The sequence below is a fragment of the Podarcis liolepis genome (assembly GCF_965112155.1).
Source record: "Podarcis liolepis genome assembly, chromosome: 10".
Taxonomy (NCBI): Eukaryota; Metazoa; Chordata; class Lepidosauria; order Squamata; family Lacertidae; genus Podarcis; species Podarcis liolepis.
This window is the reverse complement of record NC_139562.1, coordinates 43,332,691-43,404,779: the sequence shown is the minus strand read 5'-3', so window position 1 is coordinate 43,404,779 and position 72,089 is coordinate 43,332,691.

Below are 72,089 nucleotides of genomic sequence, written 5' to 3'. Positions count from 1 at the left end.
CATGTATTAAAATCCTGAATCATATTTAAAGAAGATTCCCTGAGGAAGCATCAGAAAAGACCAGTGGTGACGATGAAAAAAATGCTACTCCATAAAAATATGAGAACTAATTTTGGTTCAACCATTCACACGAGCAAAGTACTTATTTCACCATCCTCTCATCTTGATATGATCTGGATTAGGAGAGGAGGTGAGAGAGTACATTAAAAAAAAAAAAATACAGTTACAAGCTTGGTGGATCAGGGGAATGCTGTGGATGTAGTGTATCTTGATTTCAGTAAGGCTTTTGACAATGTCCCCATGATATTGTTAGGGGAAAGCTGGTAAAGTGTGGGCTGGGTGAGGTAAATGTTCGATGGATTTGTAGCTGGTTGACTGACAAAACCCAAAGAGTGCTACATAATGGCTCCACTGCATCCTGGGGGGGGGGGATGAAAAAGGTGTGCAGCAGGATTCTGTCTTGGCCCCATTGTTGTTCAATGTCTTTATAAACAACTTGAAGAAATTGATGGGATATTCATCAAATTTGTGGATGACACCAAACAGGGAGGAGTAGCCAGTGCCACAGAAGACAGAACCAGGATTCATGATGACAGATTGGAGAACTGGGCCCAAACAACAGACACGAATTTCAATAGGGACAAATGTAAGATTCTACACTTAGGCAGGAAGAACCAGCTGCACAAATATAAGATGGATTGCCAGTAGTACATGTGAAAAGGATCTAGGTTCTTAGCAGACCACAAGCTTAACATGATTCAACTGTGTGATGCAGCAGCAAAAAAGAATCTAACGCTAGTCTAAGTTGCATCAACAAAAGTATAGTGTCCAGATCAACGGAACTAATAGTACTGTTCTATTCTGCTTTGGCCAGTTCTGGGCACCACAATTTAAGAAGGATATTGACAAGCTGGAACATGTGCAGAGCTGGGTGACCAAGATAATAAAGGGTCTGAAACCAAGCCTTATGAAGAATGGTTGAGGGAATTGGGTGTGTTTAGCCTGAAAAACAGACTGAGAGATGTGATAGCCATCTCAAGGGCGGTGCAACAAGTTTGTTTTCTCCTGCTGTAGAGGCTAGGACTTGAACTAACAGATTCAAGTTACAAGAAATGAGATTCTGACTAAACATCAGGAAGAACTTTCTGATAGTAGGAGCTGTTTGACAGTCGATAGACTTCCACAAGAGGTAGTGGACTCTCCTTCCCTGGAGTTTTGTAAGCAGAGGTTGGATGGCCATCTGTCATGGATCCTTTGGTTGAGATTCCTGAATTGTGCGGGTTAGACTAAATGATTTTTGGGATCCCTTCCAACTCTACAATTCTATTATTCTATGAAGAATTGGTTTATAGAAAAATTACAGACAGTAAAGCATGCATCTGCTTTACAAAAAATAATGTTTCTCCCCTCTCTGCAGCAATTGATGGAAAAACCACTGTGATATGTAAAACTACCTGGATTTAAAAGGAAAAGCAATTACCCCAAAAAGGGATGGGAGGTAACTCTTTACTCAAGCTCTAGATTGATTTCTATAATCAGGATAAAGAGCCAATAAGTAATTGTATCATTGCTCCTGGGTCTTTAGGCCTAGCCTGAAAACATATTTTATTTTCTAAGCTGCTGTATTGATTTTATATTGATATTTCCATTATCCTTATAGTTTTTCTTAAGAATTCGTTTGTTGATTCAGTTTCTTACTCAGGTGGAAACCTTAAAGATAAAATGAGTCAAATTAAAACACTTGCTGTGAATAATTGCAACTCAAAGGTTGTTAAACTACTCCCCTTTTCAACTTTGCAAATTGGGCTGTCACTATTCTTCCCTCTGCCCCAAGAGGTAGCCTTCTTAGCTGAGTGGCCCCTTAAAACATTGCCCTCACTCCAGGGCAAACAGGAAACAGATCTGCATAAAAATCTCATATACAGGAGTCGCTTCACTTATGAGTAATTATGCATGAGTCAACATGCGTGACTCTGTACAACAACAACAACAACAACAACCCTGCTCATTTGGCTGGGTTTCCCCAGCCACTCTGGGTGGCTTCCAGCACATATAAAAACATAGCACAAGGAAACAAATGAATAATTCAATTTAATCTGGAAATGGCTGGAGAGAGCTGGAGAGTCCTCGTGGAAGCCTGAAGAGGACATCAGTGAGGAAGAGGAAGCCCCAAAGTGACTGGAGGTGGAGCATGGCTTTGTTTATGCTGCTCACCCTCCATGTCTAACAGCTGATGTGGGGGGAAGCACATCCTCCAGCCAGCCACAGAGCTTCAATTCTAGTTGTGGCTATTTTTGGATACAGTATTTTTTGTATGGACACGGGAGAGTGGCAGAGAGGGCTTTTAAAGGGCGTTTAGACGGTGCTATCCACTTAACACTCGCCCCTGAGTTCTCACTGGAAGGACAGATCCTGAAGCTGAGGCTCCAATACTTTGGCCACCTCATGAGAAGAGAAGACTCCCTGGAAAAGACCCTGATGTTGGGAAAGATGGAGGGCACCAGGAGAAGGGGACGACAGAGGACGAGATGGTTGGACAGTGTTCTCGAAGCTACCAGCATGACTTTGGCCAAACTGCGGGAGGCAGTGGAAGACAGGAGTGCCTGGCGTGCTCTGGTCCATGGGGTCACGAAGAGTCGGGCACGACTAAACGACTAAACAACAAATCCACTTACACAATTTTGTGCCTGGGGGTCTGGAACATAACCACCGCATAACTGGAGGTGGGGGGGGAATGCCTATTCTAATCTATATGTATAAATGCAAATTTAGAAATTATTATTAGCATTTAAAACAAAGACAGTGCATAGGCTGTGTGTGACAGCAAAGTTTCATCCTCCACCTCTGAGTTTCACCCACTACACCCCAAAATTGACAGGGAGTATAGACTGCATATCTGCTTCCCACTCGTCCCCAAATCTGAATTTCTTGCCTGAGACCCTTCAGTTCATTATGGCCCCAAATTTCTTGCCTGAGACCCTTCAGTTCATTATGGCCAAAGGGCCATGGGAGGCAAGAGGGAGACTCTGATATTTCTGTGCAAATAGCCAACATATAGCATACAAAACTCCTGTCACTTTCAAAAAGGCAACAGTAAAGCCATCAAAAAAGCACAAACAGAATGATGTGGTGGTGTTGTTATGAAGCCAAACGAGGTGACAGAAACGCTGCCTGCCTTCATGCTGGAGCCCGCAAAAGGGAAGGAAAGGCATGCATGCCATTCAGCCACTGAGAATACCATTATCACCATAGGATTATGGAAGCAGCAACAATCACAAACCACAGAAATGGTTTTGTAAACTCTCTCAGCACATCAGAAGCCCTGCATTCTGAATTTACAATAATATTTGCCTCAGTTCTGTTGAAGACCAGCTCTTGAATAATCACTGTGTTTTTATATGTTTGAGATTTGCAGACTAGATGCACTGCAGAAAGCATGCTGGGGAGACCACACATTACAAGGAACGCAAAATAACTTTAGCTAGGTTTTAATAACAAAACCTCCTTTTACATTAATTATAATATATCAATAAGCATGACCCATCCAACCACCGGGGTACTGAGAGAGCTAGGTACTGCTCTTTATATACTATACCCAACAGCTTAATTAACATAACTTAACAGCACCTGCTATACTGCTTTACAGCTGTAAAACTAGGTCACATTATTTGCTCTGGCCCTTAAAGAAATACACATCTTGTGGAACAATAATGAACCTTCAAATTTAAAGAGACCATTCAATGCCACCTTGTTGTATTTTTTATGTAAGGTGTGGTCTAGAAATATTTAAATAAACAAATTAATGTAGCACCATCAAGAAGCCAGTTAGAGTGAGGGTGCTTTTGGCCTTCATGGTATAGCCCACTGGGAGAAAAATGGTACCTGCCAGGCACCAGAAATCCCAAGAGTAACATTGCCATTGGTTGTATGTTCACCACACACTTTTCTCCCCTTCTGAAGGCCAATTAGCTTCTTCATTGCACATTGTGCCTTTTCTCAAAAGGGTTCAGTCTTTTAATATACCTGACAAAAAGCCCTTATGAACAGAGTGGATCATACCTCTGAGAAAACAATTGTAGAATTGTTCGGAAACAGAATCTTCATTGGTACCTGATGGCATCCCTGAAATTCACATATACGTCTTATGTTCTGTCAGTCTCCAGTCAGTTTTACGGTGCCCCAAAATGCCCACCTAATTATTCTCTCTGTATTATCTTTCCAGTGCAATGCTGCCAATACTATCAAATAGGGGTGGCCAGCTCCCAAGAGACTGTGATCTACTCACAGAGTTAAAAACTGGCAGTGATCTACCCCCTTTTTTTGGGTTCAGGTCAAAGTTGTTGAATTTTTTCAGGGAGGAGGCAAAATGTTGTGCTTTTTTTAGGGGAGTCACAGTTGTTCAGCTTCTTTGGCGGGAGCCAGTGATCTGCCAGTGATCTACCGCAGACATCCAGTGATCTACCTGTAGATCACGATCTACCTGTTGGACATGCCTGCTATCAAATAATCATAACTATTTAACCAGGCACTAATTACAAATGGAACTAATTAAAGGAACAATTGATGGAAATAAAAACTTCACACAGGAAGAAGAAAGGAGAACTTCACTTGCGAATTTACAAACTACTATATGTATCAGTGTGAATTATTGTAGCTGTGGTACAAGGGATTTTATCAAGAATGGATTGTATTTGGTTTGAGCAATAGTCTGGAGGCAGAATTAAAGGGAATCAGACCTTGAAGTACAGCACGTAGGAAGCCACACAAAATTTATAATTGGCTATGTAATTGATTTGTATTTGAATTGGTATTGCTATTTGGTATTAATATAAAATGGCGCATATTGGATTTTTGTAATTGAAAATTAATAAAAAATATTTAACAAGAACAAAAACTAATTACAAAATGGCTCTCATGGGGTGTGGCACAACACAAAATGGCCACTGTGGAATGTGGCATAGCACAAAAGCGTTGCCACATCAAAATGAGCAGCAGAAGAGACAAGACCACAAAACAGTGTCCTCGCCAGCACCCCAACAGCCCACCCATCAATGGGAAAAGGCATCTACAGCAGCCACCATCACACTAGCTCACACAGAAAAGCTCTTTTCACCTCTCCTCTGATCAGACTGGAAGAAAAGGGCTATCCAATCCTAGCAGATGTCCAGGAAGAGGAAGCAGTCTCTTTGCATTATGTTTTATGAGGGGTTAATTGCTGAGACCTTTTGCACATGCCATAGTAGTGATCATGGCAACTCCTGTTCTAATGTATCACAATAGTCATGTTTTGTATGTATGAAAAACGCTGTACAAACAATAAGATTGAAAGAGAAAGTTGCATTGCCTCTTACCATAATAACGATCACAAGCAGTATGAAAATCCGAGAAAATGCATTTCATTTCCTCATATGGACTTATAATAGTGTCAGTACAAGGCATGAAACCAGACCATTCTTAAGACCATCACATAACAGCACCTTAACTGGGTCCATGGAACTGCATACAATTAGTAATATACTGTGCATCAGTCTGACTTGTACACCAAATGCAAGTGGATCTTACTGAGACTGAAAATGGTTTCAGGCATTATTATCAGTCACAGTACGAAGACAAGAGCAATGTGTCAGGTACATGGATGAATTGGGCATTTTCTCTTCTTAAAGAGCCATATGTCAGTGTCTCTAAGTCAGAAGCAAAGAGATAGTGAAACATTTCTCATACTGTTTTTCTTTGATCTCTTCCAGTCTTTGATATACAGAAAAAATGAGTCACTGCACGCTTTCACAGGAGAAACCTTTCACTCTTGTTGCAAATAATGCGCAAAATACCCCTAAGCTCTGCCAGAAGGTGAAGTGATTCAAAAATTAAGAGATGGTAAGGAGTAGGTAGATTGAACTGATAGTATGGAAAACCAAACACAACTAATTACTAATTTTGAGAACAATTCAGCCACAATATTAATAAATATGCTGCAGGAACGATATATTCTTTTTTAACCAATTGTCATGGGTTGTTTGCAACTTAAACTTCAAGTTAATAGATCCCTGGTCCTAGATCAGATTCCTAGGTGAGAAGACTGGAATACTTTTATGTTTAAGAGGGGCCAAACATCACTTGTCTCTGGAAAGGAACGGAACTTTTCAGCCACTCTTTGCTTTGTTCTGTGTTGTAAATGGTTGTTTTATAAAGAGCTTGTTCTTGCCAGAAGGTTCAAAAGATGAGTCCAGGAAATTGTCATGTAAGTTGGGGAGTGCAGGTACCTATGGAAACAGAAACTTGGCAAAACTCTTCAGCCGCCCTGGTTGGCTAAGATGTTGTAAGGTGGAGCCAAAATTGTACGTGTAGGTGAGGATCACATGCAGGCAAGGGGGGTCTGTGGAGAAATTCAAGGGAGGAAAAGAACTAGAAATCAAAAGAAATAAGCCAGGACGAAGAATGTTGCAGAGGGCCCAGACTCAAGAAACAAAAGAAGCTGAATTGAAAACAAGAACGCTAGGCTCTTCGATGCCAAAGTACTGGGATGAACTGAAATGCCTTTATTGCTAGGTTTTGGCTTAAGGTGGTAAAAAGTCTAGGATCAGTTTATATTTATACATTTTCCCATGTTATTTTTTATATCCAATTGCTCTTATAGGCATCCCCTTAAACTTTAAAAGGTCTTATAGGCATCCCCTTAAGCTTTATTTTTAGCAATAAAACCACACTATTACATTTCTGGTTTTCAAAACCCGTAGAGGAAAAATAATAATCTATATTTCTTGTTTGTTAATGGCTTGATTTTCACCCCACGCCAAATTGTCTTATCACAGCACCCAGTCCATTGAGTTGGCTAGGACACTAAGATATTACCAACGGGTTGTTGTGAGTAACAGGCCTTTTTTTCTTTTTTAACTTAATAGAGACTACCCATAAATGATAAATCCGTATTAAATTTATGGGGAGAGGATGCAGGCTGGCATTTTAATGCCAATGATGTTATGTGGATTCTGCAGGAAACTTGTATGCATGAGACGTACAGATCCCACAATGAATTAGCATCTGAAAGCTCCCTGTTTCTTCAGGAAATAATATTGTCTTTTAAAGTTATATCCCAAATGTGAGGACCTGATAACAGTACTTTTAAATAATGAGATTTGTAGGCCATTGGAGTTTGGAAGATGCAATGTGGTTGCCACATGGGAAGCTGTAATCTAGCTGTCAACACAAAGATAGCAATATAGTAAGCTAAAAGGTATCTGTTGACATTTGCATTTATATATATATATATATTTGCTTAAACTTGTGCAAAACAAATCAAGGAATACAGGAGACATTTATATTGCTCTTAAGTTTGTGAGCCAATGGAGCAAGCAAATAACAATGGTAAAATTCAGAACAGAAACTCATTACTGTACATGCTGTACTATCATGGGAGATTATATATAAGCAGCATCTCTCTCTCTCTCTCTCTCTCTCTCTCTCTCTCTCTCTCTCCACGCTCCCTAACAAGGAAGGAGGGTAATACCTTTATTCCTTTAAAAATCACCCTTCCATCCATAGAGAGAGCTGCATTTAAAATACATCTTAAAAACCTGGGTGAATAAGAAAGCCTTCATCTAGCATTGAAAAGACAATAAATGTGTCCGGTGAGCACTTTTTTAAGTGGAAAGAGCAGCAGCACAGGCTATTACTAGCTTCTCTGGGTTCCTTTTTGCACTTAAAGGAAAGCAGAGTCAGGCACATTTCCAGAATTTCTGAGGAGGCTGAGGAACTGGAAAATGAGGAAAAACGAAGGAAGTGAGGATTGTGCATTTGTTTGTAATGAGGGAGATAACAAGCCTGAATCGCAATTTTCACATAACGGAGCATGATTATTGACCTGTGTATGTATAGGTACAATTTTATTTTATTTTTGAGAAAATGAAGTTTTCAAGCAATCTCTCTTTAATTTTAACTTAGAATATTAATTTACATTTTATTCTGTGGTTCTCCCTGCTCCAATTTCTAAATTATGAATTGGTTACTACTGTATTTTTTAATATTTATGCATTTTTCTATTTTTTAGAAAAATAAGATATCATGCATTGATATTTAAACAAGTAATGAGTGAACAATTATGTTTGCCATCTGCAGTCATCTTTTACATAATTAAAGTTGGCTGTTTAGTAAGGAGAGGTTGATATAGAAGGTTGCTCTTGTGTATTGTTTGAAACCAGTTAGCCTTTCTTATCTAATACTATAAATTAAAATGAAAAAAGAAAATATAAAAACCAGGGCCGTCTAACAATGATAGATAAGTTCCTTTATTCTGTTAAAAGCTGTTTCACACTTGATTCAATAAAATGAAAAAGCACCTGTACCGACGCTCTGGTAAAAAGTAATTATATTTGAATGTAATCAATGAATTTGGGTGTTAATCAGTAAAAAGTCAGTCAATCAAGTACAAAAAGTATTACAAGGAGTAACTCGCCAACACTAAATTCCACAACTTGCTTTTGAAAGGTCCAGAAAAATTGTCCTTATGTCATCCTCTTTTCCCCCATCTCAGAATAATCCATATGATCAATTGACCCTATTTTCAGAAGTTAAAAACCGCTAGAGATCTACAATTGTCTTGTATGTTTTGTGATGATTTCATAAAGCTCTGCTCAACAGGTCACTGTGGAACATGCAGAGCAAATGCAATATTATTTATCCCACCGCATCTCTTATCACCGCAGCATAATTAAAATTAAATATGTAGCCAATCCTGTGTACTATGTTCAGCAGAGCGCCTTCACAGATAACTGTATGGGATGGTACATTTAGAGACTTTACTGTTAAATCATATGCAGACGGAAAGAATAACATAAATGAGGTATGTGCTAGAAGAGAAGTTCATGGGATGCTAGGCGTCAACAATTTATTTATTTATTTATTTATTTATTTATTACCTGCTCTTCCCCATAAAGACCCAGGGCACATTATAATATACAGTGGTACCTCGGGTTACATACACTTCTGGTTACATACGCTTCAGGTTACAGACTCCGCTAAGCCAGAAATAGTGCCTTGGGTTAAGAACTTTGCTTCAGGATGAGAACAGAAATCGGGCTCCGGCAGCGCGGTGGCAGCAGGAGGCCCCATTAGCTAAAGTGGTGCTTCAGGTTAAGAACAGTTTCAGGTTAAGAATGGACGTCCAGAATGAATTAAGTACTTAACCCGAGGTACCACTGTACAGTTATTAAAACAACAACAAAAAGAAGAAGTAAACCATTCAAAGTAGAAAAGTAAAGCATTAAAGTCTGGCGCCTCCTTTTTCAAAGCCTGGGAAGCTTCTGTCTGGTTTAGGGACAGAGGCAGGATGCTCTGATGAGGCCAAGGACTCTTCTGCCACCTTCCTAAAATCTGTCTGGCTTTGGAAAGGAGGCAGCAGGGCTCCAGCATCTTGTTAAGACACCTGGCACATCCTTCCCAAAGCCCGGGAAGATTCTGTCCTACTTAGGAGGGGAGGTACGATGCTCATCCGTGTGACATCTCCCCCAACACCCTTGGAAGTTGGCACCTCTGGCCCTAATTGTTCCCCTACAAAAAAAAAATTCACTGCACACCACTGATGGTTGTGCTTTTTATATCTCTTCTCTGCCACCCCAAGGTCTATATCCAGTAACAGAGTCATGTTTCAGTTTGGGTGGAACTATTCACTGACCAAACATCTACAGTAGTTCTCAAACAGCTTAGCTCACAAACAACTTGAAACCCAGAAGTAGGTGTTCCGGTTTGCGAACTTTCTTCGGAAGCCAAACGTGCTCCCTCGCTGCTAATTAGAGGCTCCCGCTTCCATTCTGAGTCAGTTCTGGAAGAGGACGAGGACCCTGACCCCCTCCCCCCCCCATAGTGGTTCTAGGGGTTGCTCGTGCGTAAGCCGGTGCAAACACCTGGCTGGGTTGCCTGAGTGAACCTTTTCTGTCCGGACAGCCACTCTCTCGTGGCTGTCTCAATCGCTGGCAGAATCCGTCAGTGGGCGTTTCTTGAACTTCTTCCAGCAAAGAAGCTCCTTGACGCCTAGTCTCCTCCTACTCTCTCTGTGCGAAAGCCTTCTGCGCAAGGAGGGCGCAGGCAGCGGAGGACCTCTACTCTCCCCACTGGTTCCCGGCAAGGAGTCATGGGACCGCCTCGCCGCTTCCCCCATCTGCCCCCCTTCTCCACTGGTGCTACGCTGATTCTCTTCCCCAGAAGATGGGCTGCCTCTCCCACTCCCGGGACGCTCTCTGGAATCCCTCTAGATTTTGCTCTCTCCCTCCGGCACTGATGGCAGTTCCCTGACACCCCCCCCCCCATCCAAACAATGGCTATCATCGGTGCAGGTAAGAAAAAAAAATAACATTTTCAATTTTTAAAGTCAACAATACAGTTTCATTGATTTTACAGTACAGTACATTGTTTATTGCTTTTTAATCATCTGGAATGGATTTACCCATTTTGCATTACTTCCTATGGGAAAGCGCACCTTGGTTTTGGAATGCTTTGATTTTGGAATGGACCTCTGGAATGGATTAAGTTTGAGAACCAAGGTACCACTGTATTGCTTAAATGGATACACTGAGGAATAGCACTCAATGCTCTTTTTCACCACCCTATCCAAAACAAAACCATGTTACATAAGATGGCCTTTTATATTATACTGGAAATCTTAAATGCTAATCCCACACAGCTGGCTCTTCTTCCCCACCCGCAAGAAAAGGAAAAGTCACATTTGCATACACTAATATGAATCAATATATGCAAATAAGTAATGCCTGGGGTCCTCCTGCTCCTGCCTGACATGTCCCAGCCAATTGCATTAATCCAAAGGAACATGGGTTCTGCTTCGTTTCAGATGCAAGCTATTTTGCTAGGTAGATTTATTTGAGATCACTTGTGTATAGATCTCTAGTTGGGAATGGCACTAGACAAGCAGGCTTCGCTACGCAACAGAAGCATCTATCACTGGCATTTGACAAATGAGTCTGGAACTTGAAGGGGAGCTTTTAAAGAAGATGGTTTCTGAAGGCACCGTATTAATTGATCATTCAATTTGCTCATGCTCTGGAGAGATTTTCATTAACCAGACACACACACACACACAAAATTTGGTACAAGGCTTGTGACATTTTAAGCAAAAATCAGTCCTTTAAAAAATGATAGCTCATTCGTCTTGCCATCACTTTATTGACTTTAGTGCTGGGTTTGTCTCAAATGATTTGATTGCACTCTTGGAAAGAATTGCAGCACATTGGTATTTCAAATATTTAGCAGCACAGACAACACCATATCCTGATTGTACCACCTGTCAGTGAACTTCTTCACTGTAGACTTCTTACAAAGGTCAGTTCACATGACGTGGCCACCGTACTCCATGCTCTGGTAACTTTCAGATTGGATTACTGCAACGTGCTTTGCATGTGCCTGCCCTTGAAGATGGCTTCCAAACCTGAAGTGGTCCATGATGCAGCAGCCAGATTACTGGCTGGGGTTTCCTTTAGAACTCATATAACCCATTTTAATACTGCTACATGGTTTGCCAGGTCATTTCCAGGCCTAATTCAAGGTGCTCACATTAGTGTTTAAATGACTTTGGCTCCAAGTATGGGAGAAGCAGCCTCCATCCTGCAGACCCTTGAGGGTGTTAAGATCAACAGAGGGCACTCTTGGTAGTCTCATCACCCTCAGAAGTTTTAGGTGATACTGACCCAGGAAAGGGCCTTTTCTGTGGCAGTTCCTAGGTTGTGGAAATCCCTCCCCACAGAGATGGAAAAGAAGACATGTTCAGTTCCATGGCCTTCTGTGATCCAGCTAATGTAAAGGAGGCATGCCTGTGTATGTTTAAGGCCACCAAAATATAAGATGGTGGAAGGGTGGAAACCAAGCTACTTTATTGACAACAGACTCTGATACACATTAGACAACCTCCAGAAATGTCTCTCTTTAACTGCCTCAGGGTTTAGTCTCTAGAACTCATGAGCTCTGTGTAAAATGTGGATTGGAACTACTCTAGATTCTGGTGAAGTAGAACACATAAAACATGGACTGGATTCCCTTTCATTACACACACCTCTTATTAGGTGAAGTTTCTAACCCACCCACCCACCAGCTTCTAACTGTGTGAGATTATGTGGACACTAGTTAAGCAAAGTAGGATTTCCCATTCATAAACTACACATAAGAAGGGAGCCTTCTTCTTTTTCTTTTTCTTGTGAACTCTGTGTTGTCATATTGTTTGCATTCAACAATCGATTTCATTGACTCGGAAGTATTTTATCATTTAAATAGATCACAACTGACAGGTTCAGTGCAAGCTAGCAAAATGGAAGGCATTGTGCACACTGGTGAGAATGTTGAAGTACAGGTGTAATAAAAAACCATCCTTTCCTGAGTTATTGGCTCAACCGAATCTGAAGTGGATGTCCACTTTGGGCCCCAATGGCCTGACTATGGTTGCCATACACCTGGAATTTCCTGGACATATCCAGAATACTGTAGTCAGTAAAATGTCTAGGAAAATCCAGATGTATGGCAGCTGATGTGGGCAGTGCTGTTTTTGTTGATTTTCCATAAAAAAGTAGCTCAAAAACTGCACTTTTTTCTTTTGCAATGTTGCAAGCAAAGCTCAGCAACTTTGTTTCAGGTGTGGGCAATGAAGAGTTAAGACCAGTTGTATTACTTTTGTAATGCTTAGAACTGATGTGATACTTGGAGGTCACCAGCAGGAGGCAGTGGTAAGAGACACAAACTCATAGCTTTCTTTTTGGTAGCAAGTATACCCATGCCCAGATATACAAGGCTCACTTTAGCCAGTTAAGAATGTTGAAGATCAGGCATATAAATTGATAAAGTTGTAGCTCATAGTCCAAGTTCAACCAATTTTCAGTTTCATTTCCATTGCTGGGACCTGAGAGCAGCAAATTTCTCCAATAGCTTTAGGAGATCTTGTTTCACAAAATGTTCTGCACTGAATGTCCGCACAGAATAGGGAAGGGCAAAGAAAACCTTGACAATTCTTCATAATAGTCCAAAGCCTCTGCAACTGCAATCCACGGAGAAATGTTCAGGTGCTCCTTCAACAAAAATATTTGCTATCTAATTACTGTGGGGAAAAGAAAGGTTGTCAGTTAGGCTGACACTGAGAATTCTCATGGGACAGGCTGTGAACCTGGAAGAGGTCAGGATGTGTGGAAAGCTAAAGACAAGGATCTCCGGGTCAAGGGTTACTGAGGGGATAGCAGACTGAGAAAGAAATACCCGAAGGAGGTCCAAGTAAAAACAAAGGTTAGGGCAAAGGGCAAATGAGACAGAGTTGAGGCAAAAGGGGTAATAAGAGGCAAGTTCTGATGAAGCCTCCCAGCACTTCAGGCCAAACATGTTATGAGCAGAGGAAGATAGGAAGGCTGAGCAAGAGACAGGGGAACTAAACAAAATGGGAAGTTTGACAGTGGGCTGAACATTAAGAACCTGAAGAAACTGGTGGTGCCATAGAATTGGTGGTGACAGAGAACTGAAGAAGGGAAAAGCTAAGGAAGAAGAAGAATTAGGGCTGAGCAGTAATGCTTCAAGATCTGCTTGAGAGTCTGTACATGAGAACCTATACCTTACATACATGATTACAGAATTATCACTTTGAGGATATTTACTGGAAACAATGGTATGTGCAGAGGTTAATTAATGGACATTATTGCTTTAGAAATGCAAATATTGCCTTGCTTACTTAGGGGATTTTTTAAATTTTATTTTTTTTTTTTTAGTAAGAACCACACAATTATTACGATTAAAGTACCATATTGGCCTGAATATAAGCCTCACCCCCCCCCCAAAAAAATTCTGACTGTGACCTTACAAAAAATGACTTTTACGATATCACTGCTGAAACAGACATATGGTAAAACGGAACAGGTGTGAGCGCCTGCGGAATTTTAAGGGAGTAGCTTATATTCGGGTTTGTTTGTTTTTTAATTCCCACCCTCCTTGAATTTTAAAGGTGTGGCTTATATTCGGTTGTGGTTTATATTCAAGCCAATACGGTAAATGTAAGATGCTTTATAAATGAGAATTAATAATGAATTATAATTCTATATCTGTCAGCTTACCAACACAAACAACTACGCATGTGATCAGTACCAATGTTAGCAATTCAATGTAGGTGGATTATGCATGGAAGAAGCAACCTTTTATTCAACATCTGTGAATATGGATTTCTTCATCTCCATCATGTCCTGATCAGAAAAGTTCCCACTGCATCACCTTATTTCACATTACACTGCTCACATGAATACATTACCTACATGAGCAATTATTTGCAATAGCAGGGACCAAAATACACATTGCGTCTAGCTGTGTGATTCCTTTTCTTGATGGTTTCCCCCCCACCGCTGCCCCCGCCACCTAATGCAAAGTAACCAGAGAGGCTTCAGGTTAAATAGTGAACTGAATTGGGGCTAGGGAGGGAAACTGTTTTAAACTTTTCATTGCCATTTGTCTATGCAAATAGTCTCCCCGAAATTCTTTTCTACCCTGTACAAGAAGAAGAAAAATATTTATATCTTTTCTTCTTCTCAGAGAAAAGTACGAGATGGTTAAAGTGGACTCGCATCTGGCAAATAAAGGGTTAAAAGTCTCTTTCTTTCTTTTCTCCTGCCCCTGCTGCTCTCCCCCACCTACCCCCTTTTTTAAAAAAACATTTTATTGAATTTTCACAAAATTTTTAGACAAACACAAAAACATAGACAAACATAACATGACACCACACAAATAACAAGTATAATTTCAAATCCTTATTTTCTTAACATCTTTCACTGACTTCCCCACACCTCCACTTCTTGTATCCCAATTCCAATAGTTAGCTCAGCAAGTTCTTATCCCCAACTTTTACCTTCTTAATGTTATACCTAATTCATCTTAATTAATCTTAATTGACCAATTTTAACTTATAGACCTCAATTTAAACCACAATACTCCTCATAAACCCTTTTCTAAGGTCGACCCAAATTCCCTTCCACGAATTTCCCAATTTTTATAATAATTACAAAAGAAAATAACAAAAAGAAAACATATAGTTATACACCCTTTGGATTTCAAAGCTCTCACCCCCCCTTTCCCGGTTTCGATCCCAAAAATATCTCTCAATCTATCCGCTATCAGCCTGGGGATCTCACGTCCGAGGCTTTCAAATCTCTCTCAGTCCCTCTCTGCCGGTTTTGTTGATAGTCCTTTATATCATCCATTGGATTTCGGAGAGGCTCTGTCTCAATAAGATCTGTATTTCTTCCAACCAGTCCTCCATATTCAAAAGTGGAGCCCAAATCTTGTTTCTTATTGCTTTTAATTCCAAATGTCCCAAATGTCCCAAAAGCTCCAACTTTCACCTTGGTCAAATTTGAAATCCATAGGTCTTCAGATCTCCCCATAGGGAGATCCCTCCAATCTTCCTTCTCTAATTCAAACCAAATTCTCATCATCCAGGTCTTATTCTTAAAATCCATCTTTGCAGGCCTCTGGCTCTCCTTTTTCATCTGCAGCATTTCAGCTCCTCCTTCCCACTCCTCGGAAACAGCACATGTCTCTTCTTTTTCAGCTGCATAGGTTTCTTGCATCGAGTCCTTGACACAGTCAGCAAGTTTGTTTACTTTAAAATTCAAAGTTGTAACATTTGTAGCCAAAACTTCGCTCTGACCTTGTAACTTTCCCAAGAGAAAAAACATTCTATCCAGCTCAGCCTGTATTTTTCCACCTGCAGCCATTGTAATGTCTCAAGATTCCCTCTAGAGGGATTCTAGTTACTTAATATTCCTTCCAACTTTAGTCCAACAGTCTAGTTAATTTGTTTCTGTTTCTTCTTTATTTTCAACAGTTTAAAGTCCAAATATAACAAAAATAACCAGCAGAAATCACAGAAACCAATTTTCCAAATTTTCCAACTTTGACAGCTCGTTTGACAGCTGTCAAACTCTTTGTATCTCCTCAACAGGCTTTCTCGCGGATCGCTCCCGGATCCCGGGGAGTTGCACTTCAGCACTTAACGTCGACTCTTATCCTCCAGCACAGTTACTTATAATGCCAAGTCGTGAAATTAATAACTTTTATCCCATAAAAAAGATCTCTCGACCTTAGTTATCCGGTTCTTGCTTTAATTTGTCTACATGAAGGGGAGACGGACTTCCTTTTAGCGTCTCGCCCGATCGTGCCAAATTCAAAAAGGAAAAAAAAAATTTAATTCCAATTTCCGTATTACTCACGGGGTGTTGCTTTTAGTATCCAAATAATCAAAGGAAGAAGTCAGCGCCATGGCTTGCGGCTTCACTCCGTAGAAGAAGCGGTCTACTCTCAGCACCACGCCACTCCCCGTCCCCCTTTCTGCAGCCTTTAAAAAGGCTCCTTCACGGGTCGGGGGGGCGCAAATGGTGCCCGCCGAGTCACCAAGTCCACAGGCTTCAGCGCCTGTGGTTTCTGAGGGTCCCTGCGTCGCCACCGCGGCAGGACCCGTCCTCTACCAAGCCGATTCCCTCCGGAGCTCGGAGGGAATCCGCCATTTATTGATGGCGCTTGACCTGGAAGTTACTCCCCCACATACCCCTTCACTGGTTTTCCTCTGTCCATCTTTAAATTGACCCTCTGCATTATGGGAATAGAACTAGATGTATCATGAAGGCCAGCTCTGGGCTGATGGATATAACATCTGAGCGGGTTCTGAATATCAGAAGTGCTTTATACAAAGTTCTGTGGCCCCTAGGGCCACTGAACCACATGGCTTGTTTGAAATGTATTACAGTGGTACCTCAGATTAAGAACTTAATCCGTTCTGGAGGTTCATTCTTAACCTGAAACTGTTCTTAACCTGAGGTACCACTTTTGCTAATGGGGCCTCCCACTGCCACCGTTCAATTTCTGTTCTCATCCTGAAGCAAAGTTCTTAACCCGAGGAACTATTTCTGGGTTAGCAGAGTCTGTAACCTGAAGCGTCTGTAACCTGAGGTACCACTGCACTTTGTTATTTTGTTCATGTAATGTAACCAGTATTTAAAACTGTTCTGCAATAAAGCTTTGAAACTCTCATCCACAGGGTGGAAAGCTCATGGGTCCAGATCAGGGATTCAGCGGAACAACTCTATCCATGGCATTGCACCTACCATCTCCTGGGAAGACGCAAGATCCTGGTCAGGTAGAACTTGGCCTTTTCACGTGTTTTTCCTAGGGTTTCCATATTTCAAGAGGTAAAAATTGCGTCAGAGAATCCGATCTCCGCACGGTAGGATGCCAGGAATAGACAAGGAAAGCTCCTACCAATGTCTTTTATTCAATATTCACAGAGAGAGGCTTAGAAATGCAGCCTCTTGGAGTAATGGCGTTGCTCTGAGTAATCTCCACCCCCTTTTTCTCCTCAATCGTCAACAGCACCACCCACCTTACGGTGGCTGCTTAGGGCCCTTTGCTCTCCTGCTTTCAATGCTTGCTGGGTTCTGGGAGAAGGGGATCTGGAATGCTTTCTAGTGATAACATGTCAGCCAACTGCTCTGGCTCTGCCTCTCCCATTATTTCCCAACTTTGCCCCTCATCTACCTCTGAGCTGTGACCTCCCGCAAACCGCTGTAGTAAATCTATACTGTCTTCCTCTTCTCTGGAAGGTTCAGGCTGGGGAGGCAGTCTCCACCATTCCTCCTTTGTCAAGACCCTGACAGGTGTCCACACTAGGGCCAGAGCTCAGATCATCCACACCAGAGCCCGCACCTGAACCAGAGCCAGCTATGCACAATTTTTTAAAAACCCCAAATCCAGGACATTTGATTTAAAATGTAAAAGCTGCGCCCCTGCCCCCAAGATGGACATTTAGGACCTCCAAAAGAGTACATGTCCTGGAATTCCTGGGTGCATGGCACATAGTCTTTCTGCCCTGTCTGCTTCAGCTTCCTACCTGATGCCCACTTCCTGATAGCCACAGATTGCTTTGGGGCATCTAATCTGCAGCTACCTGTGTCCAGCTCATCTGATAACTGAGTCCCTCCAAATATGCTCAATTTGTCTCAGGCTTCACCCAAATCTGGTGCCCAGTCCCCTAAAGAACCACAAAATGGGGTATGCTTTTGAAAACTAAATAACCTTAAAATAACCATACAGTTTTCCTTTCTTCTTCCTCTCCCAAATATTATCCACATTTTACTGTTAACCTAAGGATCACTATCTGTTTTGTGAAATCTAGTGCCAATTGTGCAGCACAGACACACATAAAAACAGTAATTAAAACTGAATAGCACATTAAAACACATAGCTGTTACTAATATGGAGATATGCTTTCCCATAAAACCTTTCATTTATTATTTTATCTACTAAGAACAAAAAAAGAATTTGTCATTGACCATTCATAAACAGTAGGCGATGTTCGGGAAAGAACAAGCTTGATAAAACCAATTAGTAAGAAAGGCTAACTCCCCCCTCTAACACGCCAGTGTGACTGGAGCCCATTGATATTCATCCTGAGAACGACGCAGTCTATCCATGAAATAGAGTTCCATGGTATGGCATGTTAATTGATACATTATGCCTGCTGCACTAGTACAGGCTAAATCTCTGAAGATGCTGCCCTTGAAAGCACAACTGTACGACTTATTAATTGCTAGCTATGCTAGAAGTCAGCAGTCAAGGAATTAGCTTCTAAGGTGTGAAACTTAGCTTTCCATCCCTACTGCATATTTAGCCTTTGTTGTCTGCTTAGGTTTGCTAAGTCACAGCTAGGAGTGTTCTGTCATGTAAAGCATGGCTCTAGCAACCCGGTGCTCCTCTCCCCATGTTCCCCAACCCAAGGCCTTGTCCTCTTGCTCCTTTCCTGCCACTGCTGTTGCCAGCAAAACACTGCACATCCCTTGGCACTAGGTGTGTATACCTTAGCTTTGCTCTGAGCAATAAGCACAGCACCATCGTGATGAATCAGAGGACGCAACTGTGGTTTACAATAAAGCACAGCTGGAATAGCTCAGTTGGTAAAGCGTGAGACTCTTAATCCTGTCCTGAGAGATCTGCATTGGCTCCCAGTATGTTTCCAAGCACAATGCAAAGTGTTGGTTCTGACCTTTAAAGCCCTAAACGGCCTCGGTTCTGTATACCTGAAGGAGCGTCTCCAACCCAGACACTGAGGTCCAGCTCCAAGGGCCTTCTGGCGTTTCCCTCACTGTGAGAAGCGAGGTTACATGGAACCAGGCAGAGGGTATTGGTGCCTTCCCTGCAGAACGCCCTCCCAGCAGATGTCAAGGCAAGAAGCAACTATCTTACTTTTAAAAGACATCTGAAGGCGGCCCTGTTTAGGGAAGTTTTTAATGTTTGATGCTGTATTGTGTTTTTAATATTCAGTTGGAAGCCACCCAGAGTGGCTGCGGAAACCCAGCCAGATGGGCGGGATATAAATATATTATTGTTGTTGTTGTTGTTGTTGTTGTTGTTGTTGTTATCAAATCTCAGCGTCGTAGGTTCAAGCCCCATGTTGGGCAAAAGATTACTGCATTGCAGAAGGGTGGACCCTTGTGGTTTCTTCCAACTGTATAGCTCTATGATTTTTTGACACCTCACTATGACACCTCAGTATCAGGGCCAACCTGAGACATTTTGGTACCTGAGGCAAACCACAACATGCCCCTCACCACCAGGGAAGAAGGGGTGAGTGAAGAACTACATCAGGAATAAAGTTGGAATTAAGATCTACATTGGGAACAAGGGTAGGATGAGACCAGCAGTGCCTCCTATTGGCCAAGTGGTTGCTGTAGAGGTGGCATAAGGTATATCTGTCTTCCAAGGAGCACACTGCAGCTGTCACTGCCACCATGGTGCAGCAGCGGGCACTGCGTTCCTTGGAGGCCAGATTGGCTGCCCCTGTGAAACATGCTGCCTGAGATGGTCACCTCACCTTTCCTCATGGGTGGGCCAGCCATGCCCAGTACAGCAGTAATATAAAACTGTCCTAGTATAGCAAACCTTTAAGAGATTAACATTACCTATGAATAAGGATGCAAGTCCAATATGTAGTCACTGGGACTCTTTTGCCATCCCTTGTGCAACTATCCGTCTCTATGTCCTTATTCAGGCATTAATTAACTCTAGCAAAGGAACACATTCTCTCAGTAATTGGATCAAGTCTAAATTTACTTTTCCTAGGAAACATCTCCGTTGTTTCCCACAAGGGACACCTCAGTCACCTTGACGCAAGTTCTGACTGAGTAGCCTGTGAAATTTATAACTCTTCTATATTTCCATATTAGCGCTTCAAGCTGCAGAAGCCATTTTACTCAGTCTCAAATTTTGTGTCAATAAATACCACACTTAGTGCTGTGTACAGATTGAAACAGGACAGTACCTGCCCACAGCTTTACAATCTTGATGTGACAACACAAAAGGAAAAAAATAGGTCAGGCAGGAAGAGGAAAACAATCACAACCAGGCACCAATTCTTAATGCTACATAATTTGCTGCTATAATCACTGATTCAAATGGACTCAGTTCATGGAAAGGAGGGGTAAGACATCATATTTTCGTTGCACTGATGGAATGGGCCCTGCTCTCCCATGTCTGCTGTATGTGTGGAATGCCAGCCAAAAGGTGACAGCTGAGGGAGATGGAAAAGCCAAATGGCAGCTATTCTCCCAGCTGAGCCAATGGAATGGGGCCTGCTGTCCCACCTCTCCCATATCTGGTGCAGCCAGATTGGATTTCAGTTAAAAGATGACAGTTGAAGGACAGGCAAATGGTAGCTGATCTCTCAGCCATGCTGATGGAGTGAGGCCTGCTTTCCTGTCTCTCCTTCTGTTGCAGGCAGGTGGGATGGCTGCTGAGAGATGTCAGCTGAGGGAGAGGAGGAGCCAAGTGGCATCTGTAGTTCAAATTACATTTGAAGAGCTCGATGGCTTACCTTAATATTTTGTCAAAGCCCGAGATCCTGCCATTTTGAAAGGCTGTGGAAACCTTCCTTTAAGAAATCACTCAGCAAGATTATGTAAGGTTAGAACTACGTGTCGTTAAGTATAATTGTATTTAATTCACACAGAAATGTGAATAAAAAAAAAGTTTAGGGGTACTCTTATTTTGACTCAAGAAAACCACCATTTTATAGTTCAAATCAAGAAAAATAAATGCAGTAAATGGACAAAAGTACAAAGATTAACAAATGTTTAGGGGTATGTGTACCCCTGCGTACCTCCTGAAAAAAGCACCAATGTTATGTCTATCAATAAAGGTTTAAAACAGAAAGTGGCTAAATGTGTATTGCTAACATGTGGGCTTTACCACATTAGGTTTTTTTTCAAGTGGACTCTGACCTCTTGCTGAGTTGATAATTAACAAATTGTTGTTTTCTGCTAGCTAACAGGTGAGTGTTGTAACCTTAGATCAGGAGACAAAGGTATTCAGTTGCAAATTTGCCACCTTGAAAGGGTGTGGCAAAAGCAGGTGATACAGTAATGGCCTAATAATATAGCAGGATAAAGCAGGCTGTAATGGGGGAGAGAGAGATGTTTGGATTTGGGGAGTTATCTTTTATTTCAAAGATGCTGAGCTTGTGCTGGACAGCACAATACATTGCATGGATATTTGGGGTGCATCTTTGATGTTTTAATTCTGTTTTTAGAGAGTTCTGCATGTAAAAGTTTGAATAATATTTTTATGGGTCTGGACAGTGCTTTCTTCCAAAAGGAGTCCGTTCTTATGCTTCTAGTTGCTTTAAAACTGAGCAATATGAAGATTGGCAATACATGTTACCGGGAGTTTTTTCCCAACCTTGTTTCCCCCATAAAGCTAAAGATGCTAAAAATGTTTGGACATTTGCAATGAGAAACAGGAGGCAGGAATGAGTGCTTAATTAACTCTTACTGCCATCCACTGATGCTCAGCCATCACCAATCAACACAGTCCATGCTTTATCCTCTTTTCCTCCAGTCTCCGAGACCAGAAATAAACCTCACTTAGGGGCAGGATACAAAGGAAGGGGATAAAGTTTGATGAAGAATTAGTGAAATTAACAGGTATCATAACATTGCATTGAAGCCAATCTCCCATTACAGTGGTACCTCAGGTTACATACGCTTCAGGTTACATACGCTTCAGGTTACAGACTCCACTAACCCAGAAATAGTACCTCGGGTTAAGAACTTTGCTTCAGGATGAGAACAGAAATCATGCTCCGACGGCACAGTGGCAGAGGGAGGCCCCATTAACCAAAAGTGGTGCTTCAGGTTAAGAACAGTTTCAGGTTAAGTACAGACCTCCAGAACGAATTAAGTACTTAACCTGAGGTACCACTGTACTTTATTAGCTTTTGGTAATGCAGTGAACCTAAGTTCTGGGTAGATTCTCATATTCAAAGGGAACACAAAGACAATCTCCCAAAAGATCTGGTGTAAGCATATGGCACGCACAAAAGTAAAGTCAAAATAATAAACAAAAGCCAGGGAGAAGTTGAGTTTTTTAATGAGACTGTGAGTTTGGTCAGCAGGCTGCTAGGCAAGGCAACCGTAGTAAAACAGTGCCTCTAGGAAAATACTTGTCAAAAATGCTGCTGATATAAATTGCCTGGAGGTGAATGCACAAAGGATCTATTTTAGCCCAGAAGCAAATACTGCAGTTGTATTGCCCTTGGAGACTCCTTATATTAGTTAATTACAAGGGAATGTTTCTCTCTACACATCCACCCAAGCACAAACATAGCCCATCTCAAGCTTATTAATTTTGAAAAATGGCTAGACTCTTCTGTAAATGTTACCTTTTGTGAGTGGCAGGATGCTAAGCCCTTTACCCTGTTTTATGAAGCAGTATTCCTTGTGCCATTTTTAAGGGGGCAAAAACTCTCCAACAACTTAAATACCTCTAGCCATATTTCAGGAACTGCTTTATTAGTGTGTCAAATAATTCTGCTAGTTCCTTCTCCTCTTCACTGGTTTTTAAATGAAATTTTACAGCAATATTTTTCAAAGATATAATGGATGATACCCAATGTCAGCAATACTCAGGGTAGACCCATTGAAATCAGTGAATTTAAGTAGCTTAAGGCCATTAGTTTCAGTGGAAATACTTGGAGTATGATTTAGCTGGATATCACCCAATAAAATTGAACTAAATGAAGTGAATGAAAACTTAAATCCAGAAAACCTGAAATCCCATATATATAGTGCATCCAAACAACATTGGTAATCCTGTTTTGATTGAAGAGAATCAGATAAAAATCACAAGGAAATCAAGTCCTTCCAAAGATGTGTGTTGATGTGAGAAATGCTGAACTATAGAAGTATTGTTAATGTAAGAAATAAACATAAATCAGTTATCAGTAAATGAGTCCAATTGTGTTTGTCCATCAGATGCAGTGCTTTTTTCCTATATAAAAGTTCAGGGGTACTCCATTTTCCTACTCATATTGAAATACTGCCCCTCAATGAGGCCAATTCCCCCACATATGATAATATAACCCAGTACACTTACAAAAGGAGTGGATAATGTGTGACCCACCAGATGTTGTTGGAAAACAGCTCCCATCAGCCCCAGCTAACCTGGCTCATGTTCAGGGATTAGATGAGTTGTAGTCCAACAGTCTCTGGAGGATCGCAGGTTTTTGCATCCCTGATTTACAACCTTCCCAGAATGGAGAATTTGTATATATGAGATGAAATTCTAAACTCCATGAACTAGTTTGACTGAATTTTCCTGCAGTTCCTCTTCTCATGGATATACTCAACTAACTTTTACTCAGACTAGGCCCATTGAAATTAATGGCCATGATTAACAGGTCAATTAATTTCACTGGGTCTTTTCTGAGTAAAAGTTGAGTGCAATCTTCAGTGTTAACATTTCATAGGTCTCTTCTGAGCTGCAGCAGCAGTTGGAAATAGGAGGAAACTGACTATATTTGAAGTGAATCTCAATACTTTCTTAATTTATGTGTCTGGGGGCAATATCCAAAGTACTCCAGAAGCATTTCTCAGTCCCCAGTGTCACTAACATATTTACGTCAAAATGTGTAACTTACTATCTATGTACTTAGAGTTATTCTTATTCCATACGGTCAAAATGAGAGCATTTTCAGGACATAAGTATTTGTACATAATTTCTCTTCTGGACTGCTTTTTTCAATCAGCCTTAGCAAACACAGTGAATTCCAGCTGTGATTTTGAGGTCACTAGGCTGACAAATTGCCACCCTAACCTATCTGAAATGACAATGAGCATCACACCAACTTACTGGCTAAAAGGCAAAGGAACAGATTTATTTCCTAACATAATTAGCAACTTCCACACATTTTTTTCCCTACACCTACACAAATTCACCATGCAACCCATTTGGTTTCAGGATTAAAAAATCACATCTGGACACACACACACACACACACCCCTACATCATGGGAGAAAAATGGCCCTCCAAAAAAAAAAAGTGGAAATTTCACACTAAATGAAAAGCAAGAAACCTAACAAGCACAACAGGAAAATAACAACATACTCTTGTGGGATGCCATGGCAATAAGTGTTGTTGGATGACACTAGCAGCAACCCTTAAAAAACTAGGAACAAGTTTGGGCAAACCAGATTATACAGCACAAGGTAGCCTTGGAAATGGAGTGTACATGAGGACATGATAAACGACTGGGTTATGAAAATATGAGGGCCAAATATCACAGGAACCCTGAACAAAAAGGAAACACTATTTATTTATTACACTGAAATCTTGCCTCTCCTCCAAGGAGCTCAAGGCAGTATGCATGGCCCACCTTCTTCAATCAGGATTGGGCCATTGTAACTTCCCACAAGGCTCCAGAGCAATCTTGAAATAAATGTGAAAAAATGAAATGGTGGCCACCTAGTCTCTGGTGCTGAATTCATTTTAAAAAAGGGAGGGGGGAAATGCCAAGACAGATATTGCTGCTGAGACCTGCTGGGATTCTGGCAAGGATAGGTTGGCCTGAGATAACTTTAGGACTTTCTCTCCAGGTTCCAATAGGCGAAAGGCAGTGCTAGAGCATCAGGTTTGCATGCAGAGGGTCCCAGATTCAATCCCTGGCATCTCTAGGTAAGCCTAGAAGAGAGCCTTGTTTGAAATGCTGAAGAACCACAACCAGTCAGAGATACTGAGCTAGATAGACCAAGAGTCTGACTCAATAGAAAGCAGCTTCTGGTGTTTGTCAATAGTATTTCTGCTCAATGCGCACCTACATTTTACCTTTTCCCCAAGGTCCTTTTGTGTTTTGTCCTGGAATTATCATCATTACTCCACAATCATCTTAGAGGATCCCTCTTTCATTAATCATCCCTCTTTCATTTTTCAGCAGTAGAAATTTATCATTTATTTCTCATTGCTCTTTGGTCCTTGGACAGAGAAATCTTCAGCAGACAGCATTATGAGTGGCAAGAAGCTGTGTGGGTTGAAGTGATGTAGATTTCTAGATTCATTGTATCCTGGATGCAATGGCACATAGCTGAAATGGCACATTGAAAATAGCCACCCAAATGTTATTGTGCCATGCATTGTATTCTTCCTTCTTGCATATCATGTTAGAAAATAAAGTGGTATAAGCAAAGAAGAAGAAGAATGCTTGCAAGTTATACATGCATGTACATTTTAAGAAAACCCAGAAGGAAGGCTAGTTATTCTCTTGATAGCTTTTCATTTGTTAAAGAGGCACATAAACATTATCTGAGCTTGCAGTATTCTTCTTGTCAGCAGAATATTTAAGCATAAGGAGCCCCACAACAGACTTTATTTTATTTTATCCATTTTGATTTATAAGCTGGTCTATCCCTAGAGCCTAGAAGCAGCCAACAACATTTTTAAAAAGCAGATTAATAATGCAAAAGCTAATCATTGTTATGCTAAAGTGACCTTGAACCAATATACCTTCATGGAACTGCTCTAGACCAGCCTTTGGTGATTCTCTTCTGAAAAGAGTTCCACAGCTGAGAAGAAACTGAGACTGCTTAAGAGACAACTGAAACTGGGGCATGGATTCTGTTATCAAAAGAGACCTTTAATAAAGCCCTTGGTTGTGACTAGTTCACATGATCTGAACACTCTTGATTTGTATTACTACTGAAAGAGACACTGACCTCTTGCTCTGGTATTCATGGCAGATCCTACCTTGCTGTATTTTGAAGAAACATTTGCGGTATCCCAAGTCTTCACACCTTGAACATAAGCTGCTTAGAAATCTATCTGCACTCCAGAATCCTGATAAGGCTGGACTCCCAGTTGTGAAGAGGTTTCTAAGTACCTTAAACAGAAAACACTTTGAAGTCTTCTTCAGACCTTCATGGTAAACATGCGAGGGATCATCCTGGGACATTGAGAACAGTACCTACACATGTGCCCTTGTGCCTGCCAGTGGAGAAAGTTTTTCATGTTCAAGCAGATGCCTGAATACAGATAACAAGAGCCCATAAAATGAAGGCTTTCAGTGAGCTGTGTGATGAGGAAAGCCCAGAATGAGAGAGGGATAGTTCAGACTGGTGTTAAGGGGTAGGGGGAGAAGAGGAGCTGAAATGGAAAAGTTGGTTCCACTCATCATTGGATGCAACCTCCAACCAACTCCCCTCATGGATCAATGGCCCTTCATTGGAAACATTCCTTGATGCTGCTTCAATTTTTAATAATTTACAGCTGAGTCTGTGGACAGTAAGAGTGATAGCACAATACAGTAAACATAAAACATAACAATATGGCAATGTATCCATTCGGAGTAAGAAAAAACTAAGTCATATTCTTCCTGCAGAACTTTGACAGATTCAGGCTGTATGTTCATCATTATGAGATAGAAAATCAATGAGGCAAAGGACATACTAACAAGACCACTGGTTAAGGGAGAGTGCTCCATATAAAGTTGTATTATTTCCTTGATAAACTGATCCATTCTGCCCATTGACCAGTGGTTACTAATCCCTATTATAAAGATTGTTGGGATAAAATTGTTGGGATTAATAGAAATGCTAAGTATTATAATAGTGTGTGTTTCTTTTCATATTGTGTTGTGCTTTTATGTGGATTTTACATCTCTGTGAAATATAACATGGAGACTGGGAATGCAACTGGTTGCAAACCAAAGTGAGAGCTAGAGAAATCCCTGTGTGATTTGGAATATAGTATTCATGTGATGTGCATAATGGAGAGCCAATACAGATGTTGTTGCAGCTGGCTAACCCCTGCAACTATTTACACGAGTGGCCTACTCACGTGAATAGTGTGACATCTGAAGTGAAAACTCATCAAAGATTGCAGCTGCTACTTGCATGATGAGAAATATGGAGTCCCCCTCTCCCCCGATCTTGGAAATAGCTGCTGTGAGACTGACACATGGGAAAAACAAATGTGAAATCATTGCAGATGTAATGGCATCGCTGACTCTAAGTGTGAATCAGAGAGTGTGAAGCATGCCTTTTAGCATTAGCCTACCCTAAATGAATTCTCGATAACGGCACTCTCTGATACCTCAGAGAACCAAACAACATCAGGGTGGGGCAGATGAGAGAAAAGAGATCTGTCGAGCCATAATTGCATACCAATTTAAAAACCAACATACCCTCATTAATGGTTATCCAATGCTGCTCTGAAACTAATTTTTACCCACAGCGAATCTTACAATTTTATTCTAGCATCCATTTCTAGTGTTTGGAAACCCACTTCTTATCACGAAACTAAGGGTATCATCCAGTCATGGTTAAGTACTTGTTAAGTGCCATTGATTGCAATGTTGGGGAGATCGAAACATATGCTTAATGCAATTTTAACAAGTGCTTATCTTGTACATTTCAACTGTGCCTAATTACCAACACTGTTTCCTATTTGATGGTACCTGCATTGATAAAACTCTTACATTTATTTTGTCTGTTGATTTCTTGTGGGGTACTTTTTTTAAAAAAAAAAGTTCATCCAAATTATTGTTTCCAAATTACTACTACTACTACTTACTTTTATATTTCCTTTCCTCCCAGGAGCTCAAGATACCATGCAGTTTTCCTTGCCCTGAACTTTATCCTCCCAACAACTTCATGAGTTAGTGACTAGCCTCTCAGCTTCAGGACTGAGAAGTGATTTTAACCTGGTCTCTCCACTCTTAGTCCAACGCCCTCATCGTCACACAACCAAATTATTATCTCTCCGCAAAAACTAAGAATCTTCTCATTTACGGTTATCAAAATGATGTAGTTTTTTTATATATATAGAGAGAGAACATCTTCATTTGGAATAAGTGGGAATAACTCTATTTATATTGAAATGATTGATGTGAACCTAAAGGGGAATCATTTATTGGTTCCTTTTTGTACCATATTTAACAATGGGGGCGCCTCCTTTTTATAGTTTGAACAAATTACTGGAAGCCTTCCAAACTTACCCAAGAGAATGTGTGGTAATATACTCTATATGTAAATGAAGTACAAAACATGCTGGCAAGAAATGGCTTGGGAGGAGCTATTTCTTACCACACAGAGGAAATTCTATGGAAGCACTATTATGATTTATTATGCGTGCAATGTCAAAATTATGCTAGATATTTTATGACCAGGTAGGAAGGCAATTGTCAGCAAATCATACTATCAAGGTAGGCAGAGAAAGTAATGTGATTTTACTGCTGCATTTGTCCAAGAACTTGTGAATATTCATGAAACACTAAAGGAGTGTTTTCAGTCTTAAATCCAGGCCAATATCGAGGTCCTCTTGGCTCACTAAGGTGTTCATAAAATGTTCCTGGATGTTTTGTTTATTTTATTCTTCTTTTATGTATAGTCCATCTTTCAGTTACTAGGGGATCCAAAAACCTAAGAAGCCCTCCTCTCATGGCTCTAAAATTAATTTTACTGGTACGCAGAACACTTTGCAGTGTATAGTTGATGTGAACGGGGCTGTCTCAGCAATTCCATCAGAAGCCAAACCTAGAAATGAAAAAGATTGTGATAACCAAAGTTTACAGAAAGATGTGCGAAAGATTTGGTGAATTTCTTTGTCCAGAAATATACATGTACTTAATCTAAGAGTCAGGAATTCATGCACACAGCTATGAAAAGAAGCTGAAATCATGCTGATCAGCTTTTGGAATTGTAGAAGATTTTGCCCTCCTTTTCTCCCTGCCAAACATATAATCAGATCATCTTTTACAGGCTAGGAGTGTTGCATGCACTGTTAGATCACGGTCCATGCTCTTAAAAAGTCAAGAAGACAATCTACGTTGCACTCTAAATATTGTTGACTATTTTTTTTTTAAATCATTTTTATTGGTTTCTTTAGACAGACATTCATCATATCACATTGTAACAACTTTATAAAACACAGTTTTATAAAACACAGTTCAAGAAAAACAACAACAGAATACCATATTTTTCGCTCTATAGGACGCACTTTTCCCCGTCCAAAAATTAAGGGGAAATGTGTGTGCGTCCTATGGAGCAAATGCAGGCTCCTTGGCTTCAGCGATAGCAACGCGAAGCCTCTGAAGCGCAGAGGGAGCGCTCCCTCCACGCTCCGGAGGCTTCATGTTGCTGTCGCTGAAGCCTGGAGAGCGAGAGGGGTCAGTGCCCACCGACCCCTCTCGCTCTCCAGGCTTCAGGAACAGCCGCCTGAAGCCTTCGGAGCACAGCGCGAGTTCCCGCTGCGTCCTGGAGGCTTCAGGTTTCTTTCGCTGAAGCCAAGAGAGTCTTGCTCTCCTGGCTTCAGCGAGTTCCCACTGCGCTCCGCAGGCTTCGGGTTCAGAGAGGGAGAGCTGCGCAGTGCCCCTACAGCCAAGTGGGAGGAGAAATGGAAGGGGCTCCGTTTCTCCTGCCGCTTCGCTGAAGGGGCACTGAGCAGAGAGGACGATAATTTTTTTTTCTTGTTCTCCCCCTCTAAAACAAGGTGTGTCCTATGGTCCAGTGCGTCCTATAGAGCAAAAAATACGGTACATACTTATTTATTTGATTCATTTGTAATCCATTTGACTTCCATTTGACTTCCCTCCCCTTCTTACTCGGGTCCTCAGTTTTACTTATTTAACTGCCCCTTCTAACACACCCATGTATTCAGTAACCTAATTCCATTATATTTTAATATTTTTTTCCTTTACAAGAGTTATTTTAAACTGGTCAAAAATTTTAATGCTCCTTGATAATCTTTCAAATATTGTTTGAATATATTCCAGTCATTTTTAAATTTTGTAATTTCAAACAACACAAACATTGTTGACTATTTTTAAGAGTCCAGAGAACAAGCCTCTATACTGGTCTTAATAAAATATCTTGATAAAATAATAAAGTATCTTGGTGTATCTTGATCGGCCAGAATTTTCTGACTTAGTTTTTATGGAATGTTTTGAGTACTTTTCTAAGCATGTTTCGGAATGCAATTTAGATAGGCTGTTTTATCAATGAAACATGGTTGTTTGCTTCTGAAATGAAAGCTAGAGATGTATAAAATTAGGCATAGTGTGGAAAATTGGATAGGGAGCAATTTTTCTCCCTTTCTCATAATACTAGATATCAGGGACACCCACTGACACAACACTATAATGTTGGGAGGTAGACACTGACAGGAAACCACAACTCTTAAGCATCCATTCCAAAGCATAGAAGAATTCTCTCTAATATTTTCAGGATGGGTGAACCTCCTTTTATCCCACCTCACTTACAAAATTCAAGCTGAAAGAACTTTTTTCTGTTGCTTCCTTTAAATGGATTTTGTCCCCAAAGTGGTAATTTTGAATCTAATTGGGAATTGTGTATCTGGCAGTAGACAAGCTATTCGTGACCAGTTAACAATGTGTATTTGCCCCACTATTCAGAATTCAGATATATATGTCTACAGAATTATGTATCTATATACAGTGGTACCTCGGGTTAAGTACTTAATTCGTTCCAGAGGTCCGTTCTTGACCTGAAACTGTTCTTAACCTGAAGCACCACTTTAGCTAATGGAGCCTCCTGCTGCTGCTGCACCGTCGGAGCACGATTTCTGTTCTCATCCTGAAGCAAAGTTCTTAACCCGGGGTACTATTTCTGGGTTAGCGGAGTCTGTAACCTGAAGCGTATGTAACCTGAAGCATATGTAACCCGAGGTACCACTGTATTTCTATATCTGTCCTTCAAAGAAGCAGAAGTTGTGTGTTTGGGCTAGAAATATCCACACTTTCGAAGAACAAATCTCTAAGCTCACATTTGTTGAAGTGAGGAGATGATGTACTCCACTAGACATAGCTCTAGACAGGCATGAGGAAACAATGGCATGCACATTCCCTTGTTGGAGGTCAACGGCCAATGGCCAGTGATGATGGGAGCTGTAGTCCAACGATATCTAGGGAGCCAGAGATTCTCCATCTCTGATGCTGCTTAAAAACAGTTAAAAGGCCTAGGCTGTTCAATGCAATTCAGATCTAATTAGAACAATTAGTCAGAGACATTGCAAAAGAGCTATTGAACTAATTTAATGGCTAGTGCTTTACATTCTTTTGGATATTACAGATGTTACACAATCTCTATGGCAAAAAAATCTTCAGGCTTTTCAGAACACCAGCTTTCTTCTGGCGTTTTCAATCTATACACAGTCACATACATATGAAGCTATAAAAATGAAGCATGTTACTTCTTTGCTGAGTGCCCGACGATCAAGTCAATACATGCACACTTTTCTAAGTTTGGAGGCACAAGACTCCCCTAAGCTCCTGGAACCAGGAAAGGTTTAGAATTTAACCAAGCCCCATGAATTCCCAAATGCATCAGGGATTCAACTGCAGAGAATAACCAGGTCATTAAGCAAACATGGGCTGGAATAGCCATGCCAGCCTGATAATGGCCCATTAACAGAGACTCTCTGTGCTGGACAGCAAATGGGGGGAGCCCTGCCTTGAGCTCTGGGGAGTTAGCAGAAGACAATACCGGAGTCTCTGGGAGGGAGTTTCAGGACTGCAGTTTGCATGATGTAAGCTGGAGGGGAAATAGTTGCAGTTTTCAAGCGGCTTCAAGCTGGGGAAGGCAGGGGGTTTAGAGCACAATGGGGACTGAGAGTTTGAATCAGAGGCTGTCAGAATAGGAAAATGGAAACTGCTTGGAGTATAATGCTTTGAACTCCTCCGTCATAGGCTCAGGTTGTATATATTTGTGAATAAACCATATAACACAAGGACACCACAGTCTCCACTGTGCCTCCTTTCCAAAGAAAACATGAACCCTGGGTAAGTGCTTGGAATTCCTGGAATCTCGCACTGCTTGGAAGTTGGGGTGGTGTGTAACAGTATCATTGAGATATGGCTTCATGCTTGCCTTCTAATATGAAAAAGTCAAGGGAGCCAGGGTGGAGAAACTTTGGATGTCCCCAAATGTCCCCCCATGATACATAATCTACTAAATCAGGCATGGCCAAACTTGGCCCTCCAGATGTTTTGGGACTACAACTCCCATCATCCCCGGCTAACAGGACCAGTGGTCAGGGATGATGGGAATTGTAATCCCAAAACATCTGGAGGGCCACGTTTGGCAATGCCTGTACTAAATGGTTTAGTCCAGCCTTTCTCAACCTGTGGGTCCCCAGATGTTGTTGAACTATAACTCCCATCACCCCTAGCTAGCAAGGCCAGAGCTCAGGGATGATGGGAGTTGTAGTCCAACAATATCCAGGGTCCCACAGGTTGAGAACCACTGGTTTAGTCCTTGTGATTTTACTAAGGCATGTTTGAGACAAACACAAATATGTGTTTTACTATTGGAGAAGAAACAACACTTCCTGCCCTGTAATTTCATTTTGAACACATTTCATTTTGACCCCATGGATCTCCTTTCCAGCATTATCATGAATGGGGGGGGGGCATTATTGCCTGTGAAATATTCATGCTTTCTCTCTAATAAGGACCACCAAGAGAATAAAAATGCCCTTTGTTGGCCTGGCAACATTAACTCCACAGTGTGAGAATCCCTTGTATATGGTCGCAGTGCCAGGAGACAGACAATGCTATTGACAGAGAGAGGAAATGCCATGGTGTAGCTGTAGCAGCAAAACTGTCTCTCTCCCCTCTTCTTGTGTCATGTGCTTGGTTCCCCCCTCTTTGTTTTCCTCTTTTTAATTTTATTGTTTTCTTTTTTGAGTTGCATAATGATGTATAATGGGTTTTTTTTTACATATCACAATATAATATTTATACAATTTAGTTAAATAATATTAATTGAAAATTATAAAATGTGAGCCCTCTGACCTTTTATATGCAGCTGAATTATCATGCTGGAAATGAGAATATCTGAAATGTGAGGGTATTCCTAGAATGTACCTCTTTACCTTTAACATGTAGTTGAAAACAGCCATTTCCTCGGAAATTCCAGAAAGAATATTAACTCTCTAATCAGCAAGTCTTTGCATTTTCCAGTGCAGTGTTTGCTATAAATCATTTTCATTTTAAAGCTGTATTCTTCCAAATCATCACAGGAATTCATTTATAAGAGGAAGGAATATAAAAAATAATCAGTCTCCTAGCTCTGTAGTCTAATGTGTTCAATAAGTCAAAAGTCCTTGTGTTAATCTGGGAAAGCAGCAAAAGATAGATTTCAGTTAAAGTTTTACAGTGGAGTAATTTTTCTAGCAGACTATCTGCAAAGTGACTTTGGTATATGGAGTCATGCATGTCTCATTTGTGAAGGCAACTGGGGACAATATTGGAAAAAGGAATGCTCTGCTGAGTAATTATTTGAAGTGGTCCCATACGACTCAGACCTATACTTCATGTCAAAATCCTTGGACAGGTTGGCCATAGATTTCTGCCAATGACACAGGACTAGTGGAACACAGGATTGCTGGAGCAATTGTACCCCAGTTAAAATTATGTGCACCATTCCAATGAAACCATTAGAGTGTACACAGATACATGTTAGCTGGAGAAGCTTCCAATATAGCAGATAGTACAAATCTTGCAAAGATTCACTCTGCTCTTATTTTCTGTGGTTAACATCTGTCACAGCTCCCATCCAAATGCATGCTGTGCCCTCTAGCTATGAGACTGGTGTAAGTCTCAGATTTATGAAGGCTTTTTTTGTAGTTGAGGAAAAGTAACTCTGCATTTGCTCTTTGTTATACAGTCAAGGGCTATAGTTGAGTGCATTCGCATGCATGCAAAAGGTCCTAAATTCAATCCAGGTAGGGTTAGGAAATACTCCTCTCTGTGAACATGGAGCACTGATAGCAGGCAAAATAGACATGTGAGACTGTTGCCTATGCTCCTAGCAGCTTTGCAGTTTGACATGTTCTTGTCAAAACCCGGCTCAAAGGAATTAAGCCCTGCCTATTCTAAACCACTGAGCCTCTTGGGCTTGCCGATCAGAAGGTCAGTGGTTCAAGTCCCCACAACGGGGTATGCTCCTGTTGCTTGGTCCCAGCTCCTGCCAACCTAGCAGTTCGAAAGCACACCCAAAAGTGCAAGTAGATAAATAGGTACTGCTCCGGCAGGAAGGTAAACGGCACTTCCGTGCACTGCTCTGGTTGCGCCAGAAGTGACATAGTCATGCTGGCCACATGACCTGGAAAAACTGTCTGCAGACAAACGCCTGCTCCCTCGGCCTGTAAAGTGAGATGAGCCCCGCAACCCCAGAACCATCTGCGACTGGACGTAATTGTCAGGGGTGCTTGACCTTTTTTTATTGTATGCCAAAGAGTCTCATGTAGATGGTCAGTTTAAAAAAAAGTGAAGGAGACAACCCTTAAAATAAGAGAATTTTGAAAATACATCTGCAAATATCTCTATGGAGTTTCAGGAAAATTACACTCCCTTCTTAGCTTCTTCCATCCCAAACCACACTTGCTACTGCTTTCCCAAAGTGTGATCCTCCTCTAGGAGATGATAAACTGCTCAGTCCTTATCTTTATCAACAGACCAGATAAATGGAAGCAGAATAAAGGATGGAATGTGCTCTACATCCTGAGGTTCCTAGGTTCAGTCCTCGCATCTCCAGTTAGCATGACAAAGTAGCAGGCAGTGTCTTAACCTTATTTTTTTATTTTTTTTGCCTAGGGAAATTATATTAAAAGTTCGCACATACTGTCTGATCTGTAGTTAGAATTAGAATGTTGTGTGCTTGTTTAGATAGACATAAAGCTTGGCTAGTTTGGGAATCAAACTTCTGTAAAAAATAAATTATATGCTTTGTTATTTGCTTCATTTGAAGTCGAGAAGTATTTACTTAGAAAAGTGTCACTTGCAGTTAATGTCAACATCTATTGCCAAGCAGTCACATACAAGCGTAAGAGTGCAGAATAATTTATATGTCAGACAATGACCAATGGTTTCACAGTTTTGTTCCCCAGAGTTTCTATAGGTGGCAAAAGACTGAGGACACCTCTGTCAACTAATAGTTCAGTCCTTGTACCAAGAGAGCCCCTGGAAATATAAGTGAGTCATTCGCACAATAAAAGAATTGGGATTCTGCCTTTACAAATTGCTTGCTTCAGATCTGTGTGTCTTCTGAAATTCATTATACGTTCGTTTGCATTTTAAAAATGCTGTCTTGTGGCATTCTGCTTGGATACCTTTAACAAGCTCAAAGAAACACACGAAACAGCCATCAGTCTGATCTTCTTAATGATTTCAAGTTTACTGAAACAAATACAGATTTATTGTTTTCCGACCAATGTCTTTGTTCTGTGGTGAGTAATCCAATCTGAACTTTCGGTTGTAAGATTTTCTGTTCATTTTCAATGCGCAAGGCATAAAAAAGGGTTCTGGTTTTCGCAGTATTGAAGCAAACTAGAGCTAGCTACACACACACACACACACACAGAGGCCCATGAGGAACTAACAGCCAAGATTTAAGTAAAATAATAAACCCAAACTTTCCACTTGAAAATCAAACATACCATGTTTCAGCATGCCACGCTGCAAAAGCTTTTGCATTTCTCATATGCCCTACACCACTTTTGCTCACACCATGATGTTCCTTATTTGCTGTAGCCTGTGCACAGTGCCAATAGTTTAGCACAACCTATGAAAATGTGGTCTGTGCTTTGAGGAATTTCATACATTAAATATAGATTGAATCAGTTCATTGGTCCATCAAACTCATTCTTGTCTACACTGTCTGGCAGTGGCTCTACCATGGGCTACGATGCTTCCCCTGCAAAGGTCAACTGAAATACTCCATCTGATTCATAAGGGGGTGAGGGTGATGGTGAGGGTAAGGGTAAGGGTAAGGGTAAGGGCATGCTTACTGTTGTCCTTCCTGAGTAAGCGCTCTCCCCACCCCCACCCCAAACTTAGGTGAAGAAGGCCCTCTGTCACACATTGTTGATACTTTTGTACATATATAAATGTGTGAGACGTCACATAAGTATTGGCTACATCCACTCTGAAACTGTTTGGAAATATGACAACTAGTAATAGAGAGGGAGAACCAGCTTCCATTGGTTTTCCCTATCTATTACTAGTTGTCATATTTCCAAATAGTTTCAGAGTGGATGTAGCCAATACTTATGTGATGAAGATGTAAAATGTATGGTGAATGACTCGATGTATTGGAAATTTGAATTTATAGCAATAATTATAGTAACAAAATTCATAATTAGAAAGACTTTAGAAAACCATCAGTCGACGTTGAAGGAAGTCTTAGGCTATGATAGGCAAAAAAATTGAAATGATGTTTAAAAGGATATTTTGCTGGAAAATGTAGTAGATAGGTAGCCGTGTTGGTCTGCCATAGTCAAAATAAAAAAATTCCTTCCAGTAGCACCTTAAAGACCAACTAAGTTAGTTCTTGGTATGAGCTTTCGTGTGCATGCACACTTCTTCAGATACACGTGTATCTGAAGAAGTGTGCATGCACACGAAAGCTCATACCAAGAACTAACTTAGTTGGTCTTTAAGGTGCTACTGGAAGGAATTTTTTTATTTTGCTGGAAAATATGTGTAAAAACTAATAAAAAAATATATTATTTTTTTAAAAGAAACTGTTTGGAAATATGTGCCACCAAAACCCATATTTGCTTATTTGTTTGCAGGAAACTAAAGTGTTACTGTGGTATATTTACAATGCAGCCAAACCAACAATGCATGTTTTGCTAGATAGGCACATGCTGGGAGCTGAAGCTCACAGAGTTTTCCTATAGGTTTGCTAGGAAGAACTCTTTGAGACACTCCCACTCTGCCCTGACAGGAGGAGGGCGGAGCCACATATATTCTCCTTACCTGAATGGATACTTCCTCTTTGCTCTTTTGCCTCTCTTACCTCCTCATCTCATCACCAAGCCAGAAATGTGCGAACAATTTGCATGTCTGAGCGCCACTGCTCAGGCACCATCTTAAGCTAGACTTAGGCATGCTCTTGTAAGTGAATTACTATTTTAAGCCTGCCTGAACAAAGCGGCTGCATCTGTAATTCTTCAATCAGTATTCTGAGTGTGTTTATTTTTACCTTTTACAAGATGGTGTGTGAGATTCTTGTTTTAAGGGGGAGAGAAGGGGGAAATAGGAGAATCCATTTTGCCTTAAAGCATCCTGGATTACTTAAACTAAAAGGCTAAACTAGCCTAGCTAAGCTTCCTTTTAAGCTGCAAAGGGATGCACTCTGCTAAACTCACAAACGTAAGGATGGATAATATCTAATAAATATATCCACTCCTAGCATCTATACATATCCCTTCAGTAACTTCATCTGATGGCATTTTCCAAGCCTATTATAGGACTTGACCTTTCTTTTTATCCAAGGCTTCAGACCCACAAAACCTGGTTTAGCAGCTCACCAGAGCAGGCATTTAAGAAGACTAACTTCTCAAAAGCAGAAGCAGCATCACGCTCTTGAAAATGAGCCTCTAAATCAAAATCCTTTTCAGTGATCTACTAAAAATAAGAATGTACTTATGTTCCATACTTTCAAGCAGAGCAGGAGAGGTAAGCAAACCACATGCTTCAGTGCTCTGAGGGATAAAAAATTTAATAATTTTTTATATATACTGAGAGGATCAAACCCTTTGACAATGTGAAGTCTGTCATTCTCTTGGGAAGCAAAAAAGCAAATCAGGTTTATATAAGTTTTATGTGCTGTACAGGGACAGCAATCTGGGCCCGGCAAATAATTTTACAGAACAAACATCTTCAAGAGTTTCAGGCGATGCTTGAGGGATATCCTGCTCCCCTCTGATAAGAAAAGAACAGGGAAACCTCCAGGGCAACCTGCACAGCAAGGCGATGACTCTAACATACAATACAAGTGAGAAGATTTTTCATCAGTGTTCTTTAATGAAACAAAATGGAACACGTTAGTGTTGTGTTAAAACCAAATCCCCGAAGGTTTCTAGCAAAAGAGATTCAAGCGCTGCTATTTTTCTAGGAAAAGAGGTGCCATAACCTACCATGAACGCCTCACCTGTTCTCTTAGGCAATGGCACCCACCCGAGAGGTGCTGGAACTGGATTCTGGTGAGTTCTGGTCGAAAAGAAGCCCTGGATTCAAGTCACATGACAGGAAGCTGAGTAGTGATGTCAGTAACCGGGATGCGGTTTTTAGATGTATTTTCTGAATTGCCTATTCCTCTTTTCTCTGGTCTTAAAATATTCCAGAAGGAAGGACAATACTTCCTCCTCATGTTCACCTCAGCTTTAACAATGTCTGTCATTTAGGATTCATGTGCCTGCATTATATTCCTGGTCCTCATTCCCCGCTTCCTCTCTTTTATATGCAGCCCAACCATATATAATCTGTAATTTGATCATCCCTTCCATGTTTTGGGATCCCTCACACTTCTCCCCAGCAAACTTGCATCGCCACCACGAAGCAGGTAATGATGTTTCATTTTCATTTTTATTAATGATAATTTGTAGGTTGTTTTAGTACTTGGAACATGGTTTGTTTTGTGTATACATATTGTGAACTAGATTAGCAATCTGTCGACGGCACATGAGAAAGTGACACATTATGTTTAGACTTAATGTCCACTCATTTCCTTAAGCGGCAGTTGGAATGGTGAGATTCTAAAGTGTTTATATGACCTACAAATATTGTACAATATGTTATATGCACTATGTTATTGTATCTCCATCTTGTATATAGTGGAATACACATGGCATTTTCTGCCATATACAATATGGAGATGCAATAGACTTTAGTCTTTGCAGACCCAGGATTCATCTCTAAACCCCAACTTGCTACATGGGACCCACTTTTAATATTTTACTATTTACGCCCATCTTTCTGCTCTCCTGCCCCCTGCCAACCACACCCCAGTTTCTCCTTATCTTCTCTATGCCTTCTTCTATCAATTTGCTACAGCCTTCTCTTTGAAAATAAAGAGAAATGGTGATTGTTGTGACTCTGGTAAGACTTATCATGGGTTAAGCCCAAGAACCCAACTTTGGTTCCTAGACTAAGACTGATTAACAATGGCTTTGTTCACACATAACACTAAGTTTATAGCTTAGTGTGAACTCCCAGGGAGAAGATTGTAGCTGCTTTGTTTTGTTCTTATTTATTTATCCATGTTTGGTTTTATTTGCACTTTTTGCCACTTTATTTGCTATTTGTCACTTTGTTGGCTTTTTTGTTGTTGCTGAAAAATTGTACTTTTTAGGCCAAAGGAGCAGACTATATCTATCTATATCTATATCATCTATATCTCCACACAACCTTGGACTCATACCTTATGTATGTAGGCAGAACATAAGTAGGCAGAAATTGAAATTCACCTGTTTTTCACTGAAAACTTCATTAGAGGCGTTACTCTAAATTTATATTCCTTGACATGGAAAATTAAGCTTGGTGGTCCATTTTCTCACTGAAAATACAAGGCAATCTAGAGGACCCCTGATTTCTAAACTGGATCAGATATTATTCTAATCCAGAGAGAGACAATCCTTTTCCACTCACCAACCAGTCTTCAACATCTCTCTCTCTCTCTTCTCTCTTCTCTCTCTCTCTCTCTCCCCCCCCCCCAGGTTTGAGTCTTCCTCACTGCCACCTTGTCCTGGTAAGTTTGTGGAAGGGAAGTGCCAGAAAAATGGATAGATTTTGGCTTAGCCTGTACCAAGGCTATCCCCAAATGGATCCACAGGATCAGTCCATGACATTAAGGGTCCAGCCCTCATCCACCCACATTTTATCTGCTTTAAAAGGTAAAGGACCCCTGACAAGTAAGTTCAGTCATGAACGACTCTGAGGTTGTGGCGCTCATCTCGCTTTACTGGCTGAGGGAGCCAGCGTTTGTCCGCAGACAGTTTTTCCAGGTCATGTGGCCAGCCTGACTAAGCCGCTTCTGGTGAAACCAGAGCAGCACTTGGAAACGCCATTTACCTTCCCACCGGAGTGGTACCTATTTATCTACTTGCACTTTTTTAGCGTGGTTTCGAACTGCTAGGTTGGCAGGAGCTGGGACCAAGCAACAGGAGCTCACCCCGTCGCGGGGATTCGAACCGCCCACCTTCTGATTGGCAAGCCCAAGCAACTAGTTAAAATGTTTTTCAAGATATTCCACCAGATTTCTGAATTTATGGACTAACCTAATGGGGCTCTTTTCTAAAGTTCCTCATGCAGTGTAAGTTACAGGAAAGGAAGGAGGTCAACTTGACTCTGCCCCCACCTCCTGCCATTTGCTTCAGGATTCCCTTCAGACACTGCCCACTGCCATCCAACTTCCCTCACGCCGTCTAATTCAGTTCCCGCCTCCCTAGGTGAGGCTGCATCGTCTGCTGTTTCACAGCATTCCTTCCTCATTCCATCTGCTTGCTTTCTGAGGAAAGGCAAGAGCTATAGCTCAGGAGGCAGAACATCTGTTTTGTAGTCACAAGGCCCCTGGTTCAGTCCCCATCATTTCCAAGTAATAATAATAATAAATTTTTATTTATACCCCGCCCTTCCCAGTTCAGAAAACCAGGCTCAGGGCAGCTAACAACAAATTTAAAACACTTAATTGATGCAACAAAAAAGCAGCTTAAAGCACAGTATAAAATGTGAATAACAATAAATTCAAAAATCAATTTAGGGGGGAAATCCATCCAATAAACATTAGATGATCACCAGGGCTAGCTGGCTAAATTAGTCCTGTTTGGGCCAGCGAGGAGACCAGGGGAGAATTAGCTGTGGGATCCCAGAGCAGGTAATCTTCATAAAAAGGGGAAGGGGAGGGGAGGAAGGGGAATAAAAGATCAGGCCAGGTTCAGATTGAAAGCGGGCAGAATAGTTCTGTCTTACAGGCCCTGCGGAAGGAAGTTAAATCCTGCAGGGCCCTGGTCTCACGGGACAGAGCATTCCACCAGGTCGGAGCCATCACTGAGAAGGCCCTGGCCCTGGTGGAGAATAATCTGACTTCCTTAGGGCCCGGGACCTCTAAATTATGATTATTCATGGGTTGAGAAAGGCTTGAAACCCTGGAAAGCCACTGCCAGTCAGTAGGAGCAATACTGGGCTAGTATTGACCAATGGTCTGACTCTTTGTAAGGCAGTTCCCTATGCGCCTGTGTTTATTTTTTGTTGTTGTTCTGAGTTTTCGCTCACTTCCAGGGGGAGACTGAGCTCAATAAGGTTTAGAGAACAGGTGAACCCTGTTGGCAATGGGAAACAATGAGGCCAAGGGGCAGGCAAAAGGCATTTGTCAATTCAAAGCAGGTCACGGGGAAGCCAGTTGACTCTTCTTATCAGATAAACTGCTGGAATTTTCTCAGCATCTGAATAATATGAATCAAGCTTAAATATCAGTGGAATGGAAGTAGAAAAATAATCCTTTATTCCTGTTTCATAGCATTAACCAGCTGGAATGAATGCAGTGCAATTTCTTATGAAATAAATGTGCTCCATCTAAAATATGAATAAAAGAGCAGATGTTGTACTGCTGAAAGCATTGCATTAGTGCATATGCATGTTACTGTAATCCATGGTGCTGATGAATTGTTCATCCATTTTACAGTAATTTTTGTTGATTTTTATGATAATGTAGTCATCTGTTTTAATCACAGTTTCTGTGGGAATCTCTGTTTGCAATGAACTTACCATAAATAAATAGTAATAAAGTTATTAATGGGAATTTGGCTCATCATCGATTGGGAGACTGACATGACATAAAAAGGGAATGTAGTGCTTCATCACTGACTCACTAAACACCCGGGCTTGTAGAGTTGTAAGTTCCCAAGTACTACAGAAATCCAGGCATTCTAAAAGTAGCAAATTATGATGATTTTTCTGATCTTCATGAATGTCATTTGAGGAAATATATGTTGGCTGCAATTCAATACCCTTCCTTCAATAAACAATTCCTTTTAATCAATAGGGATTTATTTCCTGAGTTTGTAGCAAAGTATTCTAGTCTAAAGTTTTCCATTGTCTTTCTTCACAAGTGCAGGATTCAAGCATATTTTGTTGGTCCTCATCCAGTCCACCACCACATTCAGACACTGACCTAAAGCTTCCACAATATCTCCAGATTCAGATGTGATGGAAAAGTAGAGCAGTGTGTCATCAGCATCGCACAGATGTTGTGGCTCGAGGCAGCTGAAAAACCTGTCAACAGACTTGAATTTGGGCCTTCTCTATAGACCTGCCCAAGAGCTTTCCTCTATTTCCAAGACTCCTTCTCCTTGTTTTCCCTACCACTGGAAATCACCCAGATTGTGGAATTCTCTTCTCAGGAAGCGATGTCTGTTTTAGAAGAATGATGCAAATAGAATTGTTTCACTAGGCAATTCTTTCGGGTATGGTAATCTCCTGGCTTTTAGCTGTTTTTATTACTATTTCTAGCTGTTACTTTTGAAGCTATTTCCCAGCCACCCCCTTGTGCTAGTGTTTGCTTTTTCCTAATTGGTAAAACTGGCAAAGCATTTCAATGAAGAAAAGCAGGGGAAAACTATATACATTATTAATAAATCTTACTTTCTGCTTCAGGTTTGCTTGCTCCAAGCTCTGCCTCTTTACCAAAATGTTAACTTTATTTTCTTTTGTTTGACTCTCTTTTGTTGTGCCTTTGCTTGTGATACAGACAATTCCTCTCTATTAACCTTTCCCACCTTGCTACAGTCAGCCTGTCCACAAGTCCAGACCTTAAGGCAATTGGGGCCATTGCCACCATTAGCCAGAGCAAGGCCAGTGCTATCAATAGGCAGAGCGAAGAAGCCACCTCAGGCAACAGATTTAGAGAGTCAAGATGGGGCAGCAAATAGTTGCTCAATTTATTATTGTGTTTTAACTGCCTGGGAAAGGAAGGAGTGCTTGTGGGAATTCTATCTCAACTACCAAATTAATGTTACTGCCCTTGGATATTGTGTTATTCAATGTGGGGAAGTGTATATTCAACTTTAGGCAGCAAAATGTCTTGAGCTGGGCCTGAGGCAGCCTGAGGCAGGTGCCTCTGGCAGCAGGTGGGGTAGGGACAGTGCTGTGTCTGCTACCTCCTAAGCTGGTCTACCTGCATTGGGTTTGTGGAGAATGCTGTTCATTGCCAATGTTGAACATAGCCTTTGTATAAGGAGCAGGGAAGGCTGCCATTTTGTTGTGCGACTCAAGGAGCAAAATGTCTTGAACCAGTCCTGGCACTGGCAGCAATGCAATGAAAACAACAGCAACCAGATTCGTACACTCTATACTAATAAACCCACAACAAATTGACAAAATTCACATAATGAGAAATGGGATTGTACAATTTATTGGTTCTGAAAAGAAATCAGGGAAGTTTATACTTTTTGCTGTGAAAAAAATGAATATATATATATATATATATATATATATATATATATATATATATAGTGTGCATATCTGTGGTATTATTTGAATGCAGAAACCTGGAAAATGTAGATTAAAACATTTGATTTTAATATATACATGCTCTTCCTGATGATCCTGCTGCCTTTGATATCTGTATTCAGAGCTAACCATGTGTTCCAAACAAATCATGCCCTGAAAGTCCCTGGCTACCTTTGGTCAATCCACAGAGAATCTCAGAACCAGAACTCATCCCATTCCAACTGGATGATACAGCTGGAAGGGAGCTTTTTTGGCAGAGATTCAAATATCTTTTGAACAAGCTCCTTTATGTTCACATGCTCATTGTTCCTGTTCAAAGCCCATCATGAAAACTAATCCTGAAAGCAGCCAATATTTGTATTGATTCAGTTTTATCCAAGAATGAGAGCAGTCAAGGAGAGAGAGAGAGAAAGACTTTATGAGCCTCTAACAAAATTAGTACTCTAGGTGCCGAGGGGTTGATTTTAAAAAATGCACAAGCTGATGCGGACAGGAAACAACCCCAGAAATGCTAAAGTTTCAATATTGTTGTGACCCATTTTTAATTCTGTGCCTATGACCAAAGTGGAAGGCAAGAGGCAGCTGCTTTGAGCTCTTTCTTAAAGTTCCACTGTAGGCTAAATCAAAGGCTGTCATTATATGGGATCTAGTAGCTGTAAAGTAAGTACAATCACAGTTAATGTCACTAGTTGGCGCTAGAGATGATAGAGCTATATAAGATGTACCAAAGTCATATGTTCTTTGTTTTCCAGCAATCTCTATACGTGTCTCTGCTTCTCCTTACACAGCACCGATAACAGAACATTAAAGGACTACCTGTGAACTATGTCATGCCTTGACAACAGATGGTGTTAACAAAGGGGAGAGAATCTGTAGAAAAGGTCGTGAAAGGGACTGACCCATTCTAAATTTGTTAGGGATTTACTATTAATAGCAATAATAAATATTTTGCCCGTGTGTACTCTCATGCTGATGCTTGGGAATTGCAGTGTGGGAAAGAAGAGAAGGAGGAGTATGTGTCTGGGTAGATACTTTAGTGACAGGTTTTCCTCCAATGGATAGTGGTTGGCACCTGGAATAAGGTGTTGGTGCTGACCTTTAAAGCCCTAAATGGCCTCGGCCCACTATACCTGAAGGAGCATTTCCGCTCCCATCGTTCAGCCCAAACATTGAGGTCCAGCTGTGAGGGTCTTTTGGCAGTTCCCTCATTGCGAGAAGTGAGGTTGCAGGGAACCGGGCAGAGGGTCTTGTCGGTAGTGGTGCCCTCCTTTAAGATGTCAAGAAAATAAACAACTATCTGACTTTTAGAAGACACCTGAAGGCAGCCCTGTTTAGGGAAGTTTTTAATGTTTGATGTTTTATCGTGTTTTTAAATGCTCTCTTGGGAGCCACCCAGAGTGGTTGGGGAAACCCAACCAAATAAGCAGGGTATAAATGATGATAATGATGGTGATGATGATGGTGATGTGCTGCAAACTCCAGCCAGTCCTTCCTGGATGCAACTGGAACCTAACCCTGGTGAGTGTGGCATTCCTAGCAGGTGGGAGTCACTGACTGGGAATAGAGTAACTCTCACGATATAGTTGTTTGCGGATAGTAGAATATGATACCAAGTTATCTCAAAAAATTATGTGCATCAGATGCTGGATCACATCTATCATTTCCTTTCCCCACTCATTCATCAGCATTACGTAAGTGATATGGGGACAATTTTCACCCGGTATGGAAGTGTTACAAAGTCAGAGCTGGCCTGGCTCTTTAGGAGATATATTCTTGCTGTGAAGAGCTCTTTCTATGAATTGCTTTTCCGCTTGTGAGAGTGAGCTTAGTAAAACTGAAATGTCAAATTCTTAACAAGGCAGGAGAGGATATTCTATCAGGTACTTACATCGCAATGAGTGAGTGAAATTGAATCAAGTGCATTATTCACTGAAGTGCAGACTGCCAGCAACTTGGTATTAAGAAAGGCTAAAAAATGTACCGTAAATGTTAAGCAAGTCTCCTAACTACTCAGAAACTGCCTATGAAACCCGAACCACGGTTGCAGATTAGAGCTGGCAAAAAAGGCACTGCAAGAGCCTTCCAACCATGTGAGAAATGTTTAGTGTCTTACATTTGATGATGCTTTATACATATTAGCTGATATAGTATTGTGTTAGCATTCCAATTTCGTTTGTGGCATTTCCCTGTTTCTAGAATTTACCTATTTTAAAAAGATTTTTCAACTTATTCTAATGTGTATGTATATGCATATATATATCCTTTTTTATCACCTGAACATTTCATATCAGGACAAGCAGCACTCTTAGGGGGGAGATAGGAACAGAGTGAGCTCATGGTTATGGGGATCTATTGTGGTACCTCTCCTTGATTGGTGAACCTCATTGGTGATGAAATGATCTAGTAACTATCCTGGTGGCGATGAGCAACCACCAGGTATGGAAGAGAAATTTGATTCCATTTCTACTTAAAGGTGAATTCACTTATTTTGCGCCTTCAGAAATGTGAACCAAAACACAACAATCCTTTGAAATTTGCATTTCTCAGAATTCGCAATGCAGTTCTTCAATGAAGTAATGTGTATACATATACTAGGGCAAATGCATACACTAAAATGTGTACAAAATGCATATAATAATGAAAAGCAACATACAAGCATTCATTACATTTGAGGAAATCACTTTGCAAAAATATTTATATTAGGCAGAATTGCATACAAACATGTATATTAGAAGTTCGCACTAAAACGCTGAAAGATTTTTCATGAACTTTTTTAAAAAAGAAAACAAACACAAGCCCATGTAAAAATGTGTAGAACTGAATGAGAAACTTAGGGAAACTGAAACGGGCATATTCTCCCATTGCTTTTGCTCTAGCAAGCACCAGCCAGTCTCCAGTGGGAGTCTGAGAGCTGCCATTGTGATTATGTTCACCTTTAAATATAAATGCCGCCCCAATGTGGTTTTGCTCCAGGGCAATGTGGGAAACAGAAAGGTGACTTCCAGACTCAGTCCCAGGTAGGCTCAGGGCTGGCATGGGAGGCAGGTTCTACCAGACTGGATTAGATGCCCAAGGATGCCATGTGAAGACAACAGGCCTGGTGTGGGAAAAGGCAGCTTCTTCCATGTTTCAGGAAACACAAAGTTGTTTTGCAGAAGTCCCAAGATCTATAGGTTTTATGAGATATAAAATGTAAACACGACACTCCTCCTGTGCCATTCTGATTTAATATATCCAAGAGCAGGCCTCTGAACTTCACTGTGAATCTTTGCCCTGCTTCTCACCTTTGCTGTTCCCACCCATCAAAATATGCAATGCTGACCTCTAATGAAGGGATTGCTCACTCTAGTGAACAGATCTAATCTGACTCTCTTTATTCATTAAGGCTGCAATCCTCAACCCACTTACTACAGAACAGAGCCATATTTTCTCTTTATGGGGCCTGCTGGGGCATCCTAGAATATGCATGTGTAGCGCGCTTGCTGCTATAAAACATTGTGTAATTCATGCTCATAACTCGCAGTGCTGTAATACAACTACGTATTTTATTTTTGTGTGTACATGCTTTGTTGCTTAGAATCACATTTCGAAGCCTGCACAGAGGGGCAGAAAATCCTCAGGACCTGAGCATTTGACAGCACTAATGCAGAATAACCTATTAGTCAAACTTTGTACTTTAGAGGAAAGACCCTGCTCCATGGTGGTAGATTAATCACATACTTCTCTGCCATGCTGGACTTCTAGACTGGGTGGCAAGGAGCAAATGATGGGGGAGGGGGAGAGAGAAGAAGAGGAGGAGGAGTTTGGGTTTGATATCCCGCTTTATCACTACCCGAAGGAGTCTCAAAGCGGCTAACATTCTCCTTTCCCTTCCTCCCCCACAACAAACACTCTGTGAGGTGAGTGGGGCTGAGAGACTTCAGAGAAGTGTGACTAGCCCAAGGTTACCCAGCAGCTGCATGTGGAGGAGTGGAGACGCGAACCCGGTTCCCCAGATTACAAGACTACCGGTCTTAACCACTACACCACACTGGAGAGAACACAAGTCTTCTTTGTTCCTAGATAGCCCTGTGGGCTAGGAGTTGTCTTCTTGGAGCAGAGCTACAGAGGAAGTGAGTGGAACCAGCAGTTGTTGGTGATTGCCACCCAGACTGAGAACTGCAAAACCAGCACTTCTGAGGCAGTGCCTCCTCCACAACAGATCCTGAGGGTGGCAACATGAGAAGGGGCCTTTTCTGCAGTGGCTCCCTGTTTGTGGAATGCTCTCCCCAGGGAGGTTCAGCTCTCACCTTCATTATACACTTTTAGGCGCCAGCCTTTGGCTGATTGGCATTCAGTGCCCTTTTAAAATGTGTTGGGGAGTCTGGGGATTATTGGGTTGTCCTTGTTTTTATTTTTATGGTGTATTTTATGTTTTTATATTGCAATTTTTACCTTGTGAATCGTGCTGCGGGTACAGGGCAGTATACAAATTTAATAAATAACACTAATTATAAATAATAATAAAGGGGGTTGTGATTGTGATGAAGGTGCCTTGCTTCAAGGATTTTTGAAAATGGCCTCTTGTATCAGCTGAAATATCCAAGGGCACTGTACATGTGTATGCCACCTCCAGGATCTGAATATTGCATGTCTCTGAAAACCAGTTGCTTGGGAACAGCAGCATGTCCTGTTGGGGGGTATGTCCTACTTGAGGACTTCCCAGAGGCATCTAGATGGCCACTGCAAGAAACAGGCTGCTGGGTTATATAGACCTTTCAGCCAATTCATCAGACATGTTTTTATGTTCTTAATGGCAAGCTGTAATGGCAACCTTTATTATTATTTATAATTAGTGTTATTTATTAAATTTGTCTTCTGTGCAGGGAGGGCGCGGGTAGTGGAGGACCCGTGCTCTCCCTGCTGGTGTCCAGTGAAGAGTCCTGGAGCCCTCTCGCCGATTCCCCCATCTGCCCCCCTTTATCCCTGGTGTAACGTTGATTTGCTTCCCCCTCTGCTGAACTGCCTCTCTCCCTGCTTGGCCCTTCTCCAGCATCATTTGAGAGCCTTCCCTCCGCCTCAGGCTCCGATGTCAGTTCCCTGACACAAGCCATCTGTATCCATACATTGCTGTGACATAACCATCCTTCTGAACCAAAGCCATTGAAGTGACTTTATTGTTTGAAGTCATTAAAGTTGAGATAGTAAAATGAAGAATATGAAAACTAATACAGTGCCCATCATGATGATTGGTGGGCTGCATGTGGAAGAAGAGTTTGTTCCATTGCAACCCCACCCCCCTCCAGGCATCGTTGGACCTCTCCATATGTTCTTCACACACCATTTGCACACTTGTTCTGCAGATTTCCTGCTGGGGATGGCTGAGCCATCCCACGGGAACATAAAGAATCATTTTTATTCACTGCAGCACTATCCCCAAGGGTCTTGCTATATTTTCCCATGGGAGTGAAGGGCAACCATATGGAAAGAATTTCCCCAGCCCTTCATCTGAATCAGTTGCAGCTCATCTCCAGGTAGGACTGAGAAACGCTTACATCTGAGAGTTACTACCAGTCAGTGTAGACAACACTGAACCAGGTGGTCCAGTCGTCGGACTTGGTATGAAGCCCTGGAATGTGTCACAATGTGAGGAATTGACTTTTAGGTATCTAGATAATACAGTATGTGAGCATTTGTGATTTGTTTTCCTCTTTGGATGGAATCTGTGTGAGGGAAGAGGGATAAATCTTGTTGAAATGAATAGTTATGAGGTAATCAATCATACATTTCTCACTCTGCCAACTCAGACACCACTTTTTACCTTTTTTTGGTCTCAATCGTGGATTATGTACTTTTAAAATGCTAGAAGCAAAACTATATGCATTTACAAAATATTCTGCATGAGAAATATGGGGATGCAGAGCTGTCACAGCTAATAGACACGAGGATAAAACTTGCCAGTGTCTTTTTGAAGACTGACTGAAGAGCAGTTATAAGGAAACAGAGGGGAGACAAGAACGAAAGAGAAAAGGGGGACATTTGAAGTTTCTAGCAAAAGCACGGAGATCTTTAAAAGCTGTACTTGCCAGGGGTGCTTTTTATTATTATTTAAAGAGTAGATACAGTGTGTAAACAATCAAGTCTATGAGTAGACATGACAGGATTTAGACAGACTTTACAAGTGAAAAATAAATGCTACTGGGTTTGTTGTTTTAGACACAGCAGGGAATACCCAAGAAGAATCTCAGTGTTGTCAGTCATCCTGACTGAGAATGAAATTCATTTCTTTGTAGTTAATGGGGAACTCAGCTGTAAATTATCAAAAGAAGGCTTAAACTAGCAGTTTCAGAGTTTCAGGGCAAAATTGTTTTCTGCAATACTCTTATCCTGGAATCTACGCTAGTTGTTTAAGCTGATCAGTCTCTCACATATGGTAGTTAATGTAGGAAATAGTAGGGCTCACAACTAGGAATGGGGTAGAAACTCAATTTTGCTTGCATTTTAATGAGGTGGTACCTAATTCACATGAACAAAGCACAGCTATCTTGTGAAATTCGCCCTTCTCTGAATTTTGCAATGCCATTCTCCAAACCAACAATGTGTACAAAAATGCAACATAGTATGGAAATGTACATATATATATATATTGGTGAAGTGTACACTTATATATTTTAGTGAAGATAACACACAAACCGTGATATAGCAGGGGAAAGTGCTTCTAAAATTGTGTATATTATTCAAAAGTGCGTACAAAAATGCACTTATTCGTAGAAATTCACACTACAATTCAGACAATGTTTGGTGAGGATTGCACATTGCTGTGGAAATGTAGAGAACTGAAATTAAGACTGGAAAAGTGAGAAACCGAGAAAAGTGAAACTGACAGCTTTGACCATTCCTAGCCACAATCCAGTGTGCAGTGTTTGAGGCTGACCCAAGACGCTTTGCTGCCTGAGGCAAAGGACAATTTGACATCCCCATTTCACATGATTGGATTGACAGTGGAATCTTACTGTTGACAGTGTTCTCCTGAGGGCAACAGTAATTATTGTTGTTGTTGTTGTTGTTGTTGTTGTTGTTGTTGTTGTTGGATGGAGAAATCCTTGCCCATGGTCTTGCTAGCCTGTGCCTACAGACTGATGCCTGTGTCACTGAATTGGGACAGAGCTTCCATTTTTGCCCACCAATCATGCGAGCCGACAGAAGTACCACTTGCACAAATGGGAAACTGTGGGCAGAGATAAGGACTGAGTCAATTGACCCCATTCAGCCTGATTTAGGGCCAACTGCTGCATCAGGTCCAAGCTGATGCAGCAAATTGCCTGCTTCCACCTTGTACCCTGTGGATTCGAATTGTCCTTTAAGTCAGCAAAAGGGAAGAATATGGTAGTCCGACTGCACTGGCTACCAATTAGTTTCCGGGCCCAATTTGAAATGCTGGTTTGGCCTATAAAGCCTTAAACGGCTCAGGACCACAATACCTCAAGGACTACCTTTTTCCATATGAACCTATCCGAACCCTGAGATCATCTTCTGAGGCCCTCCTTCATGTGCCCCCTCCTCAAGAGTTGTGGAGGGTGGCAACATGAGAACAGGCCTTCTCTGCTGTGGCTCCTCATCTGTGGAACTTCCCGAGGGAAGTTTGCCTGGCGCCTTCATTACACACCTTTAGGCACCAGGCAAAAACGTTCCTTTTTAACCAGGCCTTTGGTTCATACGTTTGACATCCTATACCCTTTTAAAATGTGGCTCTTTTCTGGGGTAGTGTTATTGGGTTGTTGTTTTTATTCTGATTGTCTATGTTGTGATCATTTCTGTGAATTGCCCTGAAACCTCTGGGTATAGGGCGGTATATAAACTCGAAGAAGAAAAAGAAGAAGAAGAAGAGGAAGAGGAAGAGGAAGAGGAAGAGGAAGAAGAAGAAGAAGAAGAAGAAGAAGAAGAAGAAGAAGAAGAAGAAGGATATTGTGGAAGATTCACTTCAAAATTTATATAGTAGATTGAAATTTGAGCAAACAGATCAAATTTAGTCTCTTTTTTTCTTTTTCTTTTTGTTATTAAGGATCACCACTACTACAATCAAGGATTTATAAAGAGGCATTCCACATATCATTTGCAATTATCTAAGGCTTTCAGTCACCTTGGCCAGCAATTCCCAACCTAGTTGGTACTCCAGTTTTCTAACCACTAAAATCATCCACAACACCAAGAGTAAGGGATATTTAGTAGGGTGTGTAACTGATATATCTACTCTGGATGCCCACCTGTTTCAAAACAAGAAGGGTTGGAAACCTCCCCCCCTTTTTTTTTTTTTGCAGAGGCCCAAATATAAACATGTCCCGCATGGCAGTTCTAATAATGGTGAGAGCAGCTTTCCCTGAGACTCTGGTTGTATAATGAGCCAGGCACTGCCATATTCCTGTGAAAGCAAGGAGTGTTAAAAACTTCATCTTCCTTGGTCATCTGCGCCTGCCCTCAACTTTGTACTATTAACAGTTTTGTGGAAAGTGCAGGAATATTTTAGGTTTCATTTTATTTTTTTATTCTGTGTCTCAAGGGAGATCCTAAGCAAGGTTGTGGAATTGCAAAACATGATGGATTTTCCACCCCCCTCCCCTTGTAGATGTCATCTGGTGCCCCCATCTTCAGTGTCTGCTTAATTAAGTTTAATAATTTAAACATCTGAACAAAATAATACTTGGGTAGATGGTATAAACTAATTGCAGGCTTTGTAAACCTTGCTTCTCCCGGGCTGCTGTGTAGCGTGAATTATCTTAAATCATAAAAATAAAATATTTCCAGCCATAGGTTAAGACCCACCCCATATGAGAGTTAAGAGGCTTGTTTCAATGAGAATGTCCGTGTAGCCAATAAGCAACTTTACCTGTGGAGGAAAATAGCTTTATAATGGAAGTGCTGAAGCACAGCTTCTGTGCAATGTTTTAGAACAGAGGAAATTGTGTACCATTATTGCTTTCAATATGTGGCTGGCGAGGGACTTGGGGCCAGGTCATTCCCCACTGCAAACTGTTGAAGCACCATTTGAACTTGGTTCAGATACTCATTTTAAAGAAAGATAATTAGATTATTCTCTTTGTGGAATAGGTCAGAAAGTATTCACTGTACTGAGGCACTGAAGATCACTGTGCCACTTTTAGGCAACAAGGAATGATTCTGCCAACAGGCATGCCTGTATTTTTTTAAAAAGTAGAATTAGAATAATCAATACCATTGAAGCAAGTTAATGGAAGCAATCCGTGGACTGTTCTTTCTTCCCGTCCTTCAGTTTCTCAGCACACGTTCCTAGGAAGAACTGGTTCACCTCTACATTTTAAACCTGAGTGCAAAAGGATTCTGTATTTAAAGGACAAAAGATAGCATCTGCAGCACACCTACGTGAATGGTGTGCATACCCACAGGATTTAGAGGGAGACATTTGGTCCTTAATACAGTATGTCTGCACGGGTGGCACTGTGGTCTAAACCACTGAGCCTCTTGGGCTTGCCGATCAGAAGGTTGGTGGTTCGAATCCCCACGACGGGGTGAGCTCCCGTTGCTCTGCCCCAGCTCCTGCCAACCTAGCAGTTCAAAAGCACGCCAGTGCAAGTAGATAAAGGTAAATGGCGTTTCCATGCGCTCTGGTTTCCATCACGGTGTTCCGTTGCGCCAGAAGCAGTTTAATCATGCTGGCCACATGACCTGAAAACTGTCTGTGGACAAATGCCGGCTCCCTCAGCCTGATAGCGAGATGAGTTCTGCAACCCCATAGTTGCCTTTGACTGGACTTAACCATCCAGGGGTCCTTTACCTTTACTTATGTCTGTGTGCTTTGAAAGTGTATTTTAATCCTTGAGTCTCCTTTTGAATATGCCTAATGCAGCATACAACACAGGGAACAAATGTTTTCCTTTTTTAATGGCCATCCATAGAAATGGATTTAATTAAAAAGTTCTGGTGGTTGAGTGCTCTGGTTCTAAATTGCATGGAAAGCCCTCACTGAGTAGAGGAGTCTCCCTGCTGCAGACATTCAGCAGCCAACGTGTAGATGGCAATGAAGCTGGTGATGCTGATCACCAGGAAGAATGGCTCCCTCTCCACCCTCAAATGATTGGAATCTGATGAAGAGGAATGCTTGAATAAGGCTAACTGAATTACAGATGATGGTGAACAACTAAAAACTTGGGTTGTGCAGAAGCTTTGAATATACCGAATCAAGAACTAATGCAGGGCTGCTTCAGACAGATTTGGAGCTTGTCCGAGCTGAAGCAGGGGCCTCTAAAGTGCTTCAGGGTGCTTTGGAAATTCAGGTGTTTAAAAAATACTGCAGACGTATCTGCCAAAATGGAAACATTTCTCTCCAAGCTTAGGGGAAATGCCAAGGTGGGGAGAGGGAAAAGCGAAAGCTGTTCCGTGACTAACAGGTCACAAGGATTTGCCAGAGCTCTGCAAACACTGGAGTAAAGGATGTTGAAGTAATGTGCAGCCTGGCTTTTGTGTGTTCTGTCCTATTTGCGAGTTCTGCTAGCAGCACAAGCTTAGAAAAATGCTACACATTCATGTCCTTCTTCCTTTGTGTCACATGACCATAAATCCACTCCTATCACATCTATTTTGCAGGTAGCCAATTTAGCAGAAGCTGTCAGAAGGTGCTTTCTTCCTTCATTATAATTCTTTACCCCCTGCCCTCATTTTTCTGCATTTTTGCAAGTTGCTTTCCTAGAGGCACCTCTCTTATTTACTTAATTATTTTTTTTTTGACCCACAGAAACAGGGATAGAAGCAAATTCCATTAGCTCTTCCTCCAAAAATAAAACAAAAACAGACACCTAGCACACAAAAAACCAAAAAAAGCCTGGACCTATTTGTCTGTAATTTGGTAGGTGTTTTTTTTTTTTTTTTTAATCATCATCAGCATCATCTAGGGCTGTCTCTCTTGTGCATGCACTTTCATACAAACTGCCACCATACAATGGGACAAGTTAAGTGAAACCTTTTTTGACCACCCTAGACAGTAAATTTTGTCTTTGCAGAAAACCTCAGTAGATATCCCTCTGAAAGTTGGCAGGATGCATCCCTTAGGAGATACTGCAACGTCCACCAATTTCTTCCAACTTGACAAAAAAATAAAAAGTTATAAATGATGCCTCTTTCAAAAATATCAGATTTAAATATGCCCAGCACAAAACCCTCTGGACCGATTTGGAAGTAATTTGGCAGACATTATCCACTTAGGATCGTCTAATATGTTTAGAAATTCCATCCAGTTCTATTTTTTAAAAAGGTAGAGCAATTTTTCAACTTCCCAATAATAGTGAATAGGAGAGGCATGAAGCTTCATTTTTCTATGTTGTCAGACCCTAAGCCAACTTGAACATCCTCTGAAGCACTTCAGACCAAAACTTGATCTTTGTTCCCTCAAAGCACTGAAACATGGTCTGAACCAAATCTTGTAGTTGATGCCTACTTCTGGTACAAATGGCTTTACTGGCAACCCAAAACTCTTTTTCCACTGGAAAAGTTAAATTCCTCCCTTCCTATGTTGACACTGACCCTTGTTCTTTCATAGCCTCTGCCATTACCAAAAGTAGTCTACTAAGTTTGTCCTCCAGATTCCTTCCCACAGTCTTTAATCTTCAGCATTACATGTTCTCTTTGTCTAGCACTGTATGGCTAAGCTGCAACCCTCTAGATGTTATGCATGACCTTTGGGAATAGGAAATAAAGCAGTGACATTGAAACTTGCTGTCCTGAGTACAGATGCTCTGCTGCACAGAAGTCAATCACAAGGAACATGATTATTCTCAAAGCCTGTGTGCAGGTACAAAGGATGACACAGATATCTAAAATCCAGAGGGGTTTTTTTATCCCCTAAGAAAAAGCCCACTTTGCATAATTTTCTCCAAATATTCTCTACTATATGTATGGCGACCATTGTTTTCCCTTTACAATGCCCTGAAACAACACTGGGTCTTGTGGGGAATACAAAATGGTGGTCATACTGACAGCAGAGTTGCTGATATTGCAAGTGCCAGCAGCAACAAACAACAATGTAAACATGTTTGGTGGAAAGAACCCACGCCTGTGAAAGTGCAGTGCATTTTCTCCCAAAGAGGATGGAGAATCTTGAGAAGCCATTGGTGTGCTGCTCTAACTTAGATGGTTGTGGAAGGAAGGCAGGGCCTTTCCATGCTAGGTTTGGGACATGGATAGCATTCTGATTGCATGGGAGAGGTGGAGCCCGTGTTGCGCTCAGGAGTTGAATTGTGGCCAACATGAATGGTTGTGCCTGCCCAGTTTGTCGTTTTTTTTAAATTGGCATTCTCCATCCCATGGCTTCTGGTGAGAGCAAAGCTGTACACAATCAAAACAGATCAAAACAATCCAAGCTGGCGGAATGAGGCAGCTCAAAAAGTGAATTCACCTTACACCTATTTAATCAAAGAAATGAGAATATTCAGCCTTCTTGGCAATGTAAGTAAACAGAGGTGGCACCAGGGTCCTGTAAACGGCAACATTTGCAACCTTTTGACTGCAGCGAGAGAAAATGAGTTGTTGTTCCCCATGCAATTAAAACGGAGACAGCCGCGGAAAACAGAGCATAGCTTGTGTTCTTTTCTCCCTGGCTTCTTTTACATTTTCTTGCCATTGTTGCCTGTTTAGGCAACCAGGGAGCAAAATGGGACTTGGATTCTCTGTAGGTTTCTCTGCCAGCTTTTAAGCTGAGTATTAGTACAGCGTTCCCAGGTCTACCCAGCACAGATTTAAATTCTGTTTGTAATCCACACAAGAGCAGTAAAGGAGAAACATGTAGTGTATTATTGCTGGGAATAATTGCTGTACAGGCTGAGCTCACAGAGGCTTGCTGCTGTTTCTCTTGACTTTTTATCATAAAATGTTTACAATTTGCAATGATTGGGTAAGTCCTTCCCTGGCTGATGTAGTCCCTCTGCAGATCTGACAAGTCGTCCTTGACTTTAAAGCAGAACGTGTTCTGCTTCGTTTACAATACCTAAAACACAAAAACACCACACTACCTATTCCAAATGGATTCTTTCTTTTTTTTGGTCACTCCTTGTTGATGTGCCAGTGCTTTATAGGCTCTGAAATTGCCAGCTGTTTACAGTTGTCAATGGGAGGCTCTCAGGAAGAACGGCATACATTGAGGTTTTCATCCAATTTGTCTTGTGGTACCATTGAATGTTGTACATCGACAGTTGTGGCAGAACAATGACACTTTGCATTTTCCATGGTTCCAGCTGTGATCATCAGACACAAAAGAAATATTATGAAGAGCACCAAACAGATCCAACAGAGACTATTTATTCTGGCTTTGAAAGCATGCCTTAGGCTGGAGCTTTCCAAACTGTGTGCTGCGACACTTTAGTGTGTCATCTGCAATGTGTAGGTGTGTCACATGAACACTCCCCATGCTCCTCCCAGGGCTGGAAAGGGGTCAGTTTAACCGCCTGAATTACCATGTCGTGAAATGATGCGTGTATGAAAAGAATGTCGCCAACATGAAAAGTTTGGAAAGCTCTGCTGTAGGCTCTCACAAAGCCCAGATCTCTCCACCATGACTGTGGCGTATCCTGTAGCATATTGCTGGCAGGGAACCCAAGACAATAAAGGTGAGTTTTCTAACGTGCTTGATGTATCAGATGACATCTCAAGAGTCCAGACATGTCATTAAAGCCTTCCCAAATGTAGGCTATTTATTTGAACAATAGAGAAGTCTTCTCAGGACGCAGAGCAAGCATCTGTCTTCAGGTGACAATGAACCTGCATGGTAAGGTCCAGCTATTGGGTATATCCTATATGAATGCCATCTATCACATTGAGGAATCTGTCAGTATGTATTGGTATTACTCTGAGTTTTCTTTTTCACACAATTTGTTTGGGATGGACAACTTTTAAACTGGGAATGTGAACACTGGCCACATTTCAGACACCCAGTAGCCCTCTGTAAGCATCTAAAAAAGTGAAGGTAAAGGACCCCTGATAGTTAAGTCCGGTCGTGAATGACTCTGGGGTTGCGGCGCTCATCTCGCTTTACTGGCCAAGGGAGACGACATTTGTCTGCAGACAGTTTTTTCTGGGTCATATGGCCAGCATCACTAAGCCGCTTCTGGTGAAACCAGAGCAGTGCATGGAAACGCCTTTTACCTTCCCGCCAAAGCGCTACCTATTTATCTACTTGCACTTTTGGGTGTGCTTTCGAACTGCTAGGTTGGCAGGAGCTGGGACCGAGCAATGGGAGCTTACCCCATCACGGGGATTCGAATTGCCTACCTTCCAATCGGCAAGCCCTAGGCTCTGTGGTTTAGACCACAGCGCCACCCGCGTCCCTCTGTAAGCATCTAGTAACATGCAAAGCCAACACCTATGTGGGGATGAGTCAACTAAAATCCATCCTTTCGCTATCAACCTTTATGAGTTGAAAGGCAAAATTCTGAAGCAGGGAGTTTCCTGTACTTCTGGAAGCTCCCTGGTTTTTTTAGGTCCACATGTAGCTCCACATGCAATGGGAGCCCATGAAGTGTGATCACACTGGTAAATATGAAGGTGCCACTTCACCGCTTCTTGAAATTTCTGGCCTTCTGAATTCTGTCGTATAACAACAACAACAACAATTTATTATTTATATCCCACCTGTCTGGGTGGCTTCCAGCAAAATATTAAAATACAATAATTCATTGAATATTAAAAGCTTCCCTAAACAGGGCTGCCTTTAGATGTCTTCTAAAAGTCAGATAGTTGTTTATTTCTTTGCATTTTGTACAGAAGCAAGGATACTATTGTTTATTTTCTTCTCTTCCCTCTCTCTCTTTTAAATAGATCCCCAGAATAGTGAAACATAACACATTGTTTAACTTGAATTTATTTTTATTTGTGGGCACTGAATATATGAATGGCATTACACCCTTGGCAAAAGCCGATATCTTAAGTGGTTAAAAGGCAAGAAAATAAAGGACTTCTTCACCACTGCATTTGCAATAATACTCAAGATAAAATGCCTGAGAGCTTGTTATTTTCTTTTTGTAATATGATTATGGGATGCATTTATCATTTTCTATGGTGTCATATACACATGCAATGCAATCCTGTTCATTAACATGACTTCAATGGGACTTACGTCTAAGTACATATAATTTATTGTAGCTGGCTTAGCCTTTCTTATCCCCTTTAGCTACAGTATAGGATTTTTATTTTATTTTTGTCCATTTCCCAAAACTCTGAAGTTCACTTCAGTACTTGTTGGGTGTTCAGTCTTTTAGCATTTCCCCCCCTAAAGCTGGATATCACAACACTATGAAGCATTGCAATAACACTATGAAAATAAAAGTTGCAGTAAGAAACCCATAAGTAGAACTGCTTTAGCCTCCCTTTTAATTGCTAAGGTAGATGTACCGGAAACTATCAATACAACAATAGATTATGACTTCACCGTGTGGTATTGAGAGATTCCAATCATTGTGTTGTAAGAGGAGATTACAGGACAATGCAGTGCTTCTTCCACTTTGCTCTATCCATGCCTTGCTCTTGGTTCAATGAATTGTTCCCAGAGGGGCTGAGGTAAGGTCCAATTGAAACCTCACAGTTTCCTCTTGAAGGTTCTTTCACCATCTCACAAAATGAGCATCAGTTGACTCACTGACCCTTGTATGGGCTGCATCCTCAATAGGTCCACATGAATTAGTCGCATGAACATTCCTCGTGTGCTGTTTTGCTTTCTCTTTGGATGGAGATTACAGGTGCCAGATGCCGATTTGGGGATAATTTTCTCTGAGAAGCAGCATCTGCCTCTTTGGCAAACTGCACAGCCCATCATGCTGGCAACATCGCAAGCACCTCTGGCTTTTTTCACATGCTGCTGCCCAGAAGACAATCTTTCCGCTTCATCTATCTTATTTGTACCTGTTTTAAGTTAGAAAGGGTGATCTGTCTTTCTCTTAACTGAATGCCCATTAGTTTAAAATAATAAGTCAAGTGTTAAACTATTCCTTGTTGCTATGATGATCACTTTCATCATTCCTAAGCAAAGGGCTTCATTAAATATCTTCTTGCTTTTGTATCTGAACTCAGCAGTATGAGAAATATGATAGGCTTTGTCAGAACTGGCTTCTGCTAGCGTAGAAAAAGTTGTTCTTTATGTTTGAGGATTTTGGTTACAGTTTGTATTTCAAAGCATATGTTAATATGGAACTATGTCAGAAAAACACTTATACATTCAGACATAGCAACAGAAGATATAAAACATATGTTAAATTAGAAATTGTGGGTGTATAAACACTGACATTGCCATCTTGAAATATGGCTATGATTTGCTTATGCCTCCCTTTCTGGTATTATCATTCACGGCTGTCTTTGTTGTGGTTGGGAGGTAGAGGGAATACTGCATGATGTAATCTCTGCAACTTACAAATTCAGGTCTGCCTTTCTTTCTTTCTTTCTTTCTTTCTTTCTTTCTTTCTTTCTTTCTTTCCTCACTTTCTCAAAAATGAGAAACATGTTTCCAACTTCTCTGAATTGCAACTCTCCTGACAAACTCCCTGAGTTATCATGCTGGCAACATCACAATTGCCTCTGGCATTTTCACATGTACTGATTAGTGTGGGATGGCGAATCTTTGCTACTGGACTCCCATCAACCACAGACAGCATGACCACTGGTCAGGGAGGATGGGAGATCTAATCCAGCAACAACTGAATGACCACATGTTCCCCTTCCCTGGTTTACTGAAATGCAGCTGAAGTTTCTGAGCCGCAGGAATTCATACACACCGATTATTGTCTCGTGCATCAGTGAGTAGGTAGATAATGCCAGCACACTTGTGTTGTCTTAGTGCTTTGGGATGAGAACCCTTCTTAGACACATGGGACTAAGGCATATTATTGCCTCTTCCTCTAGCTCTTGAGGTCATCTTTGCATTCTCCCAGTTGCTTCTTTCATGACCGTCTGAGTCTAAAAACCCAAGGCTGCCATATATACTGTTCTGGTGGATGACTTGGAAACTACAGGAAGAGAGTGCAACATTTCAAGTTGTCTTTTAGGCTGGCCAGCTAAACATGGCAGTGACCAGTACTTTTTAAATAATAATAATAATAATAATAAATTTTATTTATATCCCGCCCTCCCCAGCCGAAGCCGGGCTCAGGGCGGCTAACAACAATCAAATAATCAAACAGTCAAATAGTCACACAATCTAAAAATATTTCATTATAAAAATTAATTAAAATCAAATTGATGGCCTGAACACCAAATTGTTTGCCTGAAAACCAAATTGGAATGAAGTTAGTATAATCAAGGGTAGGAGGTCTGTTCTTTAAGTTTTGATGAAAGCAATAAATGATAGTGAATGAAAGGATACAAGAGCATTGTTTCTGAACTGGTTGAAACCTTCTACATGACATGTTTATACACAAGTCAAATTTAATTAGCGGGTTCCATATAAAAATAAAAGCTAACTGCCATGGCAATGTGAAAACTCAATTAATTGACTGAGAACTGAATTTACTTGGAGGAGGGAGTGGACTTTTATTTTGACCACAGTGGCACAAACAGTAGCAAGGCTGCCAATGCAAGCTTCATTTTAAAAAAGAAGTGTGTGGTTATTTTTCTTATGAGTTGTACACCAAGCAATTCACTTCTTTCACTTAAAGGATATTTCTAGACAAAAAAATGAAAACCAATATGATTATGAATATCCATGAATCCAGGACAAGGCAGTGTCCCCTGTGACAGAGAAAATAGCATTTTTGCCAAAGGGAAACTAGTCTATGAGAGCCAGAGCTAATAATACACTTAAGTCCCATGTGAGAGGTTCTCGGTCCCAAAGCGCCAACCCAAATACATTTTTAAAAGCAAAGAAGATAATTCTACTTATCTCAGAAAGGGGGGATTCTTATTCGTAGCAGTAGAATAATCTTCAAAAGCAATCCTGGAAATCAAACCAGATTATTTCTGCTTTGTAAGCAAGGCTAAGGATCTGTCTGAGACAGCTCTCCATTGCAAGTCTTTTGCATAGGAAGCTGCCTTATATCGAGCCAGACCATTGGTCCATCCACTTTAGTATTGTTTACACCGACTGGAAGCAGCTCTCCAGGGTTTCAGACAAGGAACATTGCTAGCCCTACTTGGAGATGCAGTTTTGAAGTGCAGTTTTCATCTTTTAATTAGAAATGCAAGCAACCTTAGAAAGCTGTGTTACCATTTAAACTGATAGTGTGGCCCAAGACCTATCCAGCCTTTCCTTGAATGTTCATGTGACTAATTCGTATGGACTTACTGAGGATGCAAGCCTATACAAGGGTTAGTGAGCCAACTGATGCTCATTTTGTGAGATGGAGAAAGGCCCTTCAAGAGGAAACTGTGAGGGTGCATCAACCTTTCTTAATAAACTTGAAATTCTCATTCTCATATCATTCATCTACCAGAGAAGGCAAGTCTGTCAATTACCCTGGTGCTCTGGTAGATGTCATAACTTGTCCTGGAAAAACTCAGGGAGATATACTCCCCTGCACACCCTCCCCACTACACTTTTTTTTTTAAAAAAAAGAACACTTAGGTATTGCATCTTCACACTGTTTATCTGTTCTCCGCATAACCTGAGCAGCTTCAATCCTGTTAAGAGTGAAGGACTGAATCTATCTCGTACAATTCTCTGATAGTGCATAGGAAGCCACTCATTCAGAAAACTTCCAATAAATCTCATATAAAGTATCAGGGACAGGTGGTGGAAAGAATAAGATTAAGTCTCATTTGAATAAGGAAAGCTTGACTAATTTCTGTATCTGCAGCTAACAGGAAGCAGGATAACATTTTCATTAGCCATTATCAAAAGAGAATTCAGTAGCACATCTTGAATGAGACAGCTTGACATTTTTGGACCAACAAATTAAGTGCCTACTCCTTTCTTCGTGACTTCCATGCTGTATTCTCCTTTGCTGACCAATTGCCATTTATGATGCTGGAAAGGGACATTAATTGAAACATGTGCTTACTGGAGATTGCTCCCTTTCAGCTGTGAAATGTTTCTTGTAATAAGAAGAGCTGGAAGGGAAATGAATTGACTGTCTAGATGCGGATGGGGTTGATTTCCTGTCTAGGAATTTGAGAGCACATTATTCCTATGGTTTCAGACATTTCTGCGCACGGCTTGTGACGACTACATGCCAGATGCAAGTAGTGCTAGGAAATGAAGTTTTCTAGTACCTTTGCCCCCACATCAGTAGCACCTGGAACTTCATTCCCCAGTGTGCTTTGTATTTGGCATGTAGCCATTGCTGTGTACCAGAACATTGAGAGGAGACAAAGCCATGACAAGAAGGTAGTTGCTTGAATAGCCGAAGATGTGTCAGATGTGCAAGGAGGGTTTGAGAAATACACCATGCAATGCTACCTCTGATTTCATCAGGGGTGTGGTGGGGTCTGAAAGAACCGAGCTATTTTATTCATTCGGGGGAAATTATTTGGGGTTTTCAAGAGACTAATCTGAGCCTGGGTAGGGAAAGATCGCACATCACTATTCCTGAGATGTCTCTACAGGTTGTGGGAGTAGAGACACAAGTGACTCTTCTGTAATATCTGGAGCAGAGATCCATGTGTTTCCTTGATGATAAAATGTAACCACTGGTCCAGCATGCATCTGCAGCCCCTCCCTCTCACCACAAAGGAATTGTGTGAACTTCCACTTTGGATGTTACTGAAGGGCAAAAACACAAAGCGTGAGCCACTGATGCCTCCTCCTCCACTTCTGGCATGTTGCAACATCTGAAATCAGTCCTTGTTTCTTATTTATGTGACAAAAGTGTAGTTTGAGGCTTATCTGCAGCACACAGTAACTCAGGGGCTTTGGCATTTTTATCTGTAATGACTCAAAGACCATTTTTGTTTCGCTATAACTATTACAGCTTTATATGCCAGCAATGTTTTTTATCTTAAATACATGTAGTGTCTGTAAAATATACAATTGGCAATTTAAACATATTGATGGCATTTTAGAAACATCTTTTGGCACTAACAATTTAAAGCTTAATGGAACTTTTTCTGCCAGCTCTGAATCTGTAGATGGACCCAGGCCTAATTAATGTCTGCTCACCACTGACCTGCATGGCCCAGTAATCGGGCATCTTTTCCCATTTTTCAGACAGATTTTCCTTCTCCACCAAGAAAAGAATTGTGCAAGGTGAACTGTCAGAGGTATTTGACACATGCTGGTCTCTTCTACTTGATGTGGTCCATTTTCACAACAGGCTCACTGAGAAGATATTAAATGCTTGGATTAAAGTAAACCCAACATAATCAGGATATGACTCTCTTTGGCAGGGTGAGTGATGATTGCTACACAGAACACCTGTGATATCTATCCAAGGCCTCTCTTATAGAGATAATATTTCTTAAGTATATTTCCCCACATCCAAAGTTCATGACCTTTCAGGTAGAAAACAATACTTTCCTTCTTTGCGTTTTCATGCTCTTCTGTGTTCAACTACCTTTAATTCATTAAACCCCTCCTTTTCACATCACCAAACTCCTCCTGATTATTTTTGAAGCATCACACAGCACTTCAGACAAGTTTGTTCTGGATCTCTGAGTGATATATACTGCATATTTTCCAAAATATCCTCAAAGCTAATCATCACATAATAAAGGGGAAATTACAATAAATATTACAATGAAGCCATTGACAATCCAATTATCAGACATCCTGATTATCAGGAAAGGTTAAATATTGCACAACCATTTCCCAGAAGACTACGCTTTAAAGGGCTGCCTAAGTAAAAAGGTCTCAGTGGCCTTTCTGAAAGGGCCCAGCACACAAATTGGATAGACTTCTAACTGCTGATCATGGAGCAGGGGAAGGTGAATATAAGGGTTTACTTTGCCCACAGATTATGAAGGGAACAGACTCCTTTGAGGTCCAGGCTCAATTTGTAATGGGCTCACTTCCCTCCGAGACCTTATCGTGCCTTGATCACTGATCCATCCACCTACACAGCAGCTGCATGACTGGGAAGATCTGCAACCTAAAGAAGCAAGAGATGTGTGACTGAAAAATCGTATCTTCTAGCTGCTCTCACCAAATCCTTGAAGTTGCAAAAAAAAATGCCCTTTTCTCACATAAAGGACTGTGAACTGGTCTCACATGCCTGAGCTTCATTTTGTGGGAATGTTCTGGGGTGCAGGAGAGGATATATTGTGAGATTATATCCTAATCCAACTTGTGCTAACAGGTTCCCAAAATACCAGCAGAGTTTATATACATTCCCCTTTAAGTACACAACGGTAACGTGTGCACAGGTTCGCTAGAACCTCTATAATAATTACTCTGGTAATTTCCCCCTTGTTCCCTCTTAAAATACAAGACACAACACAGTCTTTATAAAAGTATAAAAGAGTTTACTCACGATCTGTTCACAATATGATCCCAGACGGCAGACAGGCTTAAAAAGGTAAAATACACTTAGAATCTATCTTATAGGAAGATAGCCCTCTCCTCTCTTGGCTGAGAGCCAAGAGGGCATCCTGCTTCTTCGAAAGGTGATGGCAGAGAGAGAGAGATGGCTGCCTGCCCTGTGCTTTTGTCATTACCTGCACAGGTGAGGCCACACCCACCTCTGGTCACATGCGGAGGAAGTCCGTCCCCAGGAAGTTTACCTGCTTGCTGGACAGACATCCCTCCCCATGTTGTAACATGTACACTCTAGGAATGTTGTCATTGACTGCTCCTGTGTTTACATCCCACACATTTTTCTCCCAACCCACAACTGGATCCTTTAAGCCAGGGGTGAGGACCCCCCCCCCCCGCAGCCTAATAGACTCATTCTCTCATGACTTATCTTCCCAGGTTGGGCCCAAAGCTAAAATTGGCAGGGGCAGAGTTGACATTGAGCCACCCAACTCAGCTGTTCAGCTGTCTCCTGATCAGCTTGTCTCCACATGGAGGGACAGGGAGAGTGACAGAGAGCCACCCACTCCAAGTTCTGAGGACTGAGAAACAGCTTCTCCTTCAGGAACTGCTTCAAATCACTTCAAGGTCACTGAAGAGGCAGCTTCCAATGAAGTCTTTGTGAATCACCCCCTGAGGAGGGTGGAACATGGCAAGCACTGGAGATCAGAAATCAATTTGATCACCTCCTTCATGATCTCCTCCCTGGCTTGCCAAGAACCTGGTGAAAGGAAATGGGTTGAGTGCTGCTGTGTTGACAAACACTGGAGTGATTGGGAGCATCCACTCAATAATTCTTGATCTCCACCAATGCTTGCAATGCTTTGCAGGGCCCCACCACCACTTGTTCAGCTGCCTGTCAAAGCATCAGTGCCCAAAGCACTTTTGTGGCCCAGTTTGGATTGCCACACTTAAAAAAGGTGGAGACACTTGGGATTGGCAGCACTGAGAAGAAGGCCAGGGTTTCAGAAGAAAGACTGCCAGGCTGGTTCTGGCCCTTGGGCTATCAGTCTGTCATCAGCCCCTCCACACACTTTAAGTACTGAAGATGGACTAAAAAATTGAAGGCAGGAATTGGCCCCAATCTTACTTTCATCCATGAAATATTTATAATGTGATGATTTATTTATTTATTTATTTATTTATTTATTTATTTATTTATTTTCTCTACTAACCATCAAAGGATCTGAGAGTGGTTTTCAATATAAAAACAAAACAAAACAAATACATACCATAGTGACAGACAAAAACAATAACAATAACCATACACATACAGTTTAAAAGGCCATAGTTTGCCTGAGGCCTGGGAGAAGAGGAATGTTTTTGCTTTGTGCCTAAATAGACGTATGTAAGGAAGGCACCAGGTGAGTTTCCCTGGGGAGAGCATTCCACAAGTGGGAAGTCACCATAGAAAATATTCATTCTTATGTTGCCACCCTCCAGACCTCTCACAGAGGAGGAACATGAAGAGGCACCTCAGATAAGGATTGCAGGGACTAGGTCAGTTCCAATGGGAAGCGTAGGCTAACTGTTACTCTAAGTATGCTACAGAAAAGGACCCCTTGCCAAACTGGGTCTGCCACTCTTGGAAGAATATGTCTATCTTGTTCCCTGCAGTGAATTTTTCTGCAGACTCCCTTGAATGCAGAACATGGTTCACACTACTGGTGCCTCCATATAAAAACTGTGCAGTCAGCAAGTGTAGACCAATCAATCTATGTATAGGCATGTATACATAGGCAATCTATGCATAGGCCAGACCAATACAGATGGAAAATAGGTGTGTGCATGCGTGGGTGTGGGTGTAGGTGTGGGTGTGAGTGTATGTGCATAGTTGTATTTCTCATCCTCTGTGTGGATGCCTACAAACAAGAAACTGCAAATAATGTGTTAGAGACAAGGTAAACTAAAATGTGATTCCACAGAAAACTATTTTCTTCTTCTTACAAGATTCTGTCCTTATAGCATCTGTATGCTAGTCTGTCTCATAAATTGATTAGGTGAAGATTGTCCTAGCATAGATGTGCTGTACCTGTTGTCTTCCTACCTGTCATCCATTTGTTTAAGGCACAGCAGCCTGCCAGAAAAATGATGTCAGTGCTGTTCAGCATAGGGCCTATCTGCATGTCTTTTATTCCTTCCTTAGCTGGTTCCTTGTTTTGCTGAAATAGAAATTCCCAGGAGGATAAAATGTTTCCCAAAAGTCACTGACTTTTTTCTCCCCCCCCCCTTTTTTGGCGTGTTTGCATGTGTGTGTGTGTGAGCATCCACAAGAACTCATTAGCATTGTTTAGAGATTTGTGACTTCGGCCAACCTCCTTCTGCTAACGCAGAACATTAATGCAGCTGACCATATGTTTTTGCCTATTAATGCACTTATTAATTAAGATGCTATCTCATTTTATGCAGGCGGCTCTTTCATCTTTACGCATTTGAAGCAAGTCCTGTATATATATGCACACATCCCTCCCCGCCCCACGTCGAAAAACCGGCCCCAACTTGAAGGTCAACAATTTCTCACTGCTGTAAACTTTCGAATCCTTGATAATGGGATGTCAATTTGCAAGTGCGGGAAGGGGCAAAGAAAAAGCCATTTGCAAATATGCCATTTTCTTTCTGAATTGTGTCAGCGATATCAGCTGCATATTAAAGTAGCTTGCTGCATTTCAGTGCTGTGCTACAGAACCTGCTGCTATCCATTAGTACTGAGAATTGAAGGCCAGAGTGCAGGCCTCGCCTGTGCTAAGGTGCCCAGCATCACAACTGCTCATGAGAAGTTAAACAATTAGTGCAGTTAAAGAGCCCTTCTGAGCAGATAATCGTGACAGTTTACGGCAACCTTTTGCCATTCAGTTCTACAGGCTCTCTTTATCATCGAATTAAAAAATGCCTGTACTTACTAAAGAAATGTGAGAGGGTTATGGTGGTCTTGCGCACGCGCGCGCGCGCGCGCGCGCACACACACACACACACACACACACACACACACAGCTTATTAATGACTTTTGTATCTGCCATACTTGCTTATTTTAGATCAGAGGAAAGGAGTATTCCCACTTAAGAGATGCAATATTTTAGTGAGGCTTCTCTTAGTTGTTATCCTCAGCAGTATTTATCCTGATTTCAAGTCTTGTCCAAAGCCTGATCTACTTATTTTGATTGCTAGCAAAGCACTCAAATAGAGATCAAAGTGTTGTTTGCCTAGGCAGTCAATCCCCACGGCGGCCTAACACATTTAACAATAGTGCTCTTGACTATTCCTCTAGACGAAAGGAAGTGATAAACAAGGGCGATAAAGAGTTTCCGACTGTGATCAGGTACCTGATACACAAAAATGACAGTGTTAATAAGGAGTCCCATTGGAATTGGTGGAGAGAGGCTTAAAAAAAAAAGTATAGATCACAAAACACAACTACCTGCATTTGGATTAGAAGGGAAAGCAGAGTTTCCAATAAGTTTTAACTTAGACATTATTATTAATATATCTGTGATGCTTTGACGCTTAGGTCTGAGATACTTCATCAGCTATATTAGTACTGATGCAAACTGCTTTGGGGCCCCTTGTTAGTGTCAAAGGGAAGTACTTAAAGTATATTCAAGAAATCAATATTGACTCAGTAAATGACTCAATAAATATTGCTTATCCCTTTCACGGCTCAGAAGGGGTAGAGTGTCTTCCCACCCGCTTCTGTGAGATCCAAATGGACTTAATTTTGGTCCATTGGAACTCCTTAGGCAGTGCAAAACTGTGTTGGACATTGAGAAGTGACTGATGTCTCCTAAAAGGTAGTCATTGTCCTGCTTCCCAGGCATACGATAATTACTTAAACTTTTATTGCTTAATCTTCAAGAAGGATAATATCATTGGAATAAGATTCTGGAAGGCAACATTTTCCATTCCACCATATGGAACGTCACGTCTCCATCCTGCTGCCGACCATTTTCCACCCAAAACTGTATTATTTGTTTCACTGTCTGCTGTGGTGAAATTACGAACTAACCTAATTAATTCTGTGCATTATGTTAACTATGTTGGAATTACGTTATTCTGCCCTATTCATTTCAATGAAAAGAAAGTAGGGTGCAAAGTGGAGGGGGAAACCTTATCAATTGCAAATCAATTGCAGACTGACACAACAATAACAGCAAATACCAATCAGATACATTGGATTGATTTCTGTTCCAGATATGGGATGCGGGTAAAACCTCAGTGCCTAGGACTTGCTGATTGCAAGGTCGGTGGTTCGAATCCCCGCGGCGGGGTGAGCTCCCGTCGTTCGGTCCCAGCTCCTGCCCACCTAGCAGTTCGAAAGCACCCCTAAGTGCAAGTAGATAAATAGGTACCGCTTTATAGCGGGAAGGTAAATGGCGTTTCCGTGTGCGGTGCTGGTGCTGGCTTGCCAGATGCTGCTTAGTCATGCTGGCCACGTGACCCGGAAGTGTCTCCGGACAGCGCTGGCTCCCGGCCTCTTGAGCGAGATGAGCGTGCAGCCCTAGAGTCGGACACGACTGGCCCGTACGGGCAGGGGTACCTTTACCTTTACCTTTAAGCCAACGTCAGCAATTTCTGTTTTTACAAGAATTCTTTGACGTCTCCATATACAGAACACTTAAATTGCTGTCACCCAGAAGGCTCTATAGTGTGGTTTGTCCTTTCTGCATTCTTTTACCAGTACATTTCCAAGTGATTAGTACGCTGTTCAAAGTGGTACTCCAGGAGAATGATGCTTCCTGTAAGCAAACCCAATAAGGATAATTTATCACCTCTGTCTTTGCATGCACTCATAAAATGAAACAGCATCATCTTTGTGCCCACCACTTCTCGACCACTTGGAACTCCTGACACGGTAATTTATTTACGTTGGCTGTTGTAATACTTGTTGGGCATACTGATCTTCACCATTTGGTAAAATATGCATGCAAGGAACTGTAGAGAATAGCTCCTGCATCAGCAGATTGTGACCATTTTATGGGAAATATGATAGCTTGGAGAATGGGTTTTTATTTACATTCTCTTGCGAAGTAGGCAATAAACCAGAAGTTAAATGAAATCTAACATCTTGTCCGTTTTTTCCGTCCATTATCTTTTATAGATTTCAGAAAAGCGCAGCAAGGCAAGATTTACTTGATTAATTTGTCAAACAACTGAGGCAATGGTTAGTTAGCTATCTGTAATGTGTTGATAAGGGTATGGCTCCAAAGCAATTTCCCGAAAAATAATTATTTTATTCTGAACGCTGGTGAGACGGACCACCGTTAAAACACCATGAAGCAAAGTGGAGTGGCCCAAAACGACTCTCTTGAGTTGCTCAGATAATTTCAAAGGAGTTACACTGGAACCAGATTGGAGCCCATGCCTTTATTTAAAACACCAGTGGTCAGATAATGTCACTGGAATAGCTGCACCCAGGAGAATTAATGATTTTTGCTTCTGTGATACTCATTATACCTGAGCAAATGTTGCGTTCCTTAGATGTGGTGATGATTAGTGCTACATGAATGTATTCTAATTCCAGAAAATAGAAATGTATTGGAGATTCAAAGAGAAAGTGAGTAATAATTGCAAGGGGAAGTTAGGAAAGCTAGACAAAAGTAGGAAAGAATACGACCGATACCAATGTTATATAGGTTGCCTGCAGAAAAAGAAGCAAAGTTAACTTATATTCTTAATCAGAAAATCCATGCTGATTTCCAGCAGTGACATATTAAAAACATATATTTCACACCACGGTCAAATAAGCCATTCTGTAGACCTACATGGTTCAGAATTGGCACAGGTTGGACTTATGCTGCAAGCAGTAGCAAAAGGTGTGGTGGGAAGTGGAGCTCATTTGACCTATGGTCAATTGCATCCATTGTTTACCAGAAGGTAAAGAGCCAAGGGTGGGCCGCGGGTGGCGCTGTGGGTTAAACCACAGAGCCTAGGACTTGCTGATCAGAAGGTTGACAATTCGAATCTCCGCGACGGGGTGAGATCCCGTTGCTCAGTCCCTGCTCCTGCCAACCTAGCAGTTCGAAAGCACCTCAAAGTGCAAGTAGATGAATAGGTACCGCTCCGGCGGGAAGGTAAACGGTGTTTCCATGCGCTGCTCTGGTTCACCAGAAGCAGCTTAGTCATGCTGGCCACATGGTCACATGGCTGTACACCGGCTCCCTCAGCCAATAAAGTGAGATGAGCGCCGCAACCTCAGAGTTGGCCACGACTGGACCTAATGGTCAGGGGTCCCTTTACCTTTAAAGAGTCAATGAGGCAATGATGTTTGCATGGTGCAAATGCACCAGCCAAGCCAAGCCAACTGCCCCATTGGTGCATCTGCCTTGCACTGCACTAACTGCTGCCTCTGCCCTCTCTCTCTACCTCTTGGTAAGCAGAACAACCAACTAGAGATCAGGTGAGATGTTCATGAACATCAACCTTAATTCTTCCAAAACGTGGGCATTTCCCATTATATGCTCTATAACAGGGCTGTCCAACAGGTCGATCGAGATCTACTGGTCGATCACCTTTCCCCCCATAAAAAGCTCAAAAACTATGGAAACAGAAAGAGAATTTTGTTATAAAATTCAAGAGCCTGGGGCACCATTTTTTACTCTTTCCAAAGGGATTAGAATTCTGCCATGCACACAGGCACTTTTCATGCACCTGTGCAAAGTGTTTTCTCTCACTTAGGCTGTAATTCATCCCATGGTTATTTGGGAATATGCCTCACTGATTTCAGTAGGGGTTACTTCTGAGTAAATATGCATAGGATAGTGCTGCTAAAGGAGAAAGGGAAGTCTTTCCTGTAATAAAGAATCTGGACTGTGATTTTGGAACTCAGCATTTGAGTGCAGCTCTGAACATCTCAGAAACTGGGCAAGGCTATAATAAGGGCATTTTTAAATAAAAAACAAGATACTTCTGAACCTCCAAGAGACACTTAATATGTGCTTTTATATACATGAAGATGCTCCCCTCCCCCTTTTTTTGAAGCAAATGGAAAATACCACATCAGAAGGGAAACTGTGGTGTTCTCTAGA